Raw genomic sequence first — 72,089 nt, 5'->3', positions numbered from 1 at the left:
AAAAATAAGCAACACTCCACATGGTCCATCCGAACCATTTCACAGACTCGACTTCACATAGGGGATTCACAACTCAGCCTATCCTAGGTTTAGGGACTCGACAGTCATGCTTGCTTCTTGCTCCGGAGAGGAGTCCGCTAAGTCTTCTGGACCTTCTCAGGGTGTTGTCACGCCTCTTGTTGTCGCTTGCTGAAGCAATTCGCTTGAGTTGTAAGGAACTATGGTTTTCTTCTCGTCTGGGAAGTTGCTGACGAAGGTGGTTCTTCATAGCTGTCACTAACAGGGTCTTCCTTGTCTTCATGATCTTGTCATCGTCTTCTTGTCTTCTGAGGCTTCGAGGGTCTCAAGGGGACACCTTCATGCATCGATATTTGCATGACACGATAGAGTTCTGATATGTCAATCATACTAACTGCGATATCGACACCTAGAGCGGGGGATGAAGAGAACCGTTTTCCTACTCACTAAGGTGAGGCGGACCAAATGGCAAGATTCTCATCCACCGGTGGTGGTCGACACAATTACTTATAACTGACAGGGTCGCTCTACTAGTGATGCAGATCAAGGTTTGCATATATTATGTCCATATTATCGTAGGCGAAAGTGGATCACTCTGGAACAGTGCCTAGGGTTTCACCATCTTCTAAGCCTCGATAACCTTGTTCCTCATGGAGGTACTACTGTTGGTGTCGTCTGGTCGTAGAGTTGTCTTTTCTGTCCTTCAGCATAGGTGTTTGCCTGGAAAGGTTACTTCCTTCCGGGCTGCCCACGAGGATTTCAATTTATCCCGTGGTCAGATGGGCATAAGGTTCTAGCGACCATTAGCAAGTTTTGAAAAAGTAGACGAGGAGTGTCAAGAAAATAAGAGTGGAAGGCTAGAGCATGACCTTCAATTTCTTTGAAGTTTTAGGAGAGTTGAGAAAATATATAAGTTTTGTAAGTATTTTGAAGGATCTAGCAAGCAGTTTTATCCTAACTGACGTCTGTGCTAACTAAGGGCTTCCTACAGTCAGGATGGCTCTGATACCAGCTCTGTGGGGACCCCGACTGGTAAGTCGAGATCGCCGCGCCCAGTGATCCCAAGGATCAATGCTCACTGAACACAGATACTGATTAATAGAGTCTTACATCCATACATACCGTTTGATACAATAAATGACCACTTCGGTCGAGTCTTACATACATAGGGCCTTAAAGGCCAAAGCACCAAACTAGACCAATAGCGGAATTATTGGTTGAAAGCGTGAACCCATGCCATCAGCCTTAACCTACAGGCATTCTAACTGGGAAGCGTCCTAGCTCGCAAGAACGTCACCGAGTTAATCTTCACCGTATCCTGTCTTTCACACCTGGTCAACGAAATAACCAGTGGCAAGCCGATGAGTACTTTGAATGTACTTGCAAACAGCCCATGATACGAACAATGAAAGTGAAGAATAACAGTAACATGTGTCTTAGGTGGAATACAAATTGGTGGAATGATCATGTATACACATCAAGCTAAAGAATTACTTTTGAAGAAAAGGTTACAAATATCAACATATCTGCTAAGGGTTGAACCATCCGGGTTCACCCTATATGCCAAGTCATCGGACTTGTCATAACCTCAATGTATTAATGAGGGCTAAACCATCCGAGTTTACCCTATATGCCAAGTCACCGAACTTGGTCATATTATTACTCTCATAACAACACCTTTTTAACACCACACACACACACTCACACTTGGTTTATGCGGGAACGCTGGACGTAGTTTAAGCAGCACCACCCAACTGTCCTTGACCGTGGACACGGCTATTCGAATAGTTTACACTCTGCAGAGGTAGTACGCTGGACCCACAAGAAACGGGAAACTTCCCTGTCATCCACGACTCGTGGTATATCACATATACCCGAGGTAAGTACCCGATCATCATCTTTCCCCTAACGATACTAGACAAAGAGGTCCACTCGATTGGTACCCAGCCCACATGTTGTACGTCTTACGAGCACCGACTCTGGACAGTATCAACCATGCAGGGACCAACGGTGTGCCTGGAACTCATAATAATGGCATAGTCGTCCTACCTGGCACGACCCCATCACGAGAATGACACCGATCACTCCCGTCACTAGTAATGTGGCTCTTTGCTAGTACCGACCAGAGTAATCAACAAAGCCCCGTCCCATAAAGGGGTACCTGGTCGTACTGGTAAGGTTGGGACGGTCGACACATCATAAATCTAATCCCATTTCCGAAACAGTACTCACACAAAAACACCGGTGCATCACTTCACCAAAAGTGATCACCAACTCATCATCACCCTCGGGCATTAGTGGCACTCGACGGGGTTTTCATAAACTCTTTAATTTATCTCATCATCATGCTCATGATAAAATGCTCTATCTTTACTTGTCAACATGGTAATAACATGACCCTCAAGGGGTAGGGTCAAGCTCAATGAGATGATCTTACTCTACTAGTTAGCATGACAGTAGCATGATCCTAATAGATGGTAGGGTCAAGCTCATCATGCTTGTGCTCCGAGGAGCCATGTGAATAACATCATCAACATGCAAGGGCTTTGAAGAAGCCTCCGGTGCCATCACCACAATGATGAACCGGCATCGTGTTCACATGCAACGGGAAAATACCAACTATACTAGCATGCAACAATGTTCATAATCAAGTCATGGTAAAGGGCTGCTTGCCTTGCTCACGTAAGTCCTCGGGGTCTTCGAGGTCTTCCGCTCCGTCCCCGAATACTCCGTGTACCGTCAACTAACGTCGGAAATAACCATAGTAAGCCACACATCAAGCAGAAATAAAAGTGTTCTATAAATTGAAGTTTTATTTTTCTTGGACCTCTCTGGTCATAAGAAAACCTGAAGCTTGGTATAGGGTATTTGGGTCATAAAGTATTTTTGAATGTATGGAAAGAACAATAGGTTATCATTGAAGAAGCCAACAGAAATCATTCTGTTAAAAATGAGTGGAGGCACCCATTTAACAGAGAATGATTTTAGAAATATTTAGGAAGTGGTTTCACTGGATTTGGAGATGGTATGAATATTCTAGAGATTTAACAATGAGGAATAAATAGCAATATGAGCTATTTATTTATTGCAACAGAAGTAAGTCACACAAAAATGTTGACCAGGGTTCTAAAAATGGGGAATGATTTTAGAAGGCTCTCGGAGTTTGAATCACTCCATTTGGAGTTGATATTAAGCCTATGGGATTTTTAAAGGTGGTGTTTAAAATGTCAAAATGGGCATTTAGATATTATTATCACAAGAAAGTATTTTGGAAAAACTTGCAATGCCCAGATCTGGATAGAACAGGATTTTAGAAACCTGCAGAATTTTGAATCAATAAATTTGGAGTTAGTATGAATTTTGGATGGATTTATGAAGTTTAATCAAATAGAAAAGGGAAAAAGGCTTAGCCTCGGGGTTATCTAACGCTTAGTGCGCTAAATAGGCCTTCGGGCTAGCCCAGTTGCGCAGACCGCCCGAGATCCTGGTGACACCGAAGGCGCACTCCCTCTAATACGTCTCCACGCGAGGAAGACGTCAACGGCCAGGGGCGTGGCCACTTAACGCTGGGGGCCCGGCCGGTGAGTGGCTGACGCTGGGGCCCGACTGTGAGCTCCTTCTCCCACCTCCCGCTCAAGCTGGGAGCGACGGGAGGCAGATCAGGCGCTGCCGGTGCTTGCCCCTAGTGGCTCCGGCCACCGCTGACGATGCTGCCGGCACCAACACCCTTGGAGAGTCCTCCTGCACCCACCTGGGCAGGTCTATGGTGCTGGGGAGGCCGAGACAAGCATGCCCACGGCTGAGGTGGAGAGTGGCGATGGTGGCTGTGGGGAGCGGCGCTCCGGCCACCTGGAGGGGAGACGAAGGAGGGGGACTCTGCTGCGGGTCTGGGGTGCCCCTGGGGGTAGCTAGATGGGAAGGGGGGAAGCTGCGCAAGCTCGGACATGAGCTTGGCCGCATCGGCCATGGCAGCAACGGAAGAAGAGGAGGGAAGGAGAGCTTGGGAAGGAGATGGGGGCTCTAGGGTGGTTCCAAAGAGAGAGGGAGAGGTTCTGGAGGCTCAGGGAGCTCGGAAAGGAGCCATATGGGGAGGGGGGAAAGGAGAGAAAGCCCAGGAGCTGTTGGAGCTCTCTGGTGCATGGATGCCACGCATGCCTGAGGGGGTTTGGAGGCTAGCTGGTGATTGGGAGCGCTTGGAACGGTCAACACGATGCTGTGGGACACTCTGGGACAACCTGCTTCGCCAAGAAACGGTCGGGAGGGGAGAAACTAGGTGCAGAGCACCCGGTTTGCAGGTCAAGGTGGTGGTCACCACGGCCACCCACGCCCACAGGTTCCAAACGACTAGTAAAACATGTCTGGGAGGTGGGGCATGCTATCTGGAAAGGGACTCTGGAGTTTGGTGACTAGTGGTGCTGATTTGAACTAGTTTTGACTGCTGCCAAGTTTCTAACAACAAACTTAGAGCTTAGAAAATTGGGTCTTAGGAGGGAAGCCTTGGGGAGAAATTATGTCTGGCAGTGTTAACTATGCAAGAACTACAACACTGCCAAGTTTGAGCTCAAGAAATGAAGGGTAGCTTGTACTTGCAGTACAAAGGCACATTTCAGCCAAAAAGGAACTTGAAGAGGTGCTGCTCATTTTCACCACATGAGCATGCCATATCTTGGTTCTAAATGAAGCCTTGGCATATATTAGATGCTCTGAAAAGAGTTGGGGGTGATAGATTAAGTAGAAGAATGGATGGAAGAGTAAAACAGTGCTGCCAAGGGTAAAAATGAGAGAAAGTTACAAAGGGTCCTTCCCCAATAATTGACTAGTGGCCATGGGGAAGTTACTGCTGGTAAAATATGACTATGTGAGGCTGTGGTAGAAATTTGGGCTCAAGGAATAAAGTGGAAGGGGCAAATGAAACCAAATTAGTGAGTGCACACAAGGTGTTTGATCTGTGGTTAGGCCATCAGATGAATTCCAATGGCTATGAAACTTAACAGGGACAAATAATAGAGGAAAATATGCTTGCACACCAAATTTGGGATTTGGTGGAGAAGTTTTCCAATGTAGACTTGAAAAACCCTAGAAAGGGGCAGAAATGGGTTTCTGCTTAGAACCCTATTCAAATAAATCCCCACAAATCCAATATTTGGTGTAGGGGCATTATTTGAGCATTAAGGCATGCACAAAAAGTTTGAGGTCAATTGGAGAAACTTTATAATGTAAAGTTTACCAAAGTCAAAAATCAACAGAGAGGGTTTTGAGGGTCTTATGACAAGTTCCTCTATTCTCCTTGGTGTACCACTTGGTGTGGATGCCTCATTGGAGTACTGGAACATGTCCACCAAATTTGAGCACAAATGGAGACACTTCACAATGTAGAGTTGCTCAAATTTGATTCTGGACAAATAGGGTTTTGGAGTGATTAGGGGAGTCAAATCAACTTGTATTGAAATGAAACTTTGCAAGGTCATCAAGAATGTCATAGATGACATGCTAGAATTTTACTGGAATTTATTGAGAATATTTCTTATAGAAATATTCCAAAAGCTTGAAATAGGCAGGAATGGTTTTGGAGGGGTTTGCCCAATATTTTGAACATGACCATGTGTTGAAACTCATAGATATGGAATAAATATATCCAGTGAGTTTCCCTAAATTTTCTTAAATATTTTTAAGGCAATAAAAATAACTTTCCTTCATGGGAGACCATTTGTGGCCTCACAGAAGGGCTTTTAAATAAAATAATAAAATAACTTTTAAAATAATAATATGGTGGTTTATGAAATTCATTTTGATAATGGTTTTAAATAAAACAATTGGTGCAAAAGAAACTCCCTAATTTGAGGACTTGTAGTACAAACCTCATCTCACGGGTTTGAAAGTTTAATTCAAAGAAAAGCTTTTTGGTGAAAATAATATTTGGTAAAAATAGATATTTGTCCTAAACACATGGTATGATCATTAGGCAGGAGATCATGGAGTGAGGAGGTGATTAGGAGTATGGCAAGAATTAATGGGGATCAATCACATGCCATTAAACAAACAGGCAGACAATAGTCACTCCAAGCATCACAAGCATTCACAAAATTTTTAATTGGTCCTAAATTTTGAAATAAGTTAGTTAGTCAGGAAAGACAAAAACTAGGGTGTTACAGCTTCCCCTTGAGTCGAATCAATAAATTTGGGTTGAATACTCTACCCTCGAAAACTTGGGATTTACGTCTACTTGTCACTATGAAGAATCTGAGAGATCCAAGAACTAAAGTCTTGCCCTCAACTACGAGGACAGGTAAGGAACTGCCATCTAGATCTGCACTTGATTCACCTTCAGTTATGAGTAAGTTTGCGATACCGCCTCTTGCTAGAAATCTTGATATGTCGGCTGTGCTTGTTAATACTACTTGGCCTGATGATGCTATGCTTGATACTACTTTGCGTGATGATGCTATGCTTGATACTTCTTTGCCTGATGATGCTATGCTTGATACTGCTCTGCCACTAGGTGCATTCCTTGATGCACAAATTGCTAGAGTTCCTGCTAGATGTGATGATACTTCTGAAACTACTGATACTATTGAAGTAGAACCTGCTAGTATGCCTGAATTGCGTGATATGCCTGAGCGTTATGTTATGGAGGGAGAGATAGCTGAGGATTTTCTTGTGTGTAAGGATAGCTATGATGTTGAGAAACTACTGCTCAAGTGGAAAGAAAAGTCTCTGAACGCTAGCATGAAATACGACCCGAAGTTTGCTACTTCGCCTATCTTTTTGACTGATAAGGATTATGAATTCTTTGTCGACGCTGAGTTAATCACTCTGGTCGAATCTGATCCTTTTCACGGTTATGAGTCTGAAACAGTTGTAGTCCATCTTACCAAACTGCATGATATAGCCACCCCATTCACTAGTGAGGAAAATATCCGCCACTACTATATCCTCAAACTGTTTCCTTTCTCGCTAAAGGATGATGCTAAGACCTGGTTCACTTCTCTTGCTCCTGGTTGTGTGCGTAGCCCCCAGGATATGGTCTACTACTTCTCTGAAAAATATTTCCCTGTCCATAAGAAGCAAGCTGCCTTGCAGGAAATATACAACTTTGCTCAAGTTGAACAAGACAGTCTCCCACAAGCTTGGGGGAGGCTCGTCCAGCTACTGAATGCTTTGCCTGATCACCCTCTTGAAAAGAATGAAATACTTGATATCTTCCATAATGGACTTACCGATGCTTCTAGAGACCACCTAGATAGTTGTGCTGGTTGTGTTTTTAGGGAACGAACAGTAGAACAAGCTGAGATTCTATTGAACAACATCTTGTGCAATGAGAATGCTTGGACTATTCCTGAACCACCTCCTAAGCCAACTCCGAAGAAAAGAGGTATTCTATTCCTCAGTCCTGAAGATATGCAAGAAGCTAAGAAATCTATGCGAGAGAAAGGCATTAAATCTGAAGATGTCAAAAATCTACCACCTATCGAAGAGATCCATGGTCTTGATAACCCGATACAGGTAGTAGAAGTAAATTCTCTGTGTAGGATTGATGAGAGTGATATTCCTTTTGATAAACCTGCTAGTTTATGCGTGGATGAATTTGATAACTTTGTTGCCAAACAACAGAGTTTCAATGATTATGTTAGCAGACAATTGGAACAGAATGCTCGTATGCTTAGTCATTTAAGTGCTTGTGTGGACAGAAACGTCAATGATCTTAAGCTTCTGAGTAAACATGCCTCTATGGTTACTACTCAGGTAGAACAAGTACTTAAAGCTCAAAATGACTTGCTCAATGAGTTGAATGACAATTCTGTCAGAGTCGTCACTAGAGGCGGTAGAATGACTCAGGAACCTTTGTATCCTGAGGATCATCCTAAGAGAATTGAACAAGATTCTCAAGGAGTTAGCGCTGATGCACCTAGTCATCCTAGAAAGAAGAAGAAAGATGATAGGAACTTGCACGCTAGCAACCGTGTTACACATGAGAATCCAAACGATGTCTCTGTCTCTGATACCGAAACACAATCTGGTGATGAACATGAGCCTAATGATAATATCAATAGTGATGTTTATGATGATGCTTAACCTAGCAATGATAAGGATGTGGAGATTGAACCTGCTGATCGTGATAACCCACAAGAAAGAATAGAAGATACGATAAGAACGACTTCGCTGCTAGGAAGCATGGTAAAGAAAGGGAACCATGGGTTCAGAAACCCATGCCCTTTCCTCCCAAAACATCCAAGAAAAAGGATGATGAGGATTTTGAGCGATTTGTTGAAATTCTCAGACCTGTCTTTCTGCAAATGCGTTTGACAGATATGCTCAAGATGTATCCATATGCTAATTACATGAAGGACATTTTGACTAATGTGAGGAGGATACCTGAGGTTGAGATTTCCACCATGCTTGCTAACTATACCTTCAAGGGTGGAACTCCTAAGAAACTAGGTGATTCTGGTGTGCCCACTATACCTTGCTCCATTAAAGGCAACTACGTTAGAACTGTGTTATGTGATCTTGGATCCGGTGTTAGTGTTCTGCCTCTCTCTCTTTATCATAGAATTGAACTGGATAAGTTGACACCCACTGAAATCTCTCTGCAAATGGCCGACAAATCAACTGCTTTCCCTATAGGCATTTGCGAGGATGTGCCTATTGTGGTTGCTAACGTTACTATCTTAACGGACTTTGTTATTCTGGATATTCCCGAGGATGATGCCATGGCGGTCATCCTCGGAAGACCCTTTTTAAACACTGCAGGGGCTGTTATAGATTGCAACAAAGGCAATGTCACTTCCCATGTCAACGGTAATGAGCATACGGTGCACTTTCCGAAGAAACAATATCGAGTACATTGCATCAACGCTATCGAAAAAACTTCATCGATTCTTATTGGGAGCTTTGAATGCCCTATTCCTCCCGTTAAGATGAAGTATGATTTGCTTGTTGGGGAGATTCACATCCCCATTGAGGTGACCTAGTGACTATTCGAAAATTCTCCATTCTCTTTTGCGATTCGAAAAAGTTTGTCAAAGAGACTTGATCAACCTCATTGACGGATTTCTTTCGATGACCATGAGATGGATGAATCGAGGAGTCACAAACCTCTGTTCCAAGCTTTCACCTTCGGTTGCTTAGAAGAAAAGTGATAGATTTAGTTTAGTTTTCCCTGTTTTCTGTTTTAGCGTCCCGTGGAAAAATACCCCGAAAAAAAGTTCTCCGAACGTCCTGAAAAATCAAGTATGATTTTTTCTGGATTTATTGAAAAATACTGGGACGAAGAGCTAGTCTGGGGGATGCACCAGTGGGCCACAAGCCCTGGTGGCGCGGGTACCCCCTGCCGCGCCAACCTGGCTTGTGGGGCCCACGTGCACCCCCTCCACTCATTCTAGGTCCCATCTGCTTCTCCTACCTCCAGAAAAAATCGCTTCGCACCTCAAACCCGTGTTCTTGCTCTTCTTGCTGGGATTTTCGACCTCCTTGCTCAAAGCACCATTCTCTGAACTGTTTTGGGGAAATTACTCCTTGGTAAGTGACTCCTCCATTGGTCCAATTAGTTTTTGCTCTAGTGCCTTATACTCCGCGTATTTTTCCTACCTTGGTGACCCTGTTCTTGAGCTTTGCATGCTAATTTTAGCTGGTCCCAAGTAGTTTTGATGCGTAATATGGCCTCTAGGCACTTGTGGGAGTAGTTGCTATGAGTTCTGTTGAGCCTTGTTCACTTTTCCTTAGAGTCACTAAAAATTTCAGAAATTTTCAGAGGTAGAAAAGGGAAAAGATGAGGAGGTTCTTAAGAGGCTCTTCAAGACGTGACCCCAAGGATGATGGAAGTGAGAAGAAGCCCAAGTATCTGATCCCTCGAGTTGCAGAAGTTCGAGCGTGCGAATGGCCAAGCGATGTGTTCTTACGTGCCGCCGGACTTTATGAGGACTTTTATCACTTGGTGGAGAACGCAGGCCTTACCGCCTTCGTTGAAGATAAGTGTCCGCAATACCCCCTCCTCACTAATATCTTCGTACAAAGTGTTAACTTTTATCCAAGGAAGAATCCTCCTATGGTTGAGTTCAAATTATATGATATCCCCCACCGCATGTCACTCCAGGATTTTTGCAATATTTGCAAATTGCCTTTTGCTGGGGATATTCATGAACCTCGTCCATGGGACTTGGAGGCTTTCATCGATACAATTCTTGTAGGAGAGGAGAGAGGAGTGTCTTGCACTAGAGCTACTAGCATTCATTTTCCCGTGCTTCGGTACTTCTCACTATTTGTGGGAAAATGTTTGATTGGTCGTGGGAAAGCTGGGTCCCTTAGCTCCCCAGATCTTGCGGTCTTGCGCGAAGCCCTTTGTAATGATAAAACTTATAGCTTGGGCGCTATAGTAGCTCAAGGGTTGAACATGAACCGTTCTAAAGGTGTTGTCTATGGAGGTATCTATGCTACCTGTCTTGCCAGACACTTTGAGATACCTATTAGACTGGACGAGGAAGAAGAGATCCTTCTTCCTGAGAGATATCTAGATTATGATAGCATGGTTCGCCATGACTTTCTTGATAGAGATATAAATAGAAGGATGATTTATAACCTGGTATTTAGTCAGGGTACTCGTGAGACTATTACTTTGCCTCCTCCTTCTTTGTTCAATCTTCATGCAGGCATGTACATTATTATGCCCTCGGACATCTACGCATATTGGGGCTTGGCCCAACCACAGGTGCCAATGCTCGAGCCACCAGTCGAGTACCAGACGCCAATTTATTAGTGGGAGCCAGAGGAACTCACACAACAGTGGCATCCTCAGTCCACTCCGGAGTACCCCCGGAGCTGGTTATTTCCCTCCCTGGGAGTAGGCCAACTTAGGCCAAAAGCCTAAGCTTGGGGGAGTACGTGTTTCTCACTAACTTTACATTCTTGCTGATGCTTTCACTTTGTTCGTCGGTGTTCACACTTTGCCACTGTATCATCCATGCTAGTTTCTTTTTCTAGTTTTCTTTTCGTGTGTGTGTCTAGTTTGAGAAAACCCAAAAAGATTTTCTTTTTTCTTCTTTTGCTTGTTGGGAGCTTTCCCGTATAAATAGTTTTCTTTTTCTTTGGGTCAAGGTAGAAGACCATGCTTACAATGTTTAGTGGCTCTCGCATGCATATTTATTTATCTGTTAAAGAGCCATACTACTTTGTCTTCTCCTTTGTGTTTGCCTACAGATTGCAGCTTTAGTGCAATGCACGAGCAATCTTATTATTGTTCACATCTTCCGGTCGTGCAAGTGAAAGGCAATAATGACGATATATGATGAAGTGACTGAGCCTGTAAAAGCTGGTATGAACTCGATCTATTTTGTTTTTGTAAATATGACTAGCTCACTGTGCCTGATTCAGCTTTGTTGTGAGAGAAACATGTTTGCAATGACAACTTAGAGATCATAGTTTCTGATGCCATGCTTAATTATCTAGGAGCTTATAATGGTTTGTCTTGGATGCCAACATGAATTTTGAGATGACTATGATGTAGTATGATAGGATGGTATCCTTCTTTGAATGTTTCAAGTGGCTTGACTTGGTGCATGTTCACGCATGTAGTTGAAACAAAATCAACATAGCCTCTACGATATTCATGTTCATGGTGATTTATGTCCTACTCATGCTTGCACTCAATGTTAGTTAATCTCAATGCATTTTAATGACTGTTGTCGCTCTCTAGTTGGTCGCTTCCCAGTCTTTTGCTAGCCTTCACTTGTACTAAGCGGGAATACTGCTTGTGAATCCACTTCCATAAACCCAAAGTTGTTCCATACGAGTCCACCATACCTACCTATATGAGATATCTACCTGCCGTTCCAAGTAAATTTGCATGTGCCACTCTCTAAACCTTCAAGAAATAATTGGTTTTGCATGCCCAAACCGCTCATGTGGTGACAGGGGGCTATCAGTATCTTCCATGCTAGGCGTGTTATCCTCGATATGTGTTTATTCACTATCATTCACGAGAAAGGGGCCGGTAATTGGAATTCCCAGTTCCATGCCGAAATCAAAAAGATAATTGCAAACAAAACTCCCCTCGATTGATGTTGGTATGGATGGTACCCGAGGATTCGGCTAGCCGTGGAGTGTGATTGATTGGTGGTGGGGGGTCAAAACTTTACTTTTCTGTTTGGGAACCGCCTATAGCATGTGTAGCGTGGAAGATGTTGAGAACTCTTAGTCATTGCATTGACAATGAAAGCATGCCACCCAAAATTATTATCTCTGTTTTCAAAGCTTGAGCTCTGGCACCTCTGCAAATCAATGCTTCCCTCTGCGAAGGGCCTATCTATTTATGTTCCTGTTGAGTCATCCTCTTCCTATGAAAGCACCAATTAGAGAGCACCTTTGTCATTTTTATGCTTTGCTTTTAACTATGTTGAGTATGACTGTGACTGGATCTTCTTTGCCATGAATTACAATGCTTAGTCAACCCTTGGTCTTTGAAGGTGCTCTGCATTTATGTTTTGCGGTCTTAGAAAGAGCTAGCGAGATACCATCTGTTCGTACTGCTTCATGATTGTTTTGATTGAAGTCTTGACGTTCTAGACTTATTATTATTTGCTCGCTAGTTGATTATGCCTTTGATATGAGTTTACCGTGAGACCTAGATGTCATTTGCTTATGTGGTTTGCTTGTGATCTTGTTGAAACTCTGGATATGAGTTAGACATAGTTGCAACAACAAGATCAAATAGAGTTCGTCAAAGTTTTTCTTTTGTCTCTTTCAGTTTGTCAACTGAATTGCTTGAGGACAAGCAAGGCTTTAAGCTTGGGGGAGTTGATACATCTTCGTCGTATCTACTTTTCTAAACTCTTTTGCCCTTGTTTGGACTCTAATTTGCATGATTTGAATGGAACTAACCCGGACTAACGTTGTTTTCAGCAAAATTGCCATGGTGTTGTTTTTGTGCAGAAATAGAAGTTCTCGGAATGACCTAAAAATTTACGGAGAATTTTTCTAGAATTAATGAAAAATACTGGCGCAAGAATCAGCGGAGGGAGTGGAGCCGTGAGCCCACAAGCCCACCAGGCACGCCCCCCTGGCCGCGCCTGGCAGGCTTGTGGAGCCCACGTTTCTCCACCGCCTCCAATCTCAGCTCTATTTAGTACGTCTCACTCGGAAAAAAATCAAGGAGAAGAGTTCATCATGTTTTAGATACGGAGGCGCCGCCACCTCCTGCTCTTCCTCTGGAGGGCACATCTGGAGTCCGTTGTGGGCTCCGGAGAGGGAAAATCGTCGCCATCGTCATCATCAACCTTCCTTCATCGCCAATTCCATGATGCTCTTCACCGTTCGTGAGTAATCTATTCGTAGGCTTGCTAGACGGTGATGGGTTGGATGAGATCTATCATGTAATCGAGTTAGTTTTGACGGGGATTGATCCCTAGTATCCACTATGTTCTGAGATAGATGTTGCTACTACTTTGCCATGCTTAATGCTTGTCACTAGGGCCCGAGTGCCATGATTTCAGATCTAAACCTATTATGTTGTCGCCAATATATGTGTGTTCTTGATCCTATCTTGCAAGTTGTAGTCACCTACTATGTGTTATGACCCGGCAACCCCGGAGTGACAATAGCCGGAACCACTCCCGGAGATGACCATAGTATGAGGAGTTCTTGTATTCACCAAGTGTTAATGCGTTGGCCCGGTTCTTTATTAAAAGGAGAACCTTAATATCCCGTAGTTTCCATTAGGACCCCGCTGCCACTGGAGGGATGGACAATAGATGTCATGCAAGTTCTTTTCCCTAAGCACGTATGACTACATACGGAATACATGCCTACATTAGATTGACGAACTGGAGCTAGTTACATATCTCTTCGTGTTATAACTGTTACATGATGAATAGCATCCGGCGTAACCATCCATCACCGATCCAATGCCTATGAGTTTTTCCTACTGATGCTTGCTATGTTACTTTGCTGCTGCGGTTGTTACTCTGTTGCTACTACTGTTACTCTGCTGCTACTATTTACTGTTGCTACTACTGTTACTCTGCTGCTACTATTTACTGTTGCTACTGCTGCTATCACCCTACTTTGCTACTCATACTTTGCTGCAGATACTAAATCTTTCAGGTGTGGTTGAATTGACAACTCAACTGCTAATACTTGAGAATATTCTTTCGCTTCCCCTTGAGTCGAATCAATAAATTTGGGTTGAATACTCTACCCTCGAAAACTATTGCGATCCCCTAAACTTGTGTGTTATCACGCTCCGCCTCCCTCGGCCACTTCCCCGGCGACCTCGGCCCCTCGAGCCTCTCCCACCACGGTCGATGGGGCTGCCGCTGGCTGCGGCCCCTGAAGCTGTGATATGATCCGAGCGGGATCCCCTTGCCGCCCTGGCGGCCGACGGAGGTCGGCCCCGTCCCCTAACCATGGTTAGGGGCGGGTGCCACTGGCAAGGCTGAAAGAAACAAGAGAAGACAAGGCGATAGGCGGTGAAGGCTTCGAGAGTGAGATGGGTGGGCAAAACCTTCACGCAAACATCCCAATTTATAGGGCAAAGCTCGGAGGCCACCCTCCTTGCGCAACAAGCTACTGCCCCTCTCACCCAGTCGCCCTCAAGTCACGAGCGGAACATGGAACCACCCTGATACGCCAATATATGCAGGGGTGGGTCCATCCACGCCCTTGACTTTTGAGGACACGATCACCACTTGCCCGACCGCCCCTGCGCATGTCATACACGTGGCAGAGGCGTTTTCAGGGAATAAAGAGGCCATCATGCGCACGCCGCACACCGTCCCACTTCGCACGTTCAATCCGTGACATGGGGAAAGAAAGCCTGTAACGGCTCGATTCCGATAAGCCCGGCGCGTGCGAGTCCGCGCACCACTTTGGGCCTGGCCCAACAGCGCCTCGCATGCGTGTGTGGACCAGGCCCGGGGGCTCCTGTCGGTGCACTAAAGACTGTGGTCTCCAGTGCCCCGGACTAGTGCGCGAACGCTGGCAGCCCCTCTGCAACTGCAAGGTGCGTCGATGGAGCTTAGGGCGGAAGCAAGACTCAGAAGCTACCAACAATAGATTGCAAGCCCCCCGGCAAGCCCTCGCTTGCTGGGAAAGAAGTAGGGACCCCGGTAGCAGCTCCCTGTCGGGGAGAGAGACAATGCCACGACGAGACCCTCCCACCAAGGAAGAAGGACTGAGCCCCGGCAAGCCACCCTTGCCGGGAAGATTGACAAGGCCTCGACAGGCCATCACCTCCCTGCCGAGAGGAACAAGAAGAGCCCTCGGCAAGGTAACCCTGCCGGGAAGGAAGAGAAGGCCCGAGGAGAGGCGTAGGGCCAGGGCACCCACGCGACCTGAGAACGCCTCCATCGACAAACACGTCACAACCGATGCATGGACTAGCATCCACCCGCACGCTAGCAAAACACCCCGAAGTTGCCATGTGTGGGTACGTGTCCAACCCCCCTGATGATGTCAGGGACGTCTGTCGAAGCATTTAATGCACCGCAGTAACACTGTAACTGTCGGTCGGCGCTGTTCCACTCGTGAACCTACCGTTCACCCACTGAGCCATTGTGGTGACCCCTTCACCTATAAAAGGAGGCCCGAGGATCAGTAGTAAGGGCTTTTTGGCTTTTTGACCAATCGAAAGGCTGTAAGAGGGACAAACCTACAGTAACCTAAAACGAATAACTAAACAGAGGCGGGAGTAGGGTTTTACGCACCACGTGGCTTCAACCTGGGTAAAAAGACCTTGTCGGGCCCTAACTGTTGGTTCTGCTCTTGTCGCGACCCATCTCCCCGCCAAACCAGCAAAAGGGGACCGTTGAGGCCCCCATAGGTGTCGATCTTTTCACCGACAGAGTTCATGTGTCTCGGTGACTGAAAGTTCAATCCTGGTGCTACGGAAACGTGTTTTGTAGAAAGTTAAAACTAATGATTTCCTTGCTCGAATTTCCAAAAACATCGGAATTTTGTGATGCTCAAACCTTGTGTCTTTCCCATATCTGCTTTGCGGGATTTGCTACTTGCTACTGAGGTTCTGCTTGCTTGTCAGATATGTGTGGTTCACAAGATAGTCAGAATGATTTCAGGGAACCCAATGTTGAGTTGAGCTCAGGCATTAGTCCACAGAAGTCTGACTCTGACCCTGGTTCCTACAGCTCCCACTGCTTGCCTAAGGCAACCACCAGGCAGAGGAAGAAACTGAATTCTGATGAAGAGGAGTCAGACTTTGTGCTAGAGGAATCTTCAGCTCCTCCAAAAGCTCTTTCAAAGAAAGCTCTCAAGAAGATATCCGCTAGTACTGCTGATCTGAGAGTACCTGATTATGTGAGGAAAAGCACAACACCTTCCACCGATGATGCTCCTAAGAAAACTGGTACGAAGAGAGCAAGGAAGAGGGTAATTCATGTCGTTGGAAGACAAACTTCCATGTTTGAAGACCCTGAACAAGCTGCTGAAGAAGAAGATGAGATTCCAGCTCCTCCCAAGAAGAAGCTCATGGTTGATGCTATGACCAAGAAGACTGCTTCAAAGCCTCATAAGGACAAGAAGTCTATAGCTCACCGGAAGACTACGAAGGACATTCCTGCAACTGCTAAGAAGAAAGGCCCTGCTTCCAGTGCCCCTGCTGCAGAGGAAGAAGATGATGAGGATGCAACCATTCTCAGGAAGCTCAGACCACATCTGCCAATTCATAATGATGCTCATCCTATAGCTAAATACATGAAGAAGATAAAGGATGCAAGTCTAAGGAAGTGGAGAGCTGTTGACCCATATGTTGTCCGGAGGAGAACTACTCTTGATCCATGGTTTCATACAAAGGAACAACAAGATTTCTATGAGACTGTCTTGCTTGATAAATCCCCAGTTGTCAGTGATATGAGATTTGTTGACTGGGCTTATATCAAAGCCAATGAAGACTACTTTCCTCATGTTCAAGACAACTTCAAGTTTGTGGACATTGAAGATTTTGTTTGAAAGAGATGACCCCATGGAATGATGAGCTGATCATGCAATTCTACTCGACTGTTCATTTCTCTGGAGATGGTTCCATTGTCTGGATGACAGATGGTTGATACGTACATTTTGCATCATGCTTTCATATTGATATTTATCGCTTTATGGACTGTTATTATACTTTGTGGTATCATACTTATGCCTTTTCTCTCTTATTTTGCAAGGTTTATTTGAAGAGGGAGAATACCGACAGCTGGAATTCTGGACAGAAAAAGGAGCAAGTCTGAGTCCTCTATTCTGCGCAACTCCAAATGCCCTGAAAATTAACGTGGAATTTTTTGGGATTATATAAAAAATATTGGGCGAAAGAAGTGCCAGAGGGGAGCTGCCAGGGGCCCATAAGCCTGGTGGCCCCGGCCTACCCCCTGGTCGCGGCAACAAGACTTGTGGGCACCCTGGTGGCCCACTGGCCCCCCTCTTTTGCTATATGAAGGGTCTTGTCCAGGAAAAAATCAGGGTGCAGCTTTTTCGTGGATCCTCCGCCGCCACGAGGCGGAACTTGAGCAGAACCAATCTAGAGCTCCGGCAGGACGATTGTGCCGGGGAAACTTCCCTCCCGGAGGGGGAAATCGTCGCCATCGTCATCAACAACACTCCTCTCGTCCAAGGGGAGTCATCTCCATCAACATCTTCATCAGCACCATCTCCTCTCCAAACCCTAGTTCATCTCTTGTAACCAATCTCCGTCTCACGACTCTGATTGGTACTTGTAAGGTAGCTAGTAGTGTTGATTACTCTTTGTAGTTGATGCTAGTTGGATTACTTGGTGGAAGAGTTTATGTTCAGATCCTTGATGCTACTCAATACACCTCTGGTCATGATTATGATTATGCTTTGTGAGTAGTTACTTTTGTTCCTGAGGACATGGGATAAGTCATGCTGATAATAGTCATGTGAATTTGGTATTCGTTCGGTATTTTGATATGTTGTATGTTGTCTTTTCCTCTAGTGGTGTTATGTGAACATCGACTACATAACATTTCACCATATTTGGGCCTAGAGGAACGCATTGGGGAGTAGTAAGTAGATGATGGGTTGCTAGAGTGACACAAGCTTAAACCCCAGTCTATGCGTTGCTTCATAAGGGGCTGATTTGGATCCACTAGTTTAATGCTATGGTTAGATGTTGTCTTAATTCTTCTTTCGTAGTTGTGGATGCTTGCGAGAGGGGTTAATCATAAGTGGGATGCTTGTCCAAGTAAGGGCAGTACCCAAGCGCCGGTCCACCCACATATCAAACTATCAAAGTAACGAACGTGAATCATATGAACATGATGAAACTAGCATGACAGAAATTCCCGTGTGTCCTTGGGAGCGTTTTTCCTCTTATAAGACTTTGTTTAGGCTTGTCCCTTGCTACAAAAGGGATTGATCCACTTTGCTGCACCGTTGCTACTACTTGTTACTTGTTACTTTTCACTTGCTACGTTTCACCTCACTACACCATCACTTGTTACTGCTACTTTCAGTGCTTGCAGTTATTACTTTGCTGAAAACTATTTAGCAGAGCCTTCTGCTCCTCGTTGGGTTCGACACTCTTACTTAGTGAAGCGTCTTTGGTAAGTGGAATTTGGTAAGGAAACATTTATATACCGTGCTGAAATTTATTGTCACTTGTCACTATGAAACTGTTCCTTTGAGGAATTTGTTCGGGGTATCTTCACCATGAACGGAAGCACGAGGGGTTGCTCCTCAACCTGAGGTACCTACTGAAAATATCTTTTATGAAATTCCTTCGGGTATGCTTGAGAAACTGCTGGCTAATCCTTTTACAGGAGATGGATCATCACATCCAGACTTGCATCTGATCTATGTAGAAGAAGTTTGTGGTATATTTAAGCTTGCAGGTTTGCCCGAGGATGAGGTAAATCAGAAAGTCTTTCCTTTATCTTTGCAGGATAAGGCATTGACATGGTATAGGCTATGTGATGATGCTGGATCATGGGACTACAATCGGTTGAAATTGGAATTTCATCAAAAGTTTTATCCTATGCATTTAGTACATCGTGATCGGAATTATATTTATAACTTTTGGCCTCGTGACAGGGAAAGCATAGCTCAAGCTTGGGCGAGGCTTAAATCAATGCTATATTCATGCCCCAATCATGAGCTCTCGAGACAAATTATCACTCAAAACTTTTATGCTCGGCTTTCTCATGAAGATCGTACCATGCTTGAAACTTCTTGTACCGGTTCTTTTATGAAGAAGGATATTGACCACAAGTGGAATTTATTGGAAAGAATCAAACGTAACTCTGAATATTGGGATCTTGAAGAAGCTAAGGAGTCAGGTATGAATTTCCAGTTTGACAGCGTTAAATCTTTTGTTGAAACAAACACTTCTAGAGATTTTAGCGCTAAGTATGGACTTGACTCTGAGATAGTAGCTTCTCTTTGTGAATCTTTTGCTACTCATATTGATCTTCCCAAAGAGAAGTGGTTTAAGTATCATCCTCCTGTAGAAGTCTACATAGTTAAACCCCATCTAGTTGAAGAGAAAGTCATTGCCTTTAGTGATCCTATTGTTCCTTGTGCCTACACTGAGAAACCACCTTACCCTGCTAGGAAAAAGGATTATTCTAAAGCTCCCACTGTGATACGTAGGGGTTACATTAGACCACTTGCACCCCCTGAGGAAATTAGAGTTGAACCTAGTGTTGCTATTATCAAAGATCTCTTAGCCGGAGACATAGACGGGCCTGTTATCAAATTCTGTGAGGACTCCGCTAGAATTGCTAAACCTCACGTGAAAGACAAATACGGACCTGTAGTTGGCCTGCCCGTTGTTTCTGTCAAGATAGGAGATCACTGTTATCATGGTTTATGTGATATGGGTGCTAGTGTTAGTGCAATACCCCGGTCCCTATATGATGAAATCAAAGATGAGATTGCAACTACTAAGTTAGAACCCATTGATGTCACTATTACGCTAGCTAATAGAGACACTATCTGCCCTGTGGGAATTGTGAGAGACGTAGAAGTCCTGTGTGGTAAGATGAAGTATTCTACTGATTTCCTCGTCCTTGCTACTGCACAAGATAGCTTTTGTCCCATCATATTTGGTAGACCCTTTCTCAACACTATCAACGATCATATTGATTGCATTAAACAGACTGTCACTGTTTGTTTCGAGGGTGTGTCTCATGAATTTAACTTCTCCAAGTTTGGAAGACAACCCCATGAAAAAGAGTCGTCTGGTAGGGATGAAATCATTGCTCTTGCCTTTATTGCCATATCTCCTACGGATCCTTTAGAGAAATATCTGCTTGAGCATGAAAATGATATGCATATGGACGAAAGAGATTAGATAGATAAAATTGTTTTATAACAATATCCTATTCTCAAGAATAATCTGCTTGTTGAACTGCTTGGGGATCCTCCCCCACCAAAGGGTGATCCTGTATTCGAGCTAAAACATTTACCAGATACACTTAAGTATGCCTATCTTGATGAGAAGGAGATATATCATGTTATTATTAGTGCTCACCTCTCGAATCACGAAGAGAAGAAGTTATTAAAAACTTTGAGGAAGCACCGTGCTGCTATTGGATATACTCTTGATGGTCTTAAGGGTATTAGTCCCACTCTATGTCAGCACAAGATTAAAACCGATCCTGATTCTAAGCCAGTTGTTGATCATCAACAGAGATTAAATCCGAGGATGAAAGAGGTCGTGAGAAAAGAAATATTAAAGCTTCTGGAAGCAGGAATCATTTATCCTGTTGCTCATAGTGATTGGGTAAGTCCGGTACATTGCGTACCTAAGAAGGGAGGTATCACCATCGTTCCTAATGATAAGAATGAACTAATCCCACAAAGGATTATTACTGGCTATAGGATGGTGATAGACTTCCGGAAACTGAACAAGGCAACCAGGAAAGACCATTATCCTTTGTCGTTTATCGACTAAATGCTAGAAAAGCTATCTAAACACACACACTTCTGCTTTCTAGACGATTATTCAGGTTTCTCGCAAATACCTGTTGCACAATTTGATCAGGAGAAAACCACTTTCACCTGCCCCATCGGTACCTTTGCTTATAGACGTATGCCTTTGGGCTTATGCAATGCACCTGCCACCTTTCAAAGATGTAAGATGGCTATATTCTCTAACTTTTGTGAAAAGATTGTTGAGGTTTTCATGGATGATTTCTCCGTTTATGGTTCTTCCTTTGACGATTGCCTCAGCAACCTTGATCGAGTCTTACAGAGATGCAAACATACCAACCTCGTCTTGAACTGGGAGAAGTGACACTTCATGGTTAATGAAGGCATTGTCTTAGGACACAAAATCTCTGAGAAAGGCATTGAAGTTGATAAGGCTAAGGTTGATGCAATTGAGAAAATGCCTTGGTCCACAGATATCAGATGTATACGAAGTTTCCTAGGTCATGCTGGTTTCTATAGAAGGTTCATTAAATACTTCTCTAAGATTTCTAGGCCTCTTACCAACCTCTTGCAGAAGGATGTTCCTTTTTGTTTTTGATGAGGATTGTGAGGAAGCTTTCGAAATACTTAAGAAGGCCTTGATAACCGCACTTATTGTTCAACCACCTGATTGGAACTTGTCCTTTGAAATCATGTGCGATGCTAGTGATTATGCTGTTGGTGCTGTTCTAGGACAAAGAGTTGACAAGAAGTTGAATGTCATTCACTACGCTAGTAAAACTATAGACAGTGCCCAAAGAAACTATGCCACTATGGAGAAGGAGTTTTTAGCAGTCATGTTTGGATGTGAAAAGTTCAGATCTTATATAGTTGACTTCAAAGTCACTATTCACTCTGATCATGCTGCTATTAAGTACCTTATGGAGAAGAAGGACGCTAAGCCTAGGCTAATCAAATGGGTTCTCCTGCTACAGGAATTTGATTTGCACGTTGTTGACCAAAAGGGTGCTGATAACCCTCTAGCAGATAACTTGTCCAGGCTAGAGAATGTCCTTGATGACCCACGACCTATTGATGACAGCTTTCCTGATGAGCAATTGAATGTCATCCGCACTTCACATAGTGCACCGTGGTATGCTGATTACGCAAACTATATCGTAGCCAAATACATACCACCCAGTTTCACCTACCAGCAAAAGAAGAAATTCTTCTTTGATTTGAGACACTACTTTTGGGATGATCCTCATCTTTATAAGGAAGGAGTAGATGGTGTTATTAGATGTTGTGTGCCTGAACATGAACAGGGACAGATCCTGCAGAAGTTTCATTCCGAAGCCTACGGAGGACACCATGCTGGAGATAGAACTGCTCATAAGGTATTGCAATCAGGTTTCTATTGGCCCACTCTCTTCAAGGATGCCTGTAAGTTTGTATTGTCTTGTGACGAATGTCAAAGAATAGGGAACATCAGTAAGTGTCAGGAAATGCCTATGAACTATGCACTTTTCATTGAACCATTTGATGTCTGGGGCTTTGATTATATGGGACCCTTCCCGAGTTCCAATGGGTATACTCACATCTTAGTTGTTGTGGATTACGTCACTAAGTGCGTAGAAGCTATCCCCACTAGAAATACTGATTACCACACCTCTATTAAGATGCTTAAAGAAGTCATTTCCCAAGATTTGGAGTCCCTAGATATCTGATGACTGATGGCGGTTCACACTTCATTCATGGTGTTTTTCGCAAGATGCTCGCTAAGTATGATGTCAACCATAGAGTTGCATCTCCTTATCATCCTCAGTCTAGTGGTCAAGTGGAGTTGAGTAATAGGGAGATCAAATTGATCTTACAAAAGACTGTCAATAGATCTCGAAAGAATTGGTCTAGCAAACTTGACGATGCACTATGGCCTTATAGGACTGCTTATAAGAATCCCATGGGCATGTCGCCGTATAAAATGGTTTACGGTAATGCTTGTCATTTACCTCTTGAGCTGGAACACACAGCTTATTGGGCAATCAAAGAGCTCAACTTCGATTTCAAACTTGCCGGTGAGAAGCGGTTGTTTGATATCAGCTCATTAGATGAATGGAGGGCCCTGGCATATGAGAATGCCAAGTTGTTCAAGGAAAAGGTTAAGAGATGGCACGATAAAAGAATACAAAAACGAGAATTCAATGTAGGTGATTATGTCCTACTATACAATTCTCGCTTAAGATTCTTCGCAGGCAAGCTTCTCTCTAAATGGGAAGGTCACTACGTTGTCGAGGAAGTATATCGTTCCGGCGCCATCAGAATCCATAACACGGAAGGTAATTTTCCTAGATTGGTAAATGGGCAAAGAATCAAGCATTATATCTCTGGTACTCCCATAAATGTTGAGACCAATATCATCAATATCATAACTCCAGAGGAGTACACAAGGGATGTTTATCAGCCTGTTTCAGACCCTGAAAACGAAGAGGTATGTGTTTCGGTAAGTAATTGGACTCCGAAAAGTTTCTAGTAGGAAATTTTGTCCGTTTTGGAATTTATGGAAAAATAGAAAAATAAAAAGTTGTGCGGAGAGCGCACGAGGCGGCCACAAGCTTGGTCGCCGTGGCCCCCCTGGCCGCGGCAACAGGGCTTGTGGGCACCTCGTGTGCCTCCCAGACTCCGTTTTCTTGTGGAGCACTCCTTCTGGTCCAGTAAAAATCATTATATATATGCCCGAGGGTTTTGATCTCCATATCGCGTAGTTTTCCTCTGTTTTCGTTTCGAGCCTGTTGTCTACCGCAGATTTAGAGCAAAGATGTCTCAGGAATCTGTTGGGAGAATAATCTCCCTCAAGTTCATGAAGAAGTAGATGTTGATCTAAAAAGAGTAGAAATCACGGAAGTCAGGTACAAAGCTAAGGAGAAAACCCAAGCTAGGGAGGAAGTTCAACCTATGTTCAACATTGAAGACGTTGAAGGAGTGGATTTTCTCCAACCCTTCCTCCATGTGTTGTCTCCATCCTTGATTGAACTCTTGAGGTTTTGTGACACAACTCGCGCTCACAATATTCCCTTTCTCGTGAAGTTGTTTTGCTGGAAAACCATGTCACAGATATCCAAGGTATAAATCAAAGATAGATAGCTCTCTTGGAATCAAAGGCAAAAACTCCACCACCATCACCACCAAAGGAAGGCAACTAAGCATTGGTATGGGAAATCCCCTTGGCTTTTTCCAAGCTTGGGGGAGTTGCCCTGGTATCGTATCACCTTTATATCTTTTGCTTTTACCTTTGTTTTAGTTCTTTCCTTTTCAGTTTTTATTTTCTTCTCTTAGTGGAATAAGTCTTTAGTGTTTAGTTTGAGTCTTTTGCCTTGTGTCTCCCCCAATGTATTCAATCTTGCGAGCGATATAATAAAGAGTATCTTAGTCAAGGGCTTTGCTTCGTGCCGTGATCAAAAGTATGAAAAGAACGATAGCATGAAAGATCATGAGATGATCTTATGGAAACTGATAGCTTCACATATAACAAGTATGATGATTGAAACTTGTTGAGAATAGACCAACATAGACCCCAGTCATTGTTGCAATTAATAATAAGTAATAAGGAAAGAGAGGTTCACATATAAATATATCATCTTAGACACTTTCTATAATTGTGAGCACTCACCAAACTATTACATGCTTAGAAGTAGATGTTGGACAAGGAAGACAACATAATGAATTGTGTTTGCTTGGTTCCAAACAATGTTATATGTTTAGAGATCCCTTAGCATGTGACGATTGCTTCCACCTCATTTTAGCCAAAATTCCCGCACCAAGTAGAGATACTACTTGTGCATCCATAAACCTTCAACCCAGTTCTGCCATGAGAGTCCACCATACCTACCTATGGATTGAATAAGATCCCTCAAGTAAGTTGTCATCGGTGCAAGCAATAAAAATTGCTCTCTAATATGTATGATCTATTAGTGTGTGGAAAATAAGCTTTATACGAACGTGTCATGAGGAAGACATAAAAGCGACAGACTGCATAATAAAGTTCTTTATCATAGGGGGCAATATAAAGTGATGTTCCTCCGCACTAAGAGGACACACGTCCAAACCTCAAAAGTGCATGACAACCTCTGATTCCCTCTGCGAAGGGCCTATCTTGTACCTTTACTTTTTGCCCTTGAAAGAGTCATGGTGATCTTCACTAATTCCCTCTTTTGCCTTCGTCTTGGCTACCGTCATATGCTTGGGAAAGATCTATATTCATATATCAACTTGGAGATGAGTACTTATGCTTTATTATTGTTGACTTTACCCTTGAGGTAAATGGTTGGGAGGCAAAATTATAAGCCCCTATCTTTCTCTGTGTCCAACTGAAACTTTGATACCATGAGTACCACGTGAGTTGTAACAATTGTGGTAAACAAAAGAGATGATTGAGTATGTGGATTTGTTTTACAAGCTCTTATTTGACTCTTTCTGATGATATGATAAATTGCAATTGCTTCAATGACTATGGACTGTTGTTGGCTACTTCTCGGTAAGGTTTTTGTTTCATACTTTGCCTTGTGAAGGAATTGTTACTTTCCCATAAGAATCTTTATGATGTATTGTTGTTCTATGTGTGAACATGATGCCCTCATGTCCGTATTATGTTTTATCGACACCTTCATCCCTAAACAGGTGGACATGTTTATGGATCTTGGTTTTTGCTTGAGGACAAGCGAGGTCTAAGCTTGGGGGAGTTGATACATCCATTTTTCATCATGCTTTCATGTTGATATTTATCGCTTTATGGACTGTTATTATACTTTGTGGTATCATACTTATGCCTTTTCTCTCTTATTTTGCAAGGTTTATTTGAAGAGGGAGAATACCAGCAGCTGGAATTCTGGACAGGAAAAGGAGCACGTCTGAGTCCTCTATTCCGCGCAACTCCAAATGCCCTGAAAATCAACGTGGAAATTTTTGGGATTATATAAAAAATATTGGGTGAAAGAAGTGCCACAGAGGAGCTGCCAGGGGCCCACAAGCCTGGTGGCCGCGGCCTACCCCCCTTGCCGCAGCAACATGGCTTGTGGGCACCCTGGTGGCCCACTGGCCCCCCTCTTTTTCTATATGAAGGGTTTCGTCTAGGAAAAAATCAGGGTGGAGCTTTTTCGTGGATTTTCCGCCGCCACGAGGCTGAATTGAGCAGAACCAATCTAGGGCTCCGGCAAGCCGATCCTGTCGGGGAAACTTCCCTCCCGGAGGGGGAAATCGTCGCCATCGTCATCACCAACACTCCTCTCATCTTAGGGGAGTCATCTCCATCAACATCTTCATTAGCACCATCTCCTCTCCAAACCCTAGTTCATCTCTTGTAACCAATCTCCGTCTTGCGACTCCGATTGGTCCTTGTAAGGTTGCTAGTAGTGTTGATTACTCTTTGTAGTTGATGCTAGTTGGATTACTTGGTGGAAGAGCTTATGTTCAGATCCTTGATGCTACTCATTACACCTCTGATCATGATTATGATTATGCTTTGTGAGTAGTTACTTTTGTTCCTGAGGACATGGGATAAGTCATGCTGATAATAGTCATGTGAATTTGGTATTCGTTCGGTATTTTGATACGTTGTATGTTGTCTTTTCCTCTAGTGGTATTATGTGAACGTCGACTACATAACACTTCACCATATTTGGGCCTAGAGGAAGGCATTGGGGAGTAGTAAGTAGATGATGGGTTGCTAGAGTGACAAAAGCTTAAACCCCAGTCTATGCATTGCTTCGTAAGGGGCTGATTTGGATCCACTAGTTTAATGCTATGGTTAGACGTTGTCTTAATTCTTCTTTCGTAGTTGCGGATGCTTGCGAGAGGGGTTAATCATAAGTTGGATGCTTGTCCAAGTAAGGGCAGTACCCAAGCGCCGGTCCACCCACATATCAAACTATCAAAGTAACGAACACGAATCATATGAACATGATGAAACTAGCATGACAGAAATTCCCGTGTGTCCTCGGGAGCGTTTTTCCTCTTATAAGACTTTGTTCAGGCTTGTCCCTTGCTACAAAAGGGATGGAGACACTTTGCTGCATCGTTGCTACTACTTGTTACTTGTTACTTTTCACTTGCTACGTTTCACCTCACTACACCATCACTTGTTACCGCTGCTTTCAGTGCTTGCAGTTATTACTTTGCTGAAAACTGTTTATCACAGCCTTCTGCTCCTCGTTGGGTTCGACACTCTTACTTATCGAAAGGACTACGATTGATCCCGTATTCTTGTGGGTCATTAATGGTCACATATATGAGTCAACAATTTATGAGTGGGCCACTATCATTGGTGCCCCTAAGCAAAAAGAAAGTGATCTTGATGTGTATTCTGAAGCAAAGAAGAGTCACAACTCCATGGCCAATATGTACAAGCCAATTCCTCATATTATTTGGCTAGTCACAAGATGGGCTCATTTTACTTCTTGCAAGCAGGAATACCCACACCTAACACTATTCTGAGATGCACCTTGATGCCTAAATCAGGTAATGAAAATATGATCAGAGGACACTCCATCAACTTGCTGCACCACCTGGACACTCACACAGTTGGGGAACGTAGCATGGGAAACATAAAATTTCCTAGGCACACGCAATACCTATCCATGGTGATGATCATCTACGAGAGGGGAGAGTGAATCTACATATCCTTGTAGATCGCTAAGCGGAAGCGTATATAACGCGGTTGATGTAGTGGAACATCTTCTCGATACAAATCGCAGCCCGTCCCGCGATCTCATCACGATCCGTCCCGCGATCCCATCACGATCCATCCCAATCTAGTATCGAACGAACGACACCTCCGCGTTCAGCACACGTACAGCTCGATGACGATCTCCGACTTCTTGATCCAGCAAGAGGGGCGAAGAGGTAGATGAGTTCTCCAGCACGGCGGCATGGTGGTGGTGGTGGTGGAGCTATTCTAGCAGGGCTTCGCCTAAGCACCGCTGAAACTAGACTAGGGGAGAAACAGATCTAGAGAGAGAGGGCATCACATAGTTATTTTTCTGTGTCTCAAAAACCCTCAATACCTCTAGTATATATAGGAGGTGGAGGATTCCTACTCCAATCCTCAAGGTTTGGCTCAAACCCTCAAGGGAGGGGAGGAGGCAGCCTCAAACCCTCAAGGTTTGGCTGAAATTGGAGGTGGAGGAGTCCTTCTCCAATCCTACTAGGAGTAGGATTCCTCCTTTCCACTTGGAAACCCTTTCCACCTTTTCCACCTTTGGGTTTTTTGCTTCTCAAACCTCATGGGCCTTAGTGGGAGCTTATGTCAGCCCACTAGGGCCTGGTTTGTATCCTACCACAGCCCATAAGGCCCCACGAGGTGTGACACCCCTCCCGATGGTCCCCGGTACCCTCCCGACACTCCCATTACACTACTGATGAGCCCGAAACTTTTCCGGTGACCAAAGCAGGACTTCCTATATATCAATCTTTACCTTCAGACCATTCCGGAGCTCCTCGTGACGTCCAGGATCTCATCTGGAACTCCAAACAACTTTCGGTTACCAACACCTATATCTCAACTATACCGAAACGTGACCGAACCTTAAGTGTGCAGACCCTACGGGTTCGAGAACTATGCACACATGACCGAGATACCTCTAAGGTCAATAACCAATAGCGGGACCTAGATGCCCATATTGGCTCCTACATATTATACGAACATCTTTATCAGTTGAACCTCTATGTCAAGGATTCAGTTAATCCCGTATGTTGTTCCCTTTGTCCTTCGGTATGTTACTTGCCCGAGATTCGATCATCGGTATCTCCATACCTAGTTCAATCTCGCTACCGGCAAGTCTCTTTACTCGTTCCGTAATACAAGATCTTGTAACTAACTACTTAGTCAAATTGCTTGCAAGTCTTGTTGTGATGTTGTATTACCGAGTGGGCCCCGAGATACCGCTCCGTCACACGGAGTGACAAATCCCAGTCTTGATCCATGCCAACCCAACAGACACCTTTGGAGATACCTATAGAGCACCTTTATAGTCATCGAGTAACGTTGCAACGTTTGATACACACAAGGTATTCCACCGGTGTCCGGGAGTTGCATGATCTCATGGTCATAGGAACAGATACATTGACATGCAGAAAAACAGTAGCAATAAACTGACACGATCATGTGCTATGTTTATAGTTTCGGTCTTGTCCATCACGTCATTCTCCTAATGATGTGATCCCGTTAACAAGTGACAACACTTTCCTATGGACAGGAAACCTTGACCATCTTTGATCAAAGAGCTAGTCTACTAGAGGCTCACTAGGGACAGTGTGTTGTTTATGTATCCACACATGTATTTGAGTTTCCAATCAATACAATTCTAGCATGGATAATAAACGATTATCATGAACGAGGAAATATAATAATAACCAATTTATTTTTCCTCTAGGGCATATTTCAAACACACACCAGATTCAGAGTGATGGATTTTAGAGTAGAGACTATCTGAAGGATTGCTGCTGATCAAAAGAGATCATGTGGATATGCCCCATACATTCAGATGCTTATCAATGCCAAGCTAGGCGAGAATGTATATCTACTTGATCGTCCCCATCTACATCTTCAACCATAGTTTGAAGATAATGAAGTGGTGATGGATGACAATGATCCCAGTTCTAGTACAGCCAGAATGGCAGCATAAGAAGCAGAAGCTGAGGCTGCTAGAAACAGGCCGCAACCAGTTCCATAGCTCACGACTCAACCTGGACAAATGGCATTTCGAGTTAGCTCTGTCCAAGGCATGGAGAAGAACATTAAGCAGATTCTGCAAAACCAGAAGAGCCTTGAGAGAGTTGTGGAGACAAAATTTCATAACATGGATGTGAAGGTCACGGAATTGAACACTATAGTCAAACAGCTTCATGATAAAGTTGACTTTGTGCAAGTTCCTCGCTCAGATGATGATGATGACAGTGATGATGATGATGATGAAGAGTCACGTCCTCGCACTACCACCAAGTTCAGCACCAAGCCTAGATCTGCTGCTATACCAGCTCCGGAGACATGATAGACTTCATCAGCTCAAGCATCTGCACCTTCAGCTCCACCTCCAGCATCAACTCAGGCATCTCCAGTATTCACTCCTCTAGCTCCCAGACATTCTGTAGAAGACTTCGCGGACATTCTCCAATATGGTGGCTGTTTTGGGGAGGATATGGAAAGGTTTACTTGCAACATAACGTGTCATGTCACAGGGTTTGGATGCATTGGCGAAAGTTGCATCGATCCTCAAGGTGAGAACGGGCAATGCACGGTATCGAAGAGGCTAGCAAATATGAGGATGTGAGAATGCATATGTCCATGGTGTCACATTAGTCATGAAGAACTCTTATAATTATTCCAATGTTTTATCTGTTTTATCACAAATTAAAAGTACTACTCGCATGCCCCGAGGGAGAGGGTTGGTAGGAATTAACCATCGCGCGACTCCGACTCAAAACAACACAAGGATTTCAATGAGGAGTAGAAAAGCTCACACATCATCACCATGCCTTTTTAAGTTTTTTAATATGAACAAGGAGTTTAACATCTCTTAATATCGACAGAAATCTGAATTAATAATAATGCACTCACACCTTTTTCATATCACCACGTCAATATCACTAACCCACAATTTATTTATATGTGCTACATGATGGTTTTAATTATCGCTCATTGAATACTCATTATTTTTTATCTAGTCTTATGACCCATGCAAATTACCGTCACTATTTGTCCAACTCTCAAACAAATATAAGTGAAGAACGAGATCATAGTATTTGTGTAAAATCTACAGGCTACCGTGCTCAAAAAGATATAAATGAAGTACTAGAGAAACTGTTAAGCTCAAAATATATAAGTGAAGCACATAGAGTATTCTAACAAATTGTGATGATTTCGTATCTCTCTCAAATAAGTGTGTCTAGGAAAAAATGATTGTGGTAAACTGAAAGTCAAAGCAAAAAAAAGCAAACGACGCTCCAAGCAAAACTCATATCATGTGATGAATAAAAATATAGCTCCAAGTAACATACCGATGGATTGAGACGAAAAGAGGGGATGCCTTCCGGGGCGTCCCCAAGCTTAGACACTTGAGTCTTCCTAGAATATTACCTTGGGGTGCCTTGAGAATTCCCAAGCTTAGGATTTTTCTGTTCCTCAATTCTTTGTCCATAGGGACAATATCCAAAACTTGAAAACTTCAATCACATAAAACTCAACAAAACTTTGCAAGATCCGTTAGTATAAGCAACATATCAAATACTTTCAGGTGCTGTTACAAATTAATTAATATTTTATATTAGCATAGGGTACTGTATATTAACTCCTCCATGTATTATACCCCCCGATACAATCCATAGCATCATGAAAACAAGCAAACTACGCATGCAAAAACAGAATCTGTCTCAAACAGAAAAATCTGTACTAATGTGTAATGAACATATACTTATGTAATTACAAAAATTCTAAACAAATTGGAATACCTGAGGAATTTTTATAGAAACACTTTTTAAAAAATTAAGTATACACGGTCCAATAAAATCAAAAAAATCTTCACTAGACGTCAAAGTTTCTGTTTTTGCGTCGTATCAATTCTACTCATCATGCAAATCATCCAAAAGGCTTTAGTTGGCACAAACACTAAATGAAACATAAGAACACAATGATTATAGTGTAAATAATCATGTTATCACACACTAAAATAAAATAAAACGCAAAAAATAAGAATAACTATTGGGTTGCGTCCCAACAAGCGCTATTTTTTTACGCCGCTAGTGAAGCATATACCATATTTTCAAGTGTCGTATCCCTTCTTATCTTTCAAAATTAGTTCCTCCAAAATTTTACTTGATAAATCACTCTTGTACAGCCTGGTTGAAGCACTCAAGTACATAAAGGGATTTATAAAATCATTGCTAACATCACTATCATCTAAGGGTTCCTCATATAAGACATGTATTTCATCGCTAATAGGTTACCTAATTGTATTTTCTTGCCAACTTCACTAAACCCTTCATTAATTACTCTGGAAATGCATTCAGATTTATCACAAGTGTGGATAAACAAAGATTGCGTTAATTCTCCGGGAATCACATTCATCCTCATATTCATATCAAATCCATGATAGTCATTATATTCTGACCTACGCATAGTATCTTTATTATGGAGGATAGCTTCTATGAGAGGACATTCAAATTTTATTCCATATAAGATAAAAAATTCCTTTGCTTCACGAAAAATATAATCAAATTCATGGACGAGGATGCTGGTGGAAAATTCCTTAATCTCGGGATCATGCAAGCTAGGAAGTTCCAAGAATATATTTTGAAGCATAGGGTGGAGATGCACAAATTTTCTTTCCATTTTCAAAATAAGCATAGTGGTAGAGTCCACATAACAACTTGTTTCATCAAGTATAGATCTGTTAACGAGAGAGGAAGCTAACGATTACACAAAGAATTTTTGGATTACATTCTTTTAAATAATGTTCCTACTATCCACATGGTAAATTTTAGAATTTAGGGTTGTGTGAGTGTTGGTAGTAGGGATTTGATTAATACGATGCTGAGGGCCTGATGGGTGGGATTAGTAAATTTTAATCCCGCTTCATCCAAGTCACTAATGCTAGCTTCATTTGCATTTCAAGAATAACTTTCTCAAATTTAGATAAGATAGCAACTTTCAAGCAAACTATTGAGCGAAGATGCAATCTAGTGACAAGCTAAGCAAGAAAAGATAAATATTTTTATTTTTTTATTTTTTTTATGAGACAAGTTAAATATGCAAACAAATAAAAACTAGAACAAGTGAATGAAATTTTGTGTGGAGTTACTTTGTAGTTGGTGATGATATTCCTCGGCGACGATGCCAAAAATCCTTCCTAATAGTTTTGATCTGTGTTGGGCTTGCCGTGAAGATGAACGGGTTATCGCAACACAGTGTGGGTACGTATTTCCCTTAGTTATGAAACCAAGGATCATCGAACCAATAGGAATATCAACCACAACCGTCTTCAGCGGCTGCACAGAAAAGAACATACTACTTGCACCCAACACGGGCAAGAGGGTTGTCAATCCTGTTGTCCTGTTATTTTGAAGCAAGTGAGGTGTGTAGATAATTGTAGATAGCAAGATAAAATAAAAACAAGTAAATGATAGCAAGGTAATGAAGGCTTTATCAATATGTTGTAATAGACCCGGGGGCCATAGCTTTCCCTAATGGCATCTCTCATGAAAAATAGCATACTATGGGTGTCGGGACCCCGATCCTAAGCCATAGGAATCCAGCCTGTAACACATCGCATCTCTTTGCGGTCTCACGCACGGTTAACTCCACGGCTACAGCCTTACCTTAGCCGGGACCGTTTGCGTCTTTTGACTCACGTATGCAATAGTGCCGCTAGCATTCCAATGTCAAAGAACCCGGATCGACAAGTCTAGTCACAAACCAAAGTGGCAGTACCGCACAAGGACATGCATACATGACCCAACAAAGCAGGTGTCGGTCACCAGCGAGTGTAGACGAGTCGTAGCAAGCTACAAGGACTCCATTACCTCGCGTGACATTTCCCCAAAGGGGACAGACACATCAGCTAAGAAGGACACATGCCGGTCAACCAATGTGTCCGGAGCAGTAGCAAACTACCAAGGCTCGTTGGATCACAAAGGGGCATTTCCTTGTAAGGAGTGCTACTAAAGTTCACGACTAGGTAATCAAACCCCATACATATCAAGTACGACACACGTACACATGGCATACCGATATGTATAGATACATCGATGGCATCACAACGTAACCGTAAACATACAAACTTTATTTAAGAGGCTCGAAAGAGCCACACACATAATATTACACATTAAGGGTCTCACGACCCATAATAGCAGTCATTCAGTTACAAGCCAACGGAAGAGTTTAAAACTGTCTGAGTACAGACAGGTACAACTAGAAGGCACATGGCCTGACTATACTACAGACCCAACCTAGGGCCAGATCGTAGCTGGGACACCAGCTACTCGTCGTCGTCGATGTCTACGAAGAACCCTCCATTAGGGTCATTAGCAACCTCTGCAACATTTATTAAGCAAACATGAGTACAGAGGTACTCAGCAAGGTATCGTGGGGTTTCATGCGGAAAGCCAGCATTTGACTCGTGGCTAGACAACTTGCATTTTTAAATAATTTTCACAACTTGATTTATCGCACACGAGTCCACTAACACCACAACAATACACCATCGTGGAATCATTCCCGTCTCCATACGGAGATGCCGTCCACGACACTCACGCTTATCTTGACAATTTTATGAGTAGCCATTTAAGTTATCTATGAACAACATATGTCTCCAAGTAGTCCATATCCGCAGACGCGGCTATTCGAATAGTTTTCATAAACCTGCAGGGGTGTACTTCGTCACACACGCTCTCGCCACTTATCGCCATGTGCACCTCATGCACCTCGGCAACCTTCAAGCGGAAGCCCAGCGAGGGAGTCGTCCACGATCGTTAACCACACTAGTACCTAGTCCAGGTTTATCGCCTATCTGAGAGTATCCCGTACGGAAGTCCGGCCGGGGTTTCCGCCACGGCCTCAAACGATGTGCACAGGGATTCCAAGCCCACCATCCGGGTGCCACTTGGTACACCGTGCCACTGCCTACCGCATCACAGCCCACCTCTCAGGTCAGCATTGTGCACGGCCTCCAGCATGACTATAAACACCAGAAACTACTTGCAACTCCTGGACCGAGTACTAAGCGATTAATAAGTCGAGCGGGGTCATATTTCAGGGCCCAGCATGTGGTAGTATCTAGTATTGGATTACATACACGGAACTCAGTTCCTAAGGACGGTTCCAATAAAACAACTCGCCATGTACTCCTACACAGCCTTTCACCGGTACCTTTACCAAATCAGATTCAACACACAACCTTTGCTTACCGAACACATTCTCACAATTCTGTTCATCTCCAAGATGACAGACCATACACAACTCTAAGCATAGCATGCATAGCAGGATAAGGCACATCATGGCTCAAGCAACTACCAGGTATGCTAGGTTGCAAGGTTTGGCTATTTACTGTGACAAGGATAGGTCATGCAAAGGAAGTGGGTTCAACTAACGTGGCAAAAGGAGTTGAAGCATTTGATCCTAATGCAATAAATAAGTGTAGGAGCAAGAACATGGGATTTATCGGGATGATCAAAATGGTTGCTTGCCTTGTTGCTCAGAGGAGGGATAATATCCGTCAGACGGATATTCGGTGGAATCCGGGGGTGCGGAGCCTACCGAAATGAATGACAACAATCAATAACAATCATATGCAACAAGATGATGCATGAGCATGGCATGAGAATGCAAGGTGATAAACTAATATAGCTAGCATGTATTAGGTTTGAAGTTGATTTGAATCAAATTCAAATATCACTTCAAACGAGGTATTCTCGGATACCGTTTTAATTGATTCGACCTGATGCTCAGATCAACTTGAGGTTAACATGCATGGGATGACATGTTAAGTTGCTGGTTTGTAATTAGAACAGTGTTTGATCATGTCATTCATAATGAAATTTAAATAATTTTCCAAATTCCATTTATAAAGTATTTATAAGAATTGACTTATTCATTAATCTACATGTTTGGGTTCTGTAACTTTTCCAAACATGATTTAAAATAGCATATTCAGATTCCTTGAATTTTTCTGATACTTTTTCATATATAAATTATTTTCATTGGAGTTACAGATTAATTCCTATGAATTTTTGAAGTTTTAAACATTTCTTGAATTATTTCTTTACTGGAAAATACTTTTACTGCATCAGCATGACATCAGCAGGTCCAACTAGCCGTTGAAAGTCAAACCTGACCTGTGGGACCCACTGGTCAGTGTCTTTGGTCAATTTTAGATTAGGATTAATCTTATTTAGTTAATTAAACTCACTGGACCCACATGTCAGTGTCTTATTAATTTAACTGATTTATTTTTATTATCTCTAAACTATCCAGAGGCTGGCCCCACCCGTCAGTGGCTCAGGCCAGCTGAGATCCACCAGCGGCGAGGTCATCCTCGCCGGCGGGGAGCCTCCGGCGAGCACCAGAACGTCGTGGGGGCTCGGAAACGGCGCACAGAGGGCCAAACGCTGCGCGGAGAGCACCAGAAGAACGACACTTCTCCCGCGGTTCCATTTCTACACTTAGCCGGGGCTGATCTGGCCGGAGATGACGCCGGCGACGAGCTTGGCGGCGGCCAAGGTTCGGGCGTCATCGAGGTCTTTGATACAGAGGGAACTGCGCACGGGTCTTAGCTCCTACAGCACCTACGCGACAGCCTGAAGCTACTGGTGGCCTCAGAAGGACGAGCTGGTCATCGGAGGGCTACCGGCGACGAGCTCCTGAGGCAGATCTCGTCCGGCTCCGGTGGAACTAGGCCTAGAGGAGGGGATCGACGGGGAGATCTAGGGAGAAAGAAGCGCAAGCTCATGAGGAGTGCAGTGGTGGCGCTAGTTTGCTCGGGGACGGCCTGGAGAGGGAGAACGTCGGCGACGAACTTCGGTGACCCGAGGAAGAAGACGACTGCTTCTCGTCATTTCACTGCATCTGGGCGTCGTGCTCGGGGCTAGGAAGCTTCAGGGAGATGCGGCGGTCCTACTGCGTGGCTCAGAAGGAAGGAGGGAAGGCTAGAACGACGGCGAGCTCGAGCTCTGCTCGGGCTCCAATGGCGGCAACAAGAAATGGGGCAGAGGGGGAGAATGAGAACGGGGATGGATAGGGACGAGCTCGGGGAGCTTATCCCCGTGCTTGCCAGCGCGAAGCGGCGGCCAGGCAGCCAGGGAGCTGCGTGGAGGCGCGCGGCGACGCGGCGGCCACCTCCTGCTCCTACTGGCGAGGAGGAAGACGACAGGAGCAGATGGGCCGGGCTAGGTGAGCGTCACGTAAGGGTTTTCCCATTTTTTCTGATTTGTTTCTGTTTTGGCCATCAATAACTTGCTATTTATTTCAGCTCCCAAATAGTTGGTAAAAAATTATTTTAAACACACCAGAATAATTGTTGGAATATTTCCAACTATTCCCAAAGTTTTCAATATTTTTGAAAGTTTAAAGTTTCTGATTTCAAATTTAAAACTTGAAACCAGTAACTTTTTGCATTTATTTAAAATGCTTAAAGTGTCAAGAAAATGGTTTTCTTCATTGCTCATTTACTTTCATGATTTATCAGAAAGATTGAACTTTTCTTGAGGCCATTTTGGGTTCATTGATTTTTAACTAGTTTGAATTTTTCCTCATTTTAAGAAGTGGCTAGGGTTTTAGGATTTTCCTTCACCACTTACTTTGTTCTTGTTGATAGTTTCCTAGATGCAATGCAAGGAAAACATGAGCACAAGCTAACTTGCTTAAGGGGTCAGGGATGTGATAACTCACCCCCACTCAAAAGAATCTCGTCCCGAGATTTAGAAGTCGTCGGGAATAACGCCGGATACTCAAGTCGGAGACGATCCTCCCTTTCCCAAGTTGCCTCCTTTTCAGAATTATTTGACCATTGAACTTTAAGAAACTTGAGGTTTTGACGTCGAGTGGTACGCTCAGCTTGATCAAGAATACGCATGGGGTATTCTCGGTATGAAAGGTTATCTTGGAGATCAAGCGTTTCGTGGTCCACTTCACGGATAGGATCCGAAAAGCAACGCCTGAGTTGCGAGACGTGGAAGACATCATGAACCTTGGAAAGATGCGGAGGAAGTTCCAACTGGTAGGCAACTTCTCCTCGTTTGGCAACAATGCGAAAAGGACCAATGTAACGCGGAGCCAACTTGCCCTTCATACCGAATCGATGGGTACCCTTCAAAGGTGTAACCCGAAGGTAAGCCTTCTCGTCAACTTCAAAGGTCACAGCCTTATGATGATGATCATATTGGCTCTTTTGACGAGACTGGGCTGTTTTCAACTTTTCACGAATAATGCGAACCTGCTCTTCTGCATCCTGGATCATATCCGGGCCAAAGAGTTGCCTCTCTCCGGTTTCTGACCAATTAAGAGGTGTTCGACATCTTCGTCCATAGAGAACTTCAAAGGGAGCTTTGCCCAAGCTTGATTGATAACTATTGTTATAAGCGAATTCGGCAAATGGAAGACACTTCTCCCAATTCATACCGAATGATATAACACAAGCTCGGAGCATATCTTCTAGGATTTGATTCACTCTTTCTACTTGACCACTTGATTGAGGGTGGAAAAGAGTGCTAAAAGATAAGTGAGTCCCCATGGCATTCTGAAAACTTTCCCAGAAGCTAGAAGTAAAGATACTCCCACGGTCCGAGTTAATCTCCAGGGGAACACCATGAAGAGACACTATTCGGGAGATATATAACTCTGCTAGCTGCCTAGCTGTTATACTCTCACAAACAGGAAGAAAATGAGCCACTTTGGAAAGACGGTCGATGACCACAAAGATAGCATTATTTCCTTTCTTGGTCTTGGGAAATCCGGTAATGAAATCCATGCTAACTTTATCCCATTTCCATTCAGGAATAGCTAGAGGTTGAAGGGTGCCAGCAGGCCTTTGATGTTCTGCCTTAACTCGACGACAAACATCGCAGTTAGCAACGAACTCAGCAATTTCTCTCTTCATCCTAGTCCACCAGAACCTCTGGCGTAGGTCCTGATACATCTTAGTACTTCCAGGATGAATGGTGAGAGGAGAGTCATGGGCCTCCTTAAGGATTAACTGCCTTAGATGTGGGTTCTTAGGAACCACTAGACGATTCTGGAAGAACACAACACCTTGATCGTTCATGGAAAATTCTTTAGCATTTCCGCTAAACATATTCTCCTTGATCCGTGATAAACCCTTGTCACGCTTTTGGCCAGCTATAATTTGATCCTTAAGAGTAGGCTTCGCCACCAGGGTAGAAAGGAATCCTTGAGGAACAATATGAAGATTCAACTTCCGAAAGTCCTCATAGAGATGTGGTAGACCTTGTTGTAGCATCAAATTGTTACAATAAGATTTACGACTTAGTGCATCGGCCATAACATTGGCCTTCCCCGGGGTGTAAGTTATCCCTAAGTCGTAATCCGAGATCAACTCAACCCACCGTCTTTGCCTGAGATTCAAATCCGGCTGGGTGAAGATAAATTTCAGACTTTGGTGATCCGTGAATAGTTCGCAACGATTACCCAGAAGGTAATGTCGCCAGGTTTTTAGTGCATGGACCACAGCTGCAAGCTCAAGGTCATGTGTGGGATAATTATCCTCATGTGGAGGCAACTGTCGATATGCGTATGCGATCACATGACGATCTTGCATGAGAATGCAACCTAATCCTTGTCGCGAGGCGTCGCAATAGATAACAAAGTCCTTACAAAAATCTGGTGGTAGCAACACAGGTGCGGAAGTCAGGCGTCTTTTCAGTTCCTGAAAACTATGCTCACACTGTGGTGTCCACTCGAACCTTTTATCCTTCTTGAGGAGTTCAGTTAGAGGCTTTGCAACCTTGGAGAAATTCTCGACAAAGCGGCGACAATAGCTCGCTAGACCAAGAAAACTCCTAACTTGCTTAACCGATTCAGGTTGAGTCCAATCAAGGACAGCTTGAACTCTCTCGGGATTGACATCAATACCCTTACCAGAGATTACGTGACCTAGATAGGTCACTTCTGGTAACCAGAATTCACATTTTGAAAACTTGGCATAAAGGCGATGCTCTCGAAGTTTCATCAATACTAGCCTTAGATGCTCGGCATGTTCTTGTTCGTCCTTCGAGTAGATGAGAATATCATCGAGGTATACTATGACGAATTTATCCAAATACTCCATGAAGATTGAATTCATCAAACAAGAGAAGGTGGCTGGGGCATTGGTTAACCCGAAGGACATGACGGTGTACTCGTATTGGCCATAACGAGTAACAAAAGCCGTTTTTGGAATGTCCCCATTCTTGATCTTGATTTGATGGTCGTACAGGTCGTTGATCCTGGGGAGCGGATACTTGTTCTTTATGGTGATCAGATTAACTGGTCGGTAATCTACAACCATCCGATCCGTTCCGTCTTTCTTCTTGACGAATAGGACGGGGCAAGCCCAAGGAGAAGAGCTAGGACAAATGAAACCTTTGTTCAAGGCCTCATCTAATTGCTTCTTAAGTTCGGCTAGCTCCAGGGGTGCCATCTTATATGGTCTTCTGGCTATTGGAACAGTTCCTGGAACAAGATCTATCACGAACTCTACATCTCTATCAGGTGGAATTCCTGGCAGTTCCTCTGGAAAAACATCCGGGAAGTCACGGACTACCGGAATGTCTTCAAGTTCTGGAAGAGGGTTGGCATTTAGGGAATAGAGTTGGCATTTGGCAACTCGAGTAGAGACATTTACTATCTCACCCGAGGGATGTGTAAGCTGGACATTTCTAGGATGAGTATCAATCTTGGCATAGTGAGCTGACATCCAGTCCATGCCCAAGATGATATTAATATCCGAAGATTTCAAGGCTATCAATGAGGCTAGAAAAACTAGCCTATCTACTAGAATTTCATTGTCGTAGGTTATCCTAAAGGTTTGCCATTTACTACCAGGAGTTTGGACAACCAATGGAATTGGCATGTCACAAAAAGACATGTTATGCAACTGTGCATAACTTTTTGAAATGAAGGAATGAGAAGACCCAGTGTCAAAGAGAACGGACGCTGGGTGATGATTAACAAGAAGCGTACCCAGCATGACGTCGGGATCCTCTGCAGCTTCTTCTGCTGACACATAGTTCACACGGCCACGTGCAGGAGTTGGCTGCACATAGAAAGCTTTGCCCGACTTGGCTTGCCCGACGGACTTTCCGGGTTGCTTGGCACCCACATTTTGAGGACACTCACGGGAATAGTGCCCTGGTTCTCCACACTTGTAGCATATCACTTGGTTGGCACGTGGTGCAGCATTGCTAGCCGGACCACCATAAGTTTTTGCTGGAGGGTTGGTCTGATTCGTCTGAGGCGCCACGTAGGATGGCCTCGGGGTGTATCTTGGCGGCAGAGAACTGTTCGGAACCCACAGCCTGCGTTTGGGAAACGCGGAACGAGAAGACGAGCCAAAGTCACGGGAGTGCTTCCTTGTGGCCTCAAAATCAGTATGACCAGTCTCGGCACTGATCGCCTTGTTGACCAGAGCTTGAAAGCTTGCACACTCGTGGAGGCGCAGATCACGACGAAGCTCAGGGCTTAAACCCTTACGGAATCTTGCTTGCTTCTTGGCGTCAGTAGACACCTCCTCTGTTGCATAGCGGGCGAGGTTACCGAACTCGCGGCTATAGGCATCCGCAGACAACTTGCCCTGAGTGAGGGCACAGAACTCCTCTCTCTTTCTGTCCATCAGGCCCTCTGGAATATGGTGTAGACGAAAAGCTGCACTGAAGTCTGTCCATGTGGCTACTGGTTCAGCGGGACGCATAGCTTCAAAGTTCTCCCACCACAGATAGGCGGGTCCTTCCAGGAAATACGCCGCAAAGGTCACCTTGTCGGCCTCAGAAACATTCGCAGAGCGAATCTTGCGTGACATGCTGCACAGCCAGTCATCAGCGTCGAGGGGATCGACGGAATGATGAAACTTCGGAGGATTCAGCTTCACAAAGTCGTTGAGGGACACTGCAGCATTCCTAGGCTGACGAGCCGTATTTTGCTCAATACACTCTAACAGTCGATTGGTCTCCCTTTTGTTTCTCTCTGCCTCAGGCATAACTTCCGCCAGAGAGGGCGGGTGAGGCAGATCTTCCTGCGACGCTTGACTACCCTCGCCTTGCTCATGAGCAGGGGCATGGTTCAACCTGGTGAACACCATCCTGACAAACAAACTCACAGCTTAGACCAATATCATATCAATACTAGCTATGGATTAAGAATGTATTGAACACACGGAATGCGGAAATGAATATCCGAACAGCATGGTAACAAGCAACTGCTATATATACACCATGGTTCATACACACCCTTACATAGTTCAGTACAACCTTAACTGAAGAGCAAACTAGTGAAATTATGAAACTAGTCATCAGAGGCTTACAAGCTTCCTATACATTATTTATCTAGGCCTCCGGAATTCATTTCACATCACCGGCATACTTCACAAGTCACGCAGGACTGTGAACGTACGGCTACTACCATACTATCCTTCCGCTCACAGCTGAGGCATCCGCATAAAACATCTCATAGAGATTACCTCCATGACCTGGAAGCTCAACCTGCGGATCAGGAAACACTCTAGCCTGAGATCCCTGGGATCCATAAGGACACGGATGTGGCCTTGGTCCCCTGACTGGTGGTAAGAGGGGTCCCCGAAGAGGTGTGACTCCTCCTATAGCTGGCCAGTCAACGTGGGCCGGAAGATGGGTCCTAACAGGGTTCAACATCTCCATATCTCCGTACCCTGTCTGGACTACCGGTGCCAGCTGCGTCAAAGCCGTCCACAGACGGGCACGGGTAGCGTAAAGCTCCATGCGGAGAGCACGAGCATCCCTGTCTCTGTTCTCTAGCATCTCAACAGTGGACTGCAGTAGTGGATCCTCCATAGAAGAATCAAAATAGACTCCACTGAGGTATCCCTCTTCACCAGGCTGAGAGGCCGGAACATAGCAAAACTCCGAATTCTGCAGCAGTGCATGTCTCGCTCTCATAATGGTCAGCATTGAATAGGCAGCATCTTGTACTGCCATGCCAGCAGTGACTCCCAACCCATAGGACCAGTGGATTGGCTTCTCAGCTCCAGGGTAGTCTGGAAATACCCTAACAGTGCAGATGTACTGGCTCTGGTTGAAGTCTCGGTACTGTTCCTCCACTGTGTACTCGGGGTACCAGCGGTAACCGCACAACGACATCACCCTGACCAGCACGGCCGTATGACCCGGTACATCAATGCACCTGGTCAAACGTACCACCTGTCGAGAAGGACGACCAGGCATCTGTAAATAGAGAGTAATGCAAAAGCATTAGAGCTCCAAATGAAAAATTGGGCAGCATAACAGCTGTAAATGCTCAAAAACAAATTTTGAGACAACCCAAAATAGAATAGCGTAACCACTCAACTATCAAGTTCAACTCTCTTGTCATCAAACTTACTTCCTTTTTCCTAGGAATGAAAGAAACCCAATATCTCTTGACCCGTAGTCCTATAATCTACCGATCAGAAACACGAGCCTAGAAGAAGATGAGTAACCTAGTCCTTAATTCCCGCAGAAAAGACGAGGATGGCCAGAATAGAATAACTTGAGAGGAGAACAAGAGTCTTACATTCCCTTCCACAAACAATTCCCTTATATATAACTAAAGCAATTCTAGACTCAACTTCGACCAGTTTGGCTTAGTAATCCTACAGTCAGTCAGGCTCTGGTACCAACGCTGTCGGGACCCCGATCCTAAGCCATAGGAATCCAGCTTGTAACACATCGCATCTCTTTGCGGTCTCACGCATGGTTAACTCCACGGCTGCAGCCTTACCTTAGCCGGGACTGTTTGCGTCTTTTGACTCACGTATGCAATAGTGTCGCTAGCATTCCAATGTCAAAGAACCCGGATCGACAAGTCTAGTCACAAACCAAAGTGGCAGTACCGCACAAGGACAGGCATACATGACCCAACAAAGCAGGTGTCGGTCACCAGCGAGTGTAGACGAGTCGTAGCAAGCTACAAGGACTCCATTACCTCGCGTGACATTTCCCCAAAGGGGACAGACACAGCAGCTAAGAAGGACACATGCCGGTCAACCAATGTGTCTGGAGCAGTAGCAAACTACCAAGGCTCGTTGGATCACAAAGGGGCATTTCCTTGTAAGGAGTGCTACTAAAGTTCACGACTAGGTAATCGAACCCCATACATATCAAGTACGACACATGTATGCATGGCATACCGATATGTATAGATACATCGATGGCATCACAACGTAACCATAAACATACAAACTTTATTTAAGAGGCTCGGAAGAGCCACACACATAATATTACACATTAAGGGTCTCACGACCCATAATAGCAGTCATTCAGTTACAAGCCAGCGGAAGAGTTTAAAACTGTCTGAGTACAGACAGGTACAACTAGAAGGCACATGGCCTGACTATACTACAGACCCAACCTAGGGCCAGATCGTAGCTAGGACACTAGCTACTCGTCGTCGTCGATGTCTACGAAGAACCCTCCATTAGGGTCATTAGCAACCTCTGCAACATTTATTAAGCAAACATGAGTACGGAGGTACTCAGCAAGACTTTAGGATAACTAACTACTCATGCAATGTATTAACAAGGTATGGTGGGGTTTCATGTGGAAAGCCAGCATTTGACTCGTGGCTAGACAACTTGCATTTTTAAATAATTTTGACAACTTGATTTCTCGCACACGAGTCCACTAACACCACAACAATACACCATCGTGGAATCATTCCCGTCTCCATACGGAGATGCCGTCCACGACACTCACGCTTATCTTGACAATTTTATGAGTAGCCATTTAAGTTATCTATGAACAACATATGTCTCCAAGTAGTCCATATCCGCGGACGCGGCTATTCGAATAGTTCATAACCCTGCAGGGGTGTACTTCTTCACACACGCTCTCGCCACTTATCGCCATGTGCACGTCATGCACCTCGGCAACCTTCAAGCGGAAGCCCAGCGAGGGAGTCGGCCACGACCGTTAACCACACTAGTACCTGGTCCATGTTTATCGCCTATCTGAGAGTAACCTGTACGAAAGTCCGGCCGGGGTTTCCGCCACGGCCTCAAACGATGTGCGCAGGGTTTCCAAGCCCACCATCCGGGTGCCACTTGGTACACCGTGCCACTGCCTACCGCATCACAGCCCACCTCTCAGGTCAGCGCTATGCACGGCCTCCAGCATGACTATAAACACCAGAAACTACTTGCAACTCCTGGACCGAGTACTAAGCGATTAATAAGTCGAGCGGGGTCATATTTCAGGGCCCAGGATGTGGTAGTATCTAGTCTTGGATTACATACACGGAACTCAGTTCCTAAGGACGGTTCCAATGAAACAACCCGCCATGTACTCCTACACAGCCTTTCACCGGTACCTTTACCAAATCAGATTCAACACACAACCTTTGCTTACCGAACACATTCTCACAATTCTGTTCATCTCCCAGATGACAGACATACACAACTCTAAGCATAGCATGCATAGCAGGATAAGGCACATCATGGCTCAAGCAACTACCAGGTATGCTAGGTTGCAAGGTTCGGCTATTGACTGTGACAAGGATAGGTCATGCAAAGGAAGTGGGTTCAACTAACGTGGCAAAAGGAGTTGAAGCATTTGATCCTAATGCAATAAATAAGTGTAGGAGCAAGAACATGGGATTTATCGGGATGATCAAAATGGTCGCTTGCCTTGTTGCTCAGAGGAGGGACAATATCCGTCAGACGGATATTCAGTGGATTCCGGGGGTGCGGAGCCTACCGAAATGAATGACAACAATCAATAACAATCATATGCAACAAGATGATGCATGAGCATGGCATGAGAATGCAAGGTGATAAACTAATATAGCTAGCATGTATTAGGTTTGAAGTTGATTTGAATCAAATTCAAATATCACTTCAAAGGAGGTATTCTCGGATACCGTTTTAATTGATTCGACCTGATGCTCAGATCAACTTGAGGTTAACATGCATGGGATGACATGTTAAGTTGCTGGTTTGTAATTAGAACAGTGTTTGATCATGTCATTCATAATGAAATTTAAATAATTTTCCAAATTCCATTTATAAAGTATTTATAAGAATTGACTTATTCATTAATCTACATGTTTGGGTTCTGTAACTTTTCCAAACATGATTGAAAATAGTATATTCAGATTCCTTGAATTTTTCTGATACTTTTTCGTATATAAATTATTTTCATTGGAGTTACAGATTAATTTCTATGAATTTTTGAAATTTGAAACATTTCTGGAATTATTTCTTTACTGGAAAATACTTTTACTGCATCAGCATGACATCAGCAGGTCCAATTGGCCGTTGAAAGTCAAACTTGACCAGTGGGACCCACTGGTCAGTGTCTCTGGTCAATTTTAGATTAGGATTAATCTTATTTAGTTAATTAAACTCACTGGACCCACACGTAAGTGTCTTATTAACTTATCTGATTTATTTTTATTATCTCTAAACTATCCAGAGGCTCGCCCCACCCGTTAGTGGCTCAGGCCAGCTGAGATCCACCGGCGGCGAGGTCATCCTCGCCGGCGGGGAGCCTCCGGCGAGCACCAGAACGTCGGGGGGGGGGGGGCTCGGAAACGGCGCACAGAGGGACAAATGTTGCGCGGAGAGCACCAGAAGAACGACACTTCTCCCGCGGTTCCATTTCTGCACTTAGCCGGGGCTGATCTGGCCGGAGATGACGCCGGCGACGAGCTTGGCGGCGGCCAAGGTTCGGGCGTCATCGAGGTCTTTGATACAGAGGGAACTAAGCACGGGTCTTAGCTCCTACAGCACCTACGCGACAGCCTGAAGCTACTGGTGGCCTCAGAAGGACGAGCTGGTCACCGGAGGGCTACCGGCGACGAGCTCCTACGGCAGATCTCGTCGGGCTTCGGTGGAACTAGGCCTAGAGGAGGGGATCGACGGGGAGATCTTGGGGGAAAGAAGCGCAAGCTCACAAGGAGTGCAGTGGTGGCGCTAGTTTGCTCGGGGACGGCCTGGAGAGGGAGAACGTCGGCGACGAACTTCGGTGACCCGAGGAAGAAGACGACTGCTTCTCGTCGTTTCACTGCATCTGGGCGTCGGGCTCGGGGCTAGGAAGCTTCAGGGAGATGCGGCGGTCCTACTGCGCGGCTGAGAAGGAAGGAGGGAAGGCTAGAACGACGGCGAGCTCGAGCTCTGCTCGGGCTCCAATGGCAGCAGCAAGAAACGGGGCAGAGGGGGAGAATGAGCACGGGGATGGACAAGGACGAGCTCGGGGAGCTTATCCCCGTGCTTGCCAGTGCGAAGCGGCGGCCAGGCAACCAGGGAGCTGCGTGGAGGCGCGCGGCGACGCGGCGGCCACCTCCTGCTCCTACTGGCGAGGAGGAAGACGGCAGGAGCAGATGGGCCGGGCGAGGTGAGCGTCCGGTAAGGGATTTCCCATTTTTTCTGATTTGTTTCTGTTTTGGCCATTTCAATAACTTGCTATTTATTTCAGCTCCCAAATAGTTGGTAAAAAATTATTTTAAACACGCCAGGATAATTGTTGGAATATTTCCAAGTATTCCCAAAGTTTTAAATATTTTTGAAAGTTTAAAGTTTCTGATTTCAAATTTAAAACTTGAAACCAGTAACTTTTTGCATTTATTTAAAATGCTTAAAGTGTCAAGAAAATGGTTTTCTTCATTGCTCATTTACTTTCATGATTTATCAGAAAGATTGAACTTTTCTTGAGGCCATTTTGGGTTCATTGATTTTTAACTAGTTTGAATTTTTCCTCATTTTAAGAAGTGGCTAGGGTTTTAGGATTTTCCTTCACCACTTACTTTGTTCTTGTTGATAGTTTCCTAGATGCAATGCAAGGAAAACATGAGCACAAGCTAACTTGCTTAAGGGGTCAGGGATGTGACAGTGGGTAAAAAAATTACTATTGGACAATTTACAGAAAAGTAGATAGATATGTAATATTGACGGCAACGATCATGTGTATATAGGCATCACGTCCATTAAAAAATAGGCTGACTCTTGCCTGCACCTATTACTATTACTCCACTCATCGAACGCTATCCATCATGCATCTAGAGTTTTGAGTAAAACAGAGTAATGCATGGAGAACAATGACATAATGTAGACTAAGTAAACTCAAGCAATATGAATAAACCCCATCGTTCTATCCTGAGTAGCAGCAACACAAAGACACATCTTGTCCCCTTCTATCACTGGGATATAGAAATTAGTCAGGTTGAACCTACCATAACACACCTCTCTCACCAAAGAAATATCAATCTCGTTGGCCAAACTATTTCAATAGATCACAGAGAATTATGAAGCTATCATAATCATGCACATAAGAATCATATAATTATTCAGGGGAGACTCAAATTTTTATCATGAATAATGTGAACATAAACTCACCCAACAAATACACCGCACAAAAGTAATTACATCATATGGATCAAAGCGAAGTTGCGATGATCATTGTATTGAAAATCAAAGAGAGAGAGATTGCCATCTAGGTACTTGCCATGGACCCATAGGTTGGTTGTGACCTACTCACACATCATCGTGAGGGTAGCAAGGTTGATGAAGAGGCACTCCGTGATCGACCCCCCTCCGACAGGGCACATGAACGGAGCTCCAGATGGCCTCCCGTCGGAACAAAGACTAGCGACGGCGTAAAAAGTGTTTCGGGACTCCCTCTGGTGTTTTTAGTATATATGAGAATTTGTAAGCCAAAGAACGGAGTTGGGAGGGCCACGAGGAGGCACAAGACATCAAGGCGCCCCCCAGGCCGCGCCCTGTTGTCTTGTGGGCCCCTCGTGAGGCCTCCAGGCTTCTTTTGATGCTCGTCGGTCCAGAAAAAATCACAAAAAGTTTCACAACAATTGTACTTTGTTTGGTATGGAAAACCTGAATATCGAAAAACACGCAGAAAACAATAATTGGCGCTGGGTAGTGGGTCAATATGTTAGTGGTCAAAAATATTATAAAATGGTAAATAAGTACCCCAAAACTATTTTAGAATGATAATATATCAGCATGGAACAATAAAAAATTATAGATAAGTTGGAGACGTATCACCGCCGGTGCCCGAACGTGTCGGGCCATGAATGATGGACGAAGAGGACGTTTACGGAGTTCGAGGCCGTCGAGGAACATAGCACTGCCCGCTGATACGTCTCAAACGTATCTATAATTTTTGATGGTTTCACGCTGTTATCTTGTCATCTTTGTATGTTTTATGTACCTTTTATATCTTTTTTGGTACTAACTTATTAATTCAGTGCCAAGTGCCAGTTCCTGTTTTTTCTGTGTTTTGGGCTCTTTTCAAATCTGATTTTGGAACGGAGTCCAAACAGAATAAAATCCCCGAAATGATTTTTTCCCGAACAGAAGAAGATCAGGGGCCCTGTGGGCCAAGCCAGGAGGGCTCCTGGGAGCCCACAAACCCCACTCCGCTACAAGGGGGAGGCGGCGGTGGCACGCTTGTGGCCTCCCTGGCCGCCCCTAACCTAGATCTTTGGCCTATATATTCCCTAACATACAGCAAAAAATCAGGGGAGCCTCGAAAATACTATTCCGCCGCCGCAAGCTTCCGTTTCCGCGAGATCCCATCTGGAGACCCTTCTCGGCACCCTGCTGGAGGGGACTTTGGAGTTGGAGGGCTTCTTCATCATCATCATCGCCCCTCCAATGCCTCGTGAATAGTTCACTTCAGACCTACGGGTCCGTAGTTAGTAGCTAGATGGCTTCTTCTCTCTCTTGGATCTTCAATACAAAGTTCTCCATGATCCTCATGGAGATCTATCCGATGTAATCTTCTTTGGCGGTGTGTTTGTCGAGATCCAATGAATTGTGGATTTGTGATCAGATTATCTATGATATATATTTGAGTCTTTGCTGATTTCTTATATGCATGATTTGATATCCTTGTAAGTCTCTCCGAGTCTTGGGTTTTGTTTGGCCAACTAGATCTATGATTCTTGCAATGGGAGAAGTGCTTGGTTTTGGGTTCTACCATGTGGTGACCTTTCCCAGTGACAATAGGGGCAGCAAGGCACACATTAAGTAGTTGCCATCAAGGGTAACAAGATGGGCTCTATCGTTGATATGAGATTGCCCATCTACATCATGTCATCTTGCTTAAGGCGTTACTCTGTTCTTTTGGACTTAATACACTAGATGCATGCTGGATAGCGGTCGACGTGTGGAGTAATAGTAGTAGATGCAGTAAGTATCGGTCTACTTGTTTTGGACATGTTGCCTATAGATATAATCATTGCCATAGATATCGTCACGACTTTGCGCGGTTCTATCAATTGCTCGACAGTAATTTGTTCACCCACCGTCTACTTGCTTTCATGAGAGAAGCCACTAGTAAACACTACGGCCCCCGGGTCTATTCACATCCATCGTTTACACCTTCGCTTTTACTTTGCTTTGTTACTTTGTTGCTTTCAGTTCTCACTTGGCAAACAATCTATAAGGGATTGACAACCCCTTCATAGCGTTGGGAGCAGGTTCTTTGTGTTTGTGCAGGATCTTGTGATACTCCTCCACTGGATTGATACCTTGGTTCTCAAACTGAGGGAAATACTTACCACCGATGTGCTACATCACCCTTTCCGCTTCGAGGGAACACCAAGGCAAGGCTCCATAGCCGTAGCAGAAGGATTCCTAGTGTCATCGGCACGACTATTCCTGTCGCCGTTGCCGGGGAAGCACAGCTGACATTAGAAGTATTTCTGGCGCTTTTGCTAGGGAGGAGAGATCAAGATCATCTCTTGCATTTACTTTTGTTGCCAGTTGCCTCTCGATTTCCTCTCCCCCACTTCACATTTGCCGCTTTCATTTGCCTTTCTCCTTTGCCTTTCTCTTTTGTCGTTTTCTTTTGCCCGTTTCACTCTCTCTTCCTGCTCGTTTGTGTGTGAGATAGTCCATCAATGGCTAGACCCACCACTCCAAACGATACCCCTGAAAATGGAGTTCTCATTTTCAGGCAAAATGAGGAAGAAAATTTGAAGGACGCACGGTACAGGATTTGCAATGCTCAAAGTAGATCTACTCGTAAGCAATCCACTACCGCCCCCCTTCGTAGTTTCTATGTTGGAATTTCTCCTTGGAATAGGTATATCCTTGATACCATTGTAGGCGGGAACTTCTTGGGGAGCCATACTGTTGACTCCTATAGAGCTATCATGAATTTTGTAGGCTCACCCCCGCTCATGGTTAATGGAACTATCTTGACCTTGGAACAAGTGATGCAAAGGCTTGACGCTATTGAAAACAAAATTGCCATAGTTGAACTTATTGAGGGTTTAGATAGAAAGATCCACAATCAAATTACTCAGTACGGATCCAAAGTGGGAAACTTTTTGAAAAATTTAAGGGAGAAGGAACTTATAGTTAATGATTCTTCTAGAATTGGCAAATTAGAAGATGTAATAACCAACTTGGGTTCCGCTTTTGCCGCTGTGCAAAATACTCCAAATCTCGCTCTCAAAAAGAACGTCAAGCCTGTTTTTGTTCCTAAAGCTAGTGGTGAGTCATCCAATAAAGATGAATATCTTAAGATGATAAATGATCACGCTACTTATGGTTTGAGCACCAAAGATGACTATACGTGATTCCATCACTTTTTGCCTAGCTAAGGGCGTTAAACAAAAGCGCTTGTTGGGAGGCAACCCAACGAATCTATCCTTTTTCTTTCTGTTTTGTGTTTTCCACACTTGCATAATTCTTATATGATTGTGTTTTTTGTGTTTCTTTTTGCGTTTGTGTCAAGAAAAACCGTTATGATTAGTCTCGGGGATGATCGTTTGGTCATGCTGGAAAAGACAGAAACTTTCTACTCACGAAAAGAATTTTCAGTTTTTTTTATGTAAGAGCTTTTGAGTTGACTCTTTCTGCTGCTGATTGCTACGCAAATTCTTCCGACTGTCGTAATTTTTCAGAATTTTTGAAGTACCAGAAGTATACGAAATATACAGATTGCTACACACTGGTCTGCTGTTAACAGATTCTGTTTTTGTTGTGTTCGTTGCTTATTTTGATGAAACTATGGATAGTATCGGGGGGTATTAGCCATGGAATATTGAAAATAGAGTAACCAAACATCAACACAAGTAGAATTTAAGTTTGCTACAGTACCTAAGGAAGTGGTGGTTTGCTTTCTCATACTAATGTTATCACGAGTTTCTGTTTAAGTTTCGTGTTGTGAAGTTTTCAAGTTTTGGGTGAAGTTCTTATGGACAAAAAGATAAAGAGTGGCAAGATCTCAAGCTTGGGGATGCCCAAGGCACCCCAAGAGATTCAAGGATGCCATAAAAGCCTAAGCTTGGGGATGCCCTGGGAAGGCATCCCCTCTCTCGTCTTCAATCCATCGGTAACGTTACATGGGGCTATATTTTTATTCACCACATGTTATGTGTTTTTGCCTGGAGCATCTTGTATCGTAGGAGTATTTTATTTTTGTTGTGTCACAATCATCCTTGCTGCACAGCTAGAGAGAGAGACATGCACTCACCGTGATTTTGTCAAGCTTCACTTATATCTTTTGGTAGACAATTCAGCTCACATGTGCTTCACTTATATCTTTTGAGCTAGATACTTTTGCTCTGTGTGCTTAACTTATATGTTTTAGAGCACAGCGGTGCGTGGCTTGGTAGTTTATCTATTCTTTGAAAGTAGTCTCAAAAGGGGTAGTTATCCAAAGGGATACAAAAACTTCCACCTTCATGTGCATTGAATAGTTAGAGAAGTTTGATTCATCTCAATTAGTTTTGAGTTGTGGTGATGGTAATATTGAAGTCATGCTAGTAAGGTGTTGTGGATCCAGAAATACTTGTGTTGAAGTTAGTGATTCCCGTAGCATGCACGTATGGTGAACCGCTATGTGATGAAATCTGAGCATGATTAGTATATTGATTGTCATCCTTTGCGTGGCGATCGGGATCGCGCGATGGCTTATACCTACCAACCCTTCCCCTAGGAGTATGCGTTGAATGCTTTTTTCGATTACTAATAAAACTTTTGCAACAAGTATAAGAGTTCTTCATGACTAATGTTGAGTCCATGGTTTAGATGCACTTTCACCTGCCACCACCACTATCATCTTAGTGTCGTGCAACTTTCGCCGGTGCACAAAACCCACCATTAGCCTCCCTCAAAACAGCCACCATACCTACCTACTATGGCTTTTTCAAAGTCATTCCGAGATATATTGCCATGCAAATACCACCATGACATGTGCCACCACGTCTACATTGCCATTGCATGATCGTAAGATAGCTAGCATGATGTTTCTGTTAATGTCTATGCCATGCTAGATCATTGTCACGGTACACTACCGAAGGCATTCCATATAGAGTCATAGTTGCTCTAAGTTTTGAGTTGAAAGTGTGATGATCATCATTAATGGAGCATTGTCCCATGTGAGGAAATAAAAGAGGCCAAAGAAGCCCACCAAAATAAAAATAAAAGAAAAAAAGAGGCCAAAGATCCCACCAAAAAAATAAAAAATAAAAATGAGAGAAAAAGAGAGAAGGGACAATGCTACCACTTTTTCCACACTTGTGCATATTAAGCACCATGATCTTCATGATTGAGAGTCTCTCGTTTTGTCACCACCATATAGCTAGTGGGAAATTTTCATTATATAACTTGGCTTGTATATTCCAATGATAGGCTTCCTCAAAATTGCCTTAGGTCTTCGTGAGCAAGCAAGTTGGATGCACACCCACTAGTTTTCTTTAAGAGCTTTCACATACTCTTAGCTCTAGTGCATCATTTTTATGGCAATCCCTACTCATTCACATTGATATCTATTGATGAGCATCTCCACAGCTCATTGATATGCCTAGTTAATGTGACTATATTCTCCTTTTTTGTCTTGCAACATCCACCACACTCCGCACCATCTATAGTGCTATAACCATGGCTCACGCTCATGTATTGCGTGAGAGTTGAAAAGGTTTGAGAAAGTAAAGGTGTGAAACAATTACTTGGCCAATACCGGGGTTGTGCATGATATAAATTTGTTGTGCAATGATGATACAGCATAGCCAGACTATATGCTTTTGTAGGGATAACTTTCTTTTGGCCTTGTTATTTTGAAAGTTCATGATTACCTTAATAGTTTGCTTGAATTATTATTGTTTCCACGTCAATAGCAAACTACTGTTTTAATCTAATGGATCTGAACATTCACGTCACATAAGAGGAGTTACAAAGGACATCTATGCTAGGTAGCATGAAAGCATCAAAAATTCATTCTTTATCACTTCCCTACTCGAGGACGAGCAGGAGTTAAGCTTGGGGATGCTTGATACGTCTCAAACGTATCTATAATTTTTGATGGTTTCACGCTGTTATCTTGTCATCTTTGTATGTTTTATGTACCCTTTATATCTTTTTTGGGACTAACTTATTAATTCAGTGCCAAGTGCCAGTTCCTGTTTTTTCTGTGTTTTTGGCTCTTTTCAGATCTGATTTTGGAACGGAGTCCAAACGGAATAAAATCCCCGACAGGATTTTTCCCGAATGGAAGAAGATCAGGGGGCATGTGGGCCAAGCCAGGAGGGCTCCTGGGAGCCCACAAGCCCCCACTCCGCTACCAAGGGAGGCGGCGGTGGCAGGGCTTGTGGCCTCCCTGGCCCCCCTGACCTAGATCTTTGGCCTATATATTCCCTAAAATACAGCAAAAAAATCAGGGGAGCCTCAAAAATACTTTTCCGCCGCCGCAAGCTTCTGCTTCCGCGATATCTCATCTGGAGACCCTTCCCGGCACCCTGCCGGAGGGGACTTTGGAGTTGGAGGGCTTCTTCATCATCATCATCGCCCTCCAATGACTCGTGAGTAGTTCACTTGAGACCTACGGGTCCGTAGTTAGTAGCTAGATGGCTTCTTCTCTCTCTTGGATCTTCAATACAAAGTTCTCCATGATCTTCATGGAGATCTATCCTATGTAATCTTCTTTGGCAGTGTGTTTATCGAGATCCGATGAATTGTGGATTTGTGATCAGATTATCTATGATATATATTTGAGTCTTTGCTGATTTCTTATATGCATGATTTGATATCCTTGTAAGTCTCTCCGAGTCTTGGGTTTTGTTTGGCCAACTAGATCTATGATTCTTCCAATGGGAGAAGTGCTTGGTTTTGGGTTCTACCATGTGGTGACCTTTCCCAGTGACAGTAGGGGCAGCAAGGCACACATTAAGTAGTTTCCATCAAGGGTAACAAGATGGGCTTTGTCGTTGATATGAGATTGTCCATCTACATCATATCATCTTGCTTAAGGCGTCACTCTGTTCTTTTGGACTTAATATACTAGATGCATGCTGGATAGCGGTCGACGTGTGGATTAATAGTAGTAGATGCAGAAAGTATCGGTCTACTTGTTTTGGACGTGCTGCCTATAGATATAATCATTGCCATAGATATCGTCACGACTTTGTGTGGTTCTATCAATTGCTCGACAGTAATTTGTTCACCCACCGTCTACTTGCTTTCATGAGAGAAGCCACTAGTAAACACAACGGCCCCCGGGTCTATTCACATCCATCGTTCACACCTCCGCTTTTACTTTGCTTTGTTACTTTGTTGCTTTTAGTTCTCACTTGGCAAACAATCTATAAGGGATTGACAACCCCTTCATAGCGTTGGGAGCAGGTTCTTTGTGTTTGTGCAGGATCTTGTGATACTCCTCCACTGGATTAATACCTTGGTTCTCAAACTAAGGGAAATACTTACCACCGCTGTGCTAAATCACCCTTTCCGCTTCGAGGTAACACCAACGCAAGGCTCCATAGCCGTAGCAGAAGGATTCCTGGTGCCGTCAACACGACTATTCCTGTCGCCATTCCCCAAGGGCTTCACCTTGGCGCGCGATACCCCCTAGTACAACGGCTCGACCAAGCCTAAGGATTGGTTGACTGACTACACCACCGCCGCTCGAGCTTCTGCGCGACTACCTCATGTGGTGTACCGAGCTCCGCAACTCCTGCGAGGGCATCCATGAGCTAGAGGCGATCCAGTACTTCGTCGACGGCTGCCGAGACGTCACCTTCCTCAAGCACAAGCTCATGTGCCAGGAGCCGACAACCCTGGTGCAACTAATGGCCGTTATAGACAAGTATGACTTGCATGAGTCTTCCGTGAAGCTCCCTGTGCTCGTCGATGCGACCGACAAGCCAACTCTGGCCAAGCCGGTTGCCACTGCGGCAGCTGGCGGATCCCAGCTAGATCAGGGCAAGCGCAAGACCAACCAGTCGGATGCCCACTACGAGAGTCGACAGGTCGCTTTTGTAGAGGACAGAAAGATGACTAACAGCCCGAGCTCTGGCCGGTGTCAGCACACCAACAAGGGTAAGCACTCGTGGCAACCCAAGTACACTTTCGAGGCAATGCTCGATGGGCCTTGCAAGTTCCATAGAGGGGCCAAGCCGGCCATGCACACGGCTTGCCAGTGCAGCTCGTTCACGCCCGCTCCAAGGTCAGGCGGCGCTCGGGATGATTATCCTTGCCAAGACACGACCTACGTCATTTCCACCACGGAAGACGACGACAAGCACAGCCAGCGCAGGCGTGCGCAGGAGGTCAATACCATCATCCCTCGGATCCCCCAGTACATGTACTGGTTGGACAAATCCATCACTTGGGGACGAGAGGACCACCCGACAGTGATGCCCATGCCGGGCGGCTACGCGTTGGTTCTCGACCCACCTTGATCTCCAAGCGGAACACGTGCCGCTTCACACGGGTGCTCGTGGATGGCGGCAGGAGCATCAATATCCTCTACCGCGACACCATGGAAAATCTCGGCATCCTGGAGTCTGAGCTACAGCCAACCAGTAGGTGTTTCATGGCATCATTCTCGGCCATTCCTACTCTTCGATCGGCAAGGTCCGACTGGACGTGTTGTTTGGCACGACGAAGAATTTCCGCTACAATCCCATATGGATCGAGGTCGTAGACCTCTCCAGCCCCTACCACGCGCTCCTCGGCCGACCCGCCTTGCTCAAGTTAATGGTGGTCCCCCATTATGCCTAGCTAAAGATAAAGCTGTCGGGTCCACACGGCATCATCACCATCACCAGCGACTACAAGAAGTTGACCGAGTGCGCACGGGCCGGCTCTAAGCTGGACGAATCCCTTTGTCATCATTGAGGAGCGACGCCAGATTGATCGGCTCGTGGCTCTCGCCCGCGATCAGATGACCATGCCCGAGCCCAAGGTGAAGCTGCCGACTGGGGAGTCCCAGTTCCAGCCTGCCAGTGGCAAGGACACCAAGAGGGTCCCTCTCGACCCGGCTGACCCCACAGACAAGTATGTTGTGGTCGGGTCCGGCCTCAGCGACAAATAGGAAAGCGAGATCGTCGACTTCCTGTGTGAGTGTCGTGGTATTTTCGGGACAGATGCCAATGGGTGTCTTAACTCGTGGTTTGGGGCCGATGGGCGCCTACGACGTCTAGGAATGGGTGTTGGTGTAACACACATGTCGCCGAATTACCCAGGTTCAGGGCCCTCCGATGAGGTAAAACCCCTAGTCCTGCATGTGTGACTATATGAGAATCATAGTACAAATGGTGCTCCTTGAGCTGTTCATGAGGAGGGAGGCAGAGCTCTCACTACGAGTCTCGCTGCCTCAGTAGTGTCTACGTGTGTCGAGTGTGAGTATGAATCTCTCTCTGAACCCGCCTCTCTCGGTGGGCTGGAGTGAGGCTTTATAGTGTAACCAGGGGGTACAGTAGTAAGGGTAGGACAGGAGGTGGGGGCCGGTTTCTAGCCTCTCGGGCTGGCTGTAGGGCCAGCCGGCTGTCGAGTCTTGTCTGGTGCGGGGCCCGCCAGCTGTGTGCATCAGCTGCTGACGCACCCGTCAGGGCATAGAGGGGGAACGTGGCTACAGGGTCGTCTCACTCGGTTAGCGTCGGTGGTGACATGGGCCCTATAGCCTCGCTGACCCTTCCATCATCATGCCGCGGCCACGCCGAGTATGCCAGTGCATACTGTTGTCGTGATAGCATCTGCATCATTCGTCTTGTCTTGTGTTTGTACGTAGGTATGGCCGGATGGGACGGGAGCCGCCAGCCGGAGGGCTGAATCCCTCCATCAGCCACGCATGCATTGGCTAAATGGGCCGGCTATCGCCAGTCGGTCGGGCGTGCATTAATGAAGTAGGCCGGCTATCACCAGGCGGCCAAGCACGCGTTGGCCAAGGGGGCTGGCTATCGCGAGCCGACGTGGGGGGGGTAGGTGGCCCGCAAATGTCTTGGAGATGGCTAATTTCCATTCTTGGCATACCGAGGGGTAATATCCCCATCAGTAGCCCCCAAAACCGTTGGGGTCCAGAGGCCTCCGGGCGAGGGGGAAAAGCGGTTTTACCCCTGCCTCCAAAGGAGTTATCGAGGTCGGCCGACCTACTGGGGCCTGCAGGTGGCGAGGTGTCTTCTCATCGTATGGGGCGGCAGCCGGCCGCCGCGGTGCCTCAGTTCTGTCGCCAGATGGGGCACACCACACGTAGGTCTGCGGCTCGTGGTGGGCCCGCCACTAGCCGCACAATGGGATGGTGCTACAGGCCCAGCCTAGCATGCCTCGGCCCACGCGTGGATTTACTATGGCCGCAGGCCATCGGTTTGGCTTCCCCGTGTGGTTTAATGTGCGGGGATCCTGGGTATGTGAGGGGTCATGGGTGCAACCGATCCCATGACCTCCCATCTCCCGAGGGGTTTAAAAAGGGGAAGGGGAGGCGGGTTTCAAAATTGCCTCCCCTTACTCTTGCATTCCCCGAGCTCTCGCGTCGTTGCTCTCCGCCGCCTTCCTTCCTCCTTGCGCCTGTAGCGCTTCCCCGCGGTCGATCCACTGGGGGTGTCTCTCTCGCCGTCTTTCCTTCAGCTCACCGCCGACGGCTGGCGAGATGCCAAAGCTTCCCTCTAGCTCGTGGGAGGGATCTGTCATCACCGAGGCGCACATCGAGTACCTCCGACGGACGTGAAAGCTTCCGTCCGAGGAGCTCGTCGAGGCCCGCATGCCCAGAGAGGAGATTGTGCGGGAGCCCTGCCCCTGCTAGCGCATCGTCTTCGGTACACACTTTCTAGTTGACTTCGGGCTGCCGGGGAGCATCTTTCTCCAGCAGTTCCTCGAGTTTTATGGGATCCAGATGCATCATCTGGGGCCTAATTCTATCTTGTATCTCACATGCTTTGCCACACTGTGCGAAGCATACCTAGGCTTCTTGCCCTTTTCTTCCTTCTTCTGCCACCTCTTTCATTTTCGTGCCCAGACGCACCGCCATGGGTCGTACTCCTGCGGCCGTGTGGTGGTGTACAGACGGGTCGGACGGCTGCTTCTGAAGATGAAGTTCAAGGAATCCTTCAAGAAGTGGCAATGCACCTTCTTATACGTCTGCATCATCGGCCTGGAGCGGGATTGGGTCAATCTCCCGCCCTTCTCCGATCATCCACCGACTGGGTGCACTAGGACCTCAACATGCGCTTCGACGAGCTCGTGGTCATCGCCAGCCGGATGCAGCAGCTCATGGATTTGATGGGGCTTCTAGCCTCGGACCTGGTGGCGACCTTCGTCTCCCACCGCGTGCTGCCGCAAGGACCCGAGCTGGCTATCGACGATAGAGTTACCGCTGCACAAGGTGGTCGCCCGGGTGAACAACATCACCAACTTTCAGCTAGATGTGGAGGAGTGCAGCTTTGGCCTGGAGCCGTTCCACCACGACAATAGGGCACCGGCGATAAGTCTTCGGCGACTGGAGGTGTTCCCTTTTTCTTTTCTCATTGGTAGTACTTGACGCATGGCTGTGACACCCCTCAGCTCTTTGTTCGGCAGAACACGCCGGACGGCCCGAACCCGGAGCACGTCGACTCGAACCGGGAGGGGTCCCATGCCGAGGACTTCGAGCCAGACGGGGATGGTCTCGACGGCACCGAAGGATCGGACGAGGAGGACGAGGGCGACGAGGTGGACAAGCCGGCCGGTGCCGCAGCCGGTGGGGCAGGGATGTCGCGCCATACCCCCAAAGGATCCTTCACGGGCTTGACGGACGATGACGACGAGTTGCAAGTGCCGGAGGAGGCGCCAATTATGATGGGGCTGCCCAGGGGCCGAGCCGCGGAAGGAGCGCGGAGCTACCAGTTGGAGGCTGGCTCGCTGTCACCTAGTGGTCCGTCGCCAGACAGCAGAAGAGTTCTGCCGCAACAAGCGGTCGTCCGACGGTTCAGCCGACACCCCGATTGCCAAGAAGACTCGATCGGCGGTTCTGCCGACAATCGTCCATAAGACGATGTGGAGGAGGCTTAGGCGAGGGCCCCGCAACATCCCCCTTGACACCGGGTAAGATTTCTCTCGAGGCTCGTGCCTCTCTCTTTTCTTCCTTTGTTGCTGCACGACATTTGAGCTCGGGCCCGTTATTTTATCTTTGGAGTGATGCCATTCTATTGCAGGAGGCGGAGGCGTCGACCCTTGAGGCCGAGCGGATTGTGTCGCTCGCCGCGGACCACGTGACAACGACGTGGCTCGAGAGGGAACACTACGCAAAGGGTAAGGCCGCGCCGACTGTGGCAGCTGGCGCCAGCGGCCCCTCGGGCGAGGTGACAAGTGACGTCGTAGCGCCGATGGGCCCCGAGGCTCCTGCCATGGGGGCCTCACCTACGCGTGTGGACGTGCACCTGGAGCCGCCTCCGGAGATGATGGCATCGCCGGCTGGCGAGCCGGCCGCCCATGAGGTGGCCCGTTCGGTGTCCGACCCGGGGCAACGGACTGGCCCGAGGCTGATGCGACTGGCGGCGAGGGCCCAGCCATCGTAACTTCGGCAGCGCAGGCGACCTCGGCCGCACCGGCGGCGGGTGGTGGCAGCGGTGGCCGAACCCGGTCGCTATCGCAGGTGACAGCAGAGTGGGCATAGCTGCACGACAACCCACCTGCGCTCGAGGCGAGCTCCTTGACCGCCGAACAGGTTGTGGCGATGTCGCCGGCTACAGATGTGCTGGCCCGATACAAGGGTTGGGGTGGTCGCCTTTGCCAATTCGGCGGTGGCCAACCTCAAAGTGCTAGAGAAGGCGCTCCAGGTAAGCCTTTTGCCTAGGGTTTTTTCTTTTTGTTTGCTTGGTGGTGGGTGCACACCAGCGCACCCACTTGGTGTAGTCCCCGAGATTCGACGAGTTGGTCCGGTTCGTGGCAGCCGGGACAAATCTTATCTTCTTTTGATCTTCCTTTTCAGACCGAGCATGCGAAGCACGAGTCATTCTTCCAGGACGCGGTGGATATCTGCTGCTACAGCAAGAGCGTCTACTTCAAGACCCACACGGACCTCGGGACTCGGATGACCGAGCTGGAGGCGGCCAAGGCTAAGTTTTCTTGCATTGGTGGGTGCACGCGAGCGCATCAGTGGGTGTAGTCTCCGAGATTCAGGTCGGCTGTGCGGCTTCGTTGCTGTCGGGCCAAATCTTATCTGTTTCATGTCATTGTACTCTAGTCGGCTTCTTACTTGACTTCTATGTAGCGACGGCCCTTCTCACGTCCAAAGTGGATTAGCTGCATTAGTCGCTCTCCGATGTCCGGGGCAAGCATGACGAGATCGCTGTGAAGCGGCAGGTGCACCGTCAGGAGACGAAGGTGGGATCTAGAACCAGTGCGTAGCCGCCTGGCGTTAGCATCACAGCCAGATGGTCCTCGTTGGCTCATGTGATGGGCTTGTCCGACCAGTGCATGCACTAGAGGACTGGTAAGACGACGGCGTTGACCTCCAGCGCACACTTGCGCTGGTTGTGCTTGTCGTCATGCTCGCTGGTGAAGTTGACATAGGTTTCGTCCTGATGAGGGTACTCGTCACGGACCCCGCCGATTCCCGAAGAAGAAGAAGAAGGTGGAGGCCCAGGCGGCAGGGCCTCGCCACGCGCGATCTTGGTGAACCCGCTGCTTTGGCGAGTTGTGTGCGTTGCCGGCTTGGCCCCGCTACGAAACTTGCAGGGCCCGTCGAGCATGGCCTCGAAGGTGTACTTGGCCTGCCATGGCTGCTTGCCTTCGTTGGTGTGCTTGCGCCGGCTAGAACCTCGGGCATCGACCATGCGGTCGTCCTCGGCGGCCGCGACCTGCCGGGTACCCTGGCGGGAGTCCGGCTGGTCGACTGAAAGCACAATTGCTCCCTAGGGTGGTTTTGATAATTGATCACAACATATGCATCATTGGACTAATATGTTTTCCAAGTATATTTCAGAAAAAAATTCAAAATATGCCATGGCTTAAGGTTTATGTGGAGATGCCCCTGGATGCAAGAAAGGAACAATGTTGGCTCAAGCTTCAAGCTAGAAGACACTTTATTTCATATTTGTGAGAAATCACTTTTGAGTCCATAGGAAAGCCAATACTATTAAAAGGGGATGAGGTAGTAAAATGAACTAATTTCTCAAATGTTCAAAGTTAGCCACCAAAACACTCAGTCATTTTCCCACATATCCACTGTGTCAAGATCCACATACACAAATTCGGCGTCACCAACATTTCCATATCGAACCCACCGAGTTTGACCTCACATAGAGACCCTGGCCATTCCCACCAAATCGGTGCAACCGAAACCAAGTCGGTGCTATCGAGTTCACTGTGACCAACATTCTGTTGCCAAGATACACAAAATCGGAATTTCCGAGTTTAAGTATCGGTGCCAGCGAGTTTGGCCATCTGGCCATTAGTCACCTTTTCGATGGCACCGAGTTTCACATATCGGTCTCATCGAGATTCAAAAGTTCACACCTTTTTGCTAATCGGTACCACCGAGTTTTCAACTTTGGTGTCACCGAGTTTGCCCTTTTGTGTGTAATGCTTGGATTTTGGCTACTCCCTATATATACCCCTTCACCCACCTCTCATTCGTGGGAGAAGCACTCAGAACACACACTTCACTGCCATATCCATTTTTTGAGAGAGAACCACCTACTCATGTGTTGAGACCAAGATATTCCAATCCTATCATTTGAAACTTGATCTCTAGCCTCCCCAAACTGTTTTCCACAAAATCAACCTATCCTACCCATGCATATTCTGTGAGAGAGTGATTTGTGTTGAGGAGACTATCTTTAGAAGCACAAGAGCAAGGAGTTCATTGATCTACCACATCTATCACTAGTAGAAAATGGCCCATTTGTCTCGGTTCCAGGGGCCCATTAGCCCCAGTTCTAGAACCAGGACTAAAGGGTCGGGACTAAAGCCCATAACCTTTAGTCCCGGTTCCCTTACTAACCGGGACCGAAGGGTCTCCACATGGCCTCTGCGGGTAGCCCGGGCAGGAGGTTCTTTAGTCCCGGTTGGTCACACCAACCGGGACAACATGGCATCCACGTGTCAGCATCTCGCCGGAGCTGGGGGTTTTGTTTTTTTAATGGGGTGGTTTGGAGCGTTAATTTAGTGCTTTCATATTGCGTTAGCTAGCTAATAGAGAGAAGTGTCCTCTCTTTCTCCATGCTTGCTCGAGCAACAATTTTTCGTATATCTATCCGACGCTATTACATATATACAATATAACATCTTTTACAATTAATCCAAAATATCATCTAATTAAGATGCAATGACAAATCCACATGGCATTCTCCGTCTTCAGGTATGATGTGGTCAACAAAGAATCTCGCCAATTCCTCTTGAATTACTCGTATGCGATCATATGGTAGGAGTTCATCCCCCATCTGCGAGATCTAATTTAAAGAAGGGGGTCAATAGATGCATATATATGAATAAAACTCAACACAATTTTGAATATTATTTACGTACTTGCAATTGTTTCTCAGAGAAGACCCGCTCAGAGGTCGAGTGTTGAATGAACTCGCATATGTAGTATGCACATAAAACAGTGCCTTCTTTCTGGTACATACACTTTACGAGAATAGAGTTCAATCAAACGGATAAGCAAGCATGGTAATGATATATTGATGAATTTTTGAATCAATTAGAGATGCGCGGAACTAGCTAGTACTACTTACTTTGGGGTGCGTAAATTGCAACTCTTTGTTTAGACCGGGAACCTTATTGGCGAACTTCGTCCAAACCCTGCCAGGCAAAGAAAATGATTACTTGATATCAGGAAATTAACGAAAGTTGCATGTCGATATGGTGTCGATATATTGATTGAACTTACTTCTTGAGCATTACAGTAATGTCCTCATAATACTCTTCGGCTTTACGTCACGAGTATAAGACATTTACTAGTGCCATGCCAACGTCAATGGATAGCAGAATAAAGTGGTCTCTGCGCACGCATATATAACTCATCAATTACATTACTTAATTAACCTCGATTAAGCGAAACCGAGTTTACAGAGAAGACAGGCACACTCACTTGAAGTTGTAAGGAAAGATTATTACCCCTTTTTGATGTATAAGGAACGAGTTTAGCAAGTTCTCCTCGGTCTCTTTGATTGATTTTCGTACCGTGAATTCATTCACGACATTTGGGCTAATGAACCCAACATCGACGATTCCTGCTTTTTTTAATTCGACGATCTTCAATCTACATAATATATATAGTGAGGATAATTATATATACATGCAATGAACGAGTTGAGGTAGAGACTTATGTATAGAAGTAATACTTACAGACAGTAGGAAGCCATGAGTTGTTTGTCGAGGGTCAGTTGATTGTATAACTGAAATAACTCCTCAAATTGAATAGTAATCATGGGAAGTCCAGTTAATTCGTGATCTGGTGTCACTGCCACATACATAGTGTTTTTCCCAGACTCCTTGCAGGTTTTCATGTACCACTCATGCAATATGTGCATCATCGTTGTTAGAGTAGGATGACCAGGATTGACGAGAGGCTTCCCGTGCACGTATTTATATTGTTCTTTTGTTACATCATCCCCCAAGTAATCATCATGATTGGTACTAGGCACCATCTCCGGATGATTAACGACGAAGATATCGAGCTCAGGAATTGTTTTCCCACTTGTTCGTTCTGCTAACCTTGCATCACTAGAAGTAGTTCCTGACCGCACCACTTGTGCATATGTCATTTTAAGAATGCAGACATAGTTGGAATCCGGCGGAGGCGCGGGTGTATGTTGAAGTTGATTGATAGTGCGCTCCACTTTCACCGGATCTAGCTTATCCTTCAGAGGTGGAGTTTTCTTTGCAAAATGGGCCCTCAATTCGGCACAACATATCTCCTTGTTTTCCTCCTTGGTCCTCTCATATGGTAACTTTTCCAGAGGCTTGACAGATGGACCGAATCTGATTTGCCTCCCGCCTCTGCTTATACTGCTAGCCACCAGAGAGAAGGAGGCGTCTCTCTTCCGCTTGAGATAAGGAGGCGGAGTGCTCTGACGCATCAGACGAGCTAGAGCAGCGGCGTTTGTCTTCTGACGTTGCCGACAAGGCGGAGGAGGAGGCGGACTGCTCTGATGCGCCGGAGTAGGCGAAGGAGGAGGCGAAGTGCCCTCACGCGTCGGAGGAGCTGGAGAAGGAGGCGGAGTGCCCTGATCACTCGTCGGAGGAGGAGGAGGAGGAGGAGGGGGAGGAGGAGGAGGAGGCGGAGGCGTCCACTTTGGAAGCTTGATGAACTCCTTCTGCCATAGACATGTACTCCCCACAGCACGAACTAGCTGAATCTCCCCTTCACCTGTTGGGTGGTCAAGCTCGAGGTGCTCAAATTCCTCCATTACTTGATCCACCATCACAACAGCATAGCCATGTGCAATCGGAAGGCAGTGAAAAGTTCTGTTGGGTTGAGGAGGTTCAACAGAGCCGACAGCCGCCTTGAAAGTGAGGTTCCGACATTTCATCACAAGCTCGAAACGTTGAGCCTCCATGATAGTATCCACGGGGTAGCTAGGAGCCGTGAAGTCATACTGAACGGGCTCCATGGAAGCCACGCCGCTTCTCCGCTGAGATGGTGGGGTACGTTCTGGGGTAGCTTCGCGCCGCTGAGATGGTTGGTCGGCAGCTCGCTGGCTCTCAAGTTCCTCTAGCTTTTGCAGTCTTGCCTTGATCTGCTGCATGTCGCTCAGCTCCGCTTCCCTCTTTCTGTCCCGGCTTCTGTAACCGCTTGCGTTAGGAAACCCAAACTTCCACAGAATGGAGCCTGGTTTGCCTCGTGTTCGTCCAAGGTGCTCAGCATTCCCTAGGGCCTTAGTCAGCTCATCATTCTATCTGTTTGGAATGAACGTCCCTTCCTGCGCTACAGCGATACACTTCTGAAGCTTGATCATGGGTGTTGCAAGTTGCTCGTCCATCCAACAACACTTCCCTGTTTCAGGGTCCAAAGTTCACCCAACCCTGAAGAACCAAGTCCTTGAACGCTCTGGCCAATTCAATGTCTGTGGTTGGACCCCTTTAGCAATCAGGTCATTATTAGCTTTTTCCCAGAACGGCTGGGCTTTGAGGTAGCCACCTGACCCCGTGTGATGGTGATATTGCTTATTTGCGGCATTGTTCTTGTTTGTCTCTGACATTTTATAACTCTTCTTCGATGACTTGTAGGCCACAAATGCAGGCTAGTGATCTCTTATCTTCTCAAACCAGCCGACGAAATCTGGAGTCTTCCCTTTGTCGACAAACATTGATTTCAAATCATTCTTCCACTTCCCGAATAGATGTGCCATCTTCTTAAGAGCACACGCCTTGACAAGTGGCTCTATAACTAGCTTATTCGGATCTCCCTCTGGCGGTAGGGTGAAATTTGCCTTCAGCGCGGTCCAAAGATCATCTTTCCGCCTATCGGTGACATAATCACCTTGAGGGACGTCGTCGCCCTTAGGCTTTTTCCATTGCTTGACGCTGATCGGGATGTGCTACGTCAACAAAAGTACTTCCCTGACAATGGTGCCAGAGATCCTTCTGTCGTCTCTTGATCTTGCGTTGGTTTTTTCCCTTGAAGAGGAAAGGGTGATGCAGCACAGGAGCAGTAAGTATTTCCCTCAGTTTGAGAACCAAGGTATCAATCCAGTAGGAGAATCTCGTCAAGTGCAGAGTACCTGCGCAAACACAAAAGAGCTTGCACCCAACACTTTAAAGGGGTTGTCAATCCCATCAAGATTATTTGCAAAGTGAGATCTGAGGGCGGAAAGTGCAACAAAGTAAAAAAGTGTAAGGCTGAAAATATGGTGTGGAGTAGACCCTGGGGGCCATAGTGTTCACTAGAGGCTTCTCTCAAAATAGCAAGTATTACGGTGGGTGAACAAATTACTGTCGAGCAATTGATAGAACCGCGCAAAGTCATGACGATATCTAAGGCAATGATCATACATATAGGCATCACGTCCGAGACAAGTAGACCGATACTTTCTGCATCTACTACTATTACTCCACACATCGACCGCTATCCAGCATGCATCTAGTGTGTTGAGTTCATGACGAACAGAGTAACGCCTTAAGCAAGATGACATAATGTAGAGGGATAATCTCAAACCAATGATGAAAACCCCATCTTTTTACCCTTGATGGCAACAACACGATACGTGCCTCACTACTCCTTCTGTCACTGGGTGAGGTCACCGCACGGTATGAACCCAAAACCAAGCACTTCTCCCATTGCAAGAATCATAGATCTTGTTGGCCAAACAAAACCCACAATTCGAAGAGAATTATAAGGATGTGAAATCATGCATAAGAGAGATCATAAGAAACTCAAATAAGATTCATAGATAATCTGATCATAAATCCACAATTCATCGGATCTCGACAAACACACCGCAAAAGAAGATTACATCGGATAGATCTCCATGAAGATCATGGAGAACTTTGTATTGAAAATCCAGAGAGAGAAGAAGCCGTCTAGTTACTAGCTATGGACCCGTAGGTCTATGGTGAACTACTCACGCATCATCGGAGAGGTCATGGTGTTGATGAAGAAGCCCTCCGCATCCGAATCCCCCCTCCGGCAGGGCACCAGAACGTGCCCCAGATGGGATCTTGCGGAGACAAAAGCTTGCGGCAGCGGAAAAGTACTTTCGATGATCTCCTGATTTTTTGTGGAATTTTTGGGGATATATAGGCGCAAAACCTAGGGCAAAGGAGGTCCAGGGGCCCACAAGCCTGAGGGCCGCGGCCTCCACCCCTGGCCGCGGGGTGGGGCTTGTGGGGCCCCTGGGGACCACCTGCCTTGGCTCTCAAGTCTCCTGATCTTCTTCCGTTACGGAAAAAAAATTCGGGGATTTTATTCCATTTGGACTCCGTTTCAAATGCTCCTCTGACAGGGGTCAAAAACATGGAAAAAAGAGGAACTAACACTTGGCACTGAGATAATAAGTTAGTCCCAAAAAATATATAAAAGGCATGCGAAACATCCAAAGTTTGACAAGATAATAGCATGAAACCATAAAAAATTATAGATACGTTGGAGATGTATCAAGCATCCCCAAGCTTAACTCATGCTCGTCCTCGAGTAGGGAAGTGATAAAGAATGAATTTTGGATGTGGAATGCTACCTAGCATATTTGTCCTTTGCAACTTCTTTCACGTGACATGAATGTTCAGATCCGTAAGATTCAAAACAATAGTTTGCTATTGACGTGAAAACAATAATACTTCAAGCAAACTAGCAAGGTAATCATGAACTTTCAAAATGACAAGGCCAAAGAAAGTTATCCCTACAAAATCATATAGTCTGGCTATGCTCCATCATCCTCACACAACTAATGTAAATCATGCACAACCCCGGTATTGGCCAAGTAATTGTTTTCGCACTCTTACTTTCTCAAACTTTTTATAACTATCACGCAATACATGAGCGTGAGACATGGATATAGCACTATAGGTGGAATGGAGTGTGGTGGTGGTTGTGAGACAGAAAAGGAGGAGATGGTCACATTGACTTGGCGTATCAAAAGGCTATGGAGATGCCCATTAACAGATATCAATGTGAATGAGTAGGGATTGCCATACAAGAGATGCACTAGAGCTATAAGTATGTGAATGCTCAAAAGTAGAACTAGTGGGTGTGCATCCAACTTGCTTGCTCACGAAGACCTAGGACAATTTTGAGGAAGCCCATCATTGATATACAAGCCAAGTTATATAATGAATATTCCTACTAGCATATGGTAGTAACAAAGCAAGAAGCTCTCAGTCATGCAGAACATGGTGCTATTATGAAGCACAAGTGTGGAAAAAGATAGTAGCATTGTCCCTTCTCTCTTTTTCTCTCTTCTTTTTTTTATTTGGGCTCTTGGGCCTCTTTTTTATTTTTTTATTTTTGGGCTCTTTGGCCTCTCTTTTTCCTCACATGGGACAATGCTCTAATAATGATGATCATCACACTTTTATTTACTCACTGCTCAAGGCTTAGAACAATGATGATGACTCTATAGGAAATGCCTCCGGCAGTGTACCGGGATGTCCAACGATCTAGCATGGCGTATGACGTTGAAACATCTCGCTAGCTATCTTACGATCATGCAATGGCAATATGAGAGTGACGGCACAAGTCATGAGACGGAACGGTGGGAGTTGTATGGCAATATATCTCGGATTGGCTATGAAAATGCCATAGTAGGTAGGTATGGTGGCTGTTTTGAGGAAGGCATATGGTGGGTTCGTGCACCGGCGAGAATTGCGCAGCACTAGAGAGGCTAGCAATAGTGGAAGGTGAAAGTGCATCTATACCATGGACTCACATTAGTCATGAAGAACTCACATACTAAAGTTTTTATTAGTAATCGAAACAAAGTGCTAAACGCATACTCCTAGGGGAAGGGTTGGTAGGTGTTAACCATCGCGCGATCCCGACCTCAACACAAGGGATGACAATCAATAGATCAATTATGCTCCGACTTCCTAACATAGCGGTTCACCATACATGCATGCTACGGGAATCACTAACTTCAACACAAGTATTTCTAGATTCACAACACCCTACTAACATAGCTCTTAATATTACCAAATCCACGTCTCAAAACTAATTGAGAGGAATCAAGACTTCTCTTTCTACTCAATGCACATGAAGATGGAGGTTTTTGCATCCTCTTTGGGTACCAATCATAATTGGGACTACTTTCATAGCATAAGCCAACTACCAAGTCATGCACCGCCGTTCTCTAAAAGATATAAGTGAAGCACATAGAGCAAAAGTATCTAGCTCAAAAAGATATAAGTGAAGCACTATGAGCATTCTAGCAAAAATCACGATGAGTGCATGTCTGTCTCTCTCAAAAATGTGTGCAGCAAGGATGATTGTGACACAACAAAAAGAAAAGACTCCTAAGATACAAGACGCTCCAAGCAAAACACATATCATGTGGTGAATAAAAATATAGCTCCAAGTAATGTTACCGATGGATTGAAGACGAAAGAGGGGATGCCTTCCCGGGGCATCCCCAAGCTTAGGCTTTTTGGTGTCCTTGAATTTGGCTTGGGATGCCTTGGGCATCCCCAAGCTTGAGATCTTTCCACTCCTTATCTCTTTGTCCATGAGAACATCACCCAAAACTTGAAAACTTCACAACACAAAACTTAAACAGAAACTCGTGATAACATTAGCACAAGAAAACAAACTACCACTTCTTTTGGTACTGTAGAAAAGTTGAATACTATCTATATTGGTGTTGGTCTACTGTATTCTCACTTTTCCATGGCTAGTACCCCCCGATACTAACCATAGTTTCATCAAAACAAGCAACCAACTCAACAAAACAGAATCTGTCAAAAATAGACCAGTCTGTAGCAATCTGTATACTTTGTATACTTCTGGTACTTCAAAATATCTGAAAAATTACGACGGCCTGGGGAAAAGGCATATAAACCAGAAGCAAAAAAGAATAAACTCAAAATCTCTTTATGAATAAAAATGAAAAATCATCTCGTGAGCAAAAAGTTTCTGTCTTTTTCCAAGAGGATCAAACAACCATTAGCAAGACTAGTCATAAAGGTTCTGCTTGGCTCAAACACAAAAAAGAAACACAAAAAACACAATCACAACAGAATTGTGATGGTGTGGACGCAACAAAACAGAAAGAAAAAGATAAATTCATTGGGTTGCCTCCCAACAAGCGCTATTGTTTAACGCCCTTAGCTAGGCATAAAAGCGATAGAATCACATATCGTCGTCTTTGGTGCTCAAACCATAATTGGCCCTCATCATGGATTCAGAAGGCAATCTTATTTTCTTTCTAGGAAAGTGTTCATGCCCTTCCTTAAAGGAAATTGAAATCTAATATTCCCTTCCTTCATATCGATGATAGCACCGATAGTCCTTAGGAAAGGTCTACCAAGAATAACAGGGCATGTAGGATTGCAATCAATGATAAGCACAATGAAATACACGGGTACATAGTTCGTATTTGCAATAATAAGAACATCATTGATCCTTCCCATGGGTTGCTTGACAGTAGAATCAGCAAGATGCAAATTAAGAGAACACTCTTCAATCTCATTAAAACCCAGAACATCACATAAAGACTTTGGAATCGCAGAAACACTAGCACCCAAATCACACAAAGCATTGCATTCATAGTTTTTGATTTTGATTTTGATGGTAGGTTCCCACTCATCATGAAGCTTTCTAGGGATAGAGACTTCCAATTCAAGTTTCTCTTCAAGAGATTTTATCATAGCTTCGATGATATGATCGGTAAAGGCCTTCTTTTGCCTATAAGCGTGTGGAGAGTTTAACATGGATTGCATCAAAGAAATGCATTCAATCAAGGAGAAACTATCATAATTGAATTCCTTGAAATCCACGGTAGTAATTTCATTACTACTCAAAGTTTTAACATCTTCTACTCCACTTTTAATGCTTTTAGCATAAAGATAGATGGACTCCGAATCATTGGGGCACTTTTCAACCAAAGTGGATTCATATCCAGCCCCATAATCATTAGGTTTGACACAAGAAAACAAAGATTCAATGGGAGTCACACCAAGCACTTTAAGATCTTCTTGATTCTTATCACGAGAACACGCCTTTTTAAGCCATTCATGTCTAGCACGAATTTGGGCGGTTCTTTCTTGGTTCCCAATCATCGAAACACGCATAGCTTTCAAAGTTTCATCCATGTTGATTTTGGGAGGAGCACATCTAACTTTCAAAGCATCAACATCACTAGATATTCTATCAACGCTCTTAGCCAAATCGTCAATTTTGAGTAGCTTTTGCTCTATGGACGCATTGAAATTTTTTTGCGAGTTAATAAACTCTTTGATATTACTCTCTAGATCAGAGGGTAATCTATTATAATTTCCATGAGTATTGTTGTAGGAGTTGCCAAAGTTATTAGAGGAGTTACTAGGAAAAGGCCTAGGAGCATAGTTTCCTCTAAAAGCATTATTGTTGCCAAAGTTATTCCTACCAACAAAATTAACGTCCAAGCTAGCGTTGCTACTCTCAATCAAAGAAGACAAGGGCGTATCATTAGGATCCAAAGGAGCACTTCTACTAGCAATCAAATTCATTAACTCATCCATCTTAGCACTCAACGAGTTAATTTCTTCTATAGCGTGTACCTTCTTACTAGTAGGTGACCTTTCAGTGTGCCACTGAGAGTAGTTCTTCATGATATTGTCTAGGAGCTTTGTGGCCTCCCCTAACGTGATTTCCATGAA

Source organism: Hordeum vulgare, chromosome 7H (genome assembly GCF_904849725.1).
Source record: "Hordeum vulgare subsp. vulgare chromosome 7H, MorexV3_pseudomolecules_assembly, whole genome shotgun sequence".
NCBI classification, from domain to species: domain Eukaryota; kingdom Viridiplantae; phylum Streptophyta; class Magnoliopsida; order Poales; family Poaceae; genus Hordeum; species Hordeum vulgare.
The sequence above is the reverse complement of the archived record's forward strand: the minus strand, read 5'-3'. Positions refer to the sequence as shown.